The sequence below is a fragment of the Nuphar pumila genome, chromosome 6 (genome assembly GCF_984573655.1).
Source record: "Nuphar pumila chromosome 6, dmNupPumi1.hap1.1, whole genome shotgun sequence".
In the NCBI taxonomy this organism is placed as follows: Eukaryota; Viridiplantae; Streptophyta; class Magnoliopsida; order Nymphaeales; family Nymphaeaceae; genus Nuphar; species Nuphar pumila.
Genome location: NC_143254.1, coordinates 84,087,460 through 84,159,548, shown reverse-complemented (window position 1 = coordinate 84,159,548; position 72,089 = coordinate 84,087,460). Strand labels below are relative to the sequence as shown.

The window sequence follows — 72,089 nt, the reverse complement described above, 5'->3', positions numbered from 1 at the left end:
TTCATTGTCACCGTTGATTTCTACCCAGTGACCATCCGTTTCGACGATAAAGAAATATGTTCCGAGCAGGCATAACTGAAAAAGAAGGTCCACCTACACGGTTGTCTGGCACAAAGATTTTAAGACAATTGCTATACTTTTCATATAGATTGATAGATTCCCATAGTGCGATGCCCTTCCTTGGATTTGGGAAGGATCATAATTAGACAAAAAAATCTATATTTTGGAAACTGCCATATTGGTCGACCTTATTGATATGACTTAATTTGGATGTGATGCATGTGGAAAAAAATGTGTTTGATAATGTGTTTAGTACGGTAATGAATGTCAAAGAAAAAATGAAGTATAATTCGAAGGCTCGTATGGATTTAAAAGTGATATGTAAAATACTAGAATTAGAACTCCAAGAGTACAATAGCAAAGTACTAAAACCAAAGGCAAGGTACGTGCTTGGACCAAATCAAGTAAAACAGGTATGTCAGTGGTTGAGATAATTGAGATTTCCAGATGGATACGTCTCTAACATTGCTCGGGCTATCAAGATAGATAAGAAACAATTATATGGGTTGAAGCGCTATGATTGTCATGTCATCATGCAATAGTTGATTCTTCTAGCATTCCATGATATGTTAGACAAACCTATATGGGGGGTATTATCCGAGTTGAGTCAATTTTTTAGAACATTATATGTATCTGAAGTTGTAGTAACTGAGGTAAAGAATTTCGAGGATTCTGTCATCACTACTATTTGTCAGCTAGAGAAGATATTTCCGCCAACATTTTTCGACGTTATGGAACATGTGATCATACACTTGCCATATGAACTTAGGGTTGATGGTCCTATGCAATATCGGTACATGTACCCATTTGAAAGGTATATTTTTATTTATATTTTTTTCTCTAATGCTATTGAGAATTTATTGTATTACGAGATATATATTATTGACAGATGCATGTTTGACCTAAAAAAAAGGTTCAGAATAAAGCAAGAGTGAAGGGTTCAATTTGTGAGGCATACACTTTAGAAGAAATTTCAAATTTCTCATCTATGTACTTTGAGTCTCACATTTCAACACATTACACTTGCCCATCTCGTAGTGATGATGGAGAACAAATTATTGTGGCTGACAAACTATCGATATTTAAACCACTTGGGAATGCCTTTGGCAGTTGCTGATCAAGACTCTTGGAAGATCGAGAGCAATATGCAACACAAATCTATATCCTTTTTAATTACTCAGAGATCGACCCCTACATTGAGTAAGTATACATTATATGTTACACTAAGTTCTCTATGTACATGGTTCGGTAATATAATTATTTGTTAAGTGCAAACAATTTGATCTAGAGTTGCGAAGAGAACTTTCATATCTCACTGATTCAGATGTACAAAAAGAACATAAAAATAAGTTTGGGGCATGGTTGAAAGAGTTGGTAAGGATGATGACATGCATTCTTTCCGTGTAAACAATAATATGTTACTTAATTGGTCGTGTTTATAGTCATTGTTTATGCTTATAGGTCCGTTATGGTGATGTTAATGACCAAAGAATATGTGATTTATAAAATGGTCCGACCAAAGTTGTGTAATGTTACAACGAGTACATCATTAATGGTTATCGATTTCATATAAAAGACTACGGTGTAAACAAGTCAATGATGAGTAGTGACATGTATGTCAAGGGTAGTAGTTACGGTAAAAATGAACTTGTCTACTACAGTATTATTGAAGAAATAATGGAGTTGACTTACTTAGGTATAAATAACACGGTAACTTTATTCAAGTGTCATTGGTTTGATCCCAAAGCAACAAGAGTCGACAAAGCCTCAGGCATTGTGGAGGTGAATCATAAATCAAGATTTGGAACATATGAACCATTCATATTAGCATCGTAAGCTCAACAAGTTTACTATACTTCATATCCGAATACAAGGAAGTCAAATAGAAATGAATGGTGGGCGGTTTGCAAGGTGAAGTCTAAACTATACCCCGAGTATGATCAGTTACAAGAAGACAAGATTGTTGAAGAGAGTGATTACTATCACTCAGATGATATGTATGACTTCTCTTATAGTCATGATGTCACACATAATCTGCATGTCATATCTCTATTGTCCGATGACACACATATGGAAGAATGTGATCCAAATGATATACCAAGTGGATAGCCGCCCAATAAAGAAGAAGACAAAGAGGAAGAGGAGGGGGAAGAAGAAGAATATGAAAGTCAAACAAGTGATGAGTAAGCATACTCGAGCTAGTGAAATATATCTTGTAATACATATCAGATCACTTTCTCATATACACCATCTACATGCACAGTATATCTTGTATATCATGTTACATTTCATGCATACTTAGCATGTACATGCATAGTTATAAAACTTATTCATGTAGGACCTTTAAATATTTATATTTCATGCATATATCGTGTTCATGCTAAGATCAAGAGTTATGTAACTGATTCAAATAACATTTCTATTTGTTAGAATATAGTTCATGAAGGTCGCAGTGGTCAAACACCCAGTGGTCGATGACCAAGTAGAGGTCATGGGGACAACATTAAGTAGATGCCTTTGTGTTATATTTAAATATAGGCATTCATTATGTTTTTGCTTATATGTTGATATAAAAATTATTAGTTGTTAATCATTTTTATAGGATCTCAGCTTAGTGATAGTCAGTCTCAGCCTTCGTTTTCACGTAATGCTTCAATATGTATATCATTTAAATAATTATATACTTGATTACTTTAAATATGCAGTGTGTGAATTTGTAACTCACTTTTTTATAGATGATGTTTCGCCTGCACATGACCCACCTACACCAGCTACTCAAACACATCATGAGTCAACGCCAGATGCTGGGTCTTCTTAGTCTGATACACGATGACTCATTCAATTAGTACATATCGATAGTCGACCATAAGTATTTCATTTTTACTTGTCCAATACTTATCTTATAAATAATGTATATCGACAGTCAATTGTTAATGTGTACCGATTCATATGTAACGTGAGGTTCGAACCGCAAGAAGTTATTTAAGAAATTAGAAAGTCACGAGTTCAACATCTTTTAAGACCGTTTTTTCAATGGAAAGAGTACCCGAAGGAGGTGTTGGACATATTATGGTCCTCATTCATGGTATACAATCGTTTATCATAGCTAATGTGTTTCATATTTAATTTTTTGTTATAGTAATGTGTACTAACTTTCTGAAATTATTTGTAGGCTTCGAATAGCTTCGTGACTGCGAAGAAAGAGTAGGACGTGAGGCTAGTGTGGCAGAAGGTGGCTGCTAGTTGATTTGCTGACATGCTTCACAATATGAAGACTACAACAATAAAAGCAGTTGGTGAGATAGATGATTCACTGCAGTGGAAGGGCCATGGCCCTTTTACTATCAGGTTAGATTATTGGGATGCAATATGCGACAAGTGGGTAAGCCATGAATTTCAAAACCACTCAGCAAAGGCTGCACAAAATCGAGCGAAGATTCTCGATGCCCATCTACATACAGGTGGTTCTAGGACTTTTGGGAGCCACCAATAAGATAATGGTAACTCATCAAAATATATATATATATATATATATATATATATATATATATATATATTGTCAAATTTATAAGTATTTCTACATACTTTCTAATTGATTTTTTTATCATTTAACCTTACAGGAAGCCGAAAAAAGAGGCCATGTGTCTTATAAGGATGTGTTTGTTGAAACACATAAACGTAAGAGCACGAGAGAATTCATATAAGAGAAGGCGAGAACAAAAATAGTATGTATTTATTATATTAATAAATATTGTAATATACAAGTTACCATGAATTACACATTCATAAACATTATAATTCTTAATTATTAATTCATACTGTAATCATTACTTTGTAGGAGTCATACGAGCAACAAATGGTAGAAGAATATAGCAATGACTCCACTCAGTATTTGCCTTTTGATCCTGCAGCATGGGTGACTGCAACCGGTGAACCCTAAAAAGGCTGTGTTCAGGTTTGGGAGTAATATGAACACCACAACAGTCATTGCTTCCTGCAGACAGGGCTCTTAGAGTTCTCTTGCTAGCATCAACTTCCAGCGTCCGATTGATCCTGCTATTTCTTGGAATGGTGTCTGTCGGCTTCTTTAAGATATAATGTGTGACTTTTTATATGAAGTCATTTCTAACCTTGTCCATAATGGGTTGTACAACGTTTTTCAGGACAGGGGAACTTCGTTTGCCATCAATATGAGCTCTGGTGCCCGTCAGGTATGTATAACGTTTATTTCAATACATATTTAAAGTTTCATGACATTAGTTTCATATCGTTAGATTTCAATACGTATATGCATGATTGAATAAATACATGCATGATTGAATCACTATGAAATTTTATTGATAGCATTAGAACACATGTATGCATGATTGAATCACTATGAAAGTTTTTTGACAACCTTAGAACACATATAAGCATGATTTCATCACTATAAATTGTTTTTGACAACCTTATAACACATATATGCATGATTGAATCACTACAAAAAAAAATTGACAACATTAGAACATATATATGCATGATTGAATCACTATAAAAAAAATTTGATATCCTTAGAACACATATATGCATGATTGAATCACTATGATTTTTTTTTACAACCTTAGACCACATATATGTATGATTGAATCACTATAAATCTTATTTGACAACCTTAGAACACATATGCATGATTGAATCAATATAAATTTTTTTGACATGTTTAGAACACATATATGCATGATTGAATCACTATGATTTTTTTGACACCCTTAGAACACATATATGCATGATTGAATCACTATGATTTTTTTTTACAACCTTAGATCATATATATGTTTGATTGAATCACTATAAAAAAAATTTTACAACCTTAGACCACATATATGTACGATTGAATCACTATAAATCTTATTTCACAACCTTAGAACACATATATGCATGATTGAACCACTTTAAATTTTTTTGACACATTTAGAACACATATATGCATGATTGAATCACTATACAATTTTTATGACAGCCTTAACACATATATGCATGATTGAATCACTATGAATTTTTTTTGACAACCTTAGAACACATATATGCATGATTGAATCACTATAATTTTTTTGACACTTTTTGAACACATATGCATGATTGAATTACTATAAATTTTTTATGACACCCTTAGAACACATATATGCATGATTGAATCACTATGATTTTTTTTTGACAACCTTAGAACACATATATGCATGATTGAATCACTATGTAATTTTTTTGAACCCTTTTGAACACATATATGCATGATTGAATCACTATAAAATTTTTATGACACCCTTAGAAAACATATATGCATGATTGAATCACTATGATTTTTTTTGACAACCTTAGAACACATATATGCATGCTTGAATCACTATGACATTTTTTTGACAACCTTAGAACACATATCTGCATGATTGAATAACTATATAATTTTTTTGACACCTTTTGAACACATATATGCATGATTGTCACTATAAAAATTTTATGACACCCTTAGAACACATATATGCATGATTGAATCACTATGATTTTTTTTGACAACCTTAGAACACATATATACATGCTTGAATCACTATGACATTTTTTTGACAACCATACAATACATATTTGCATGATTGAATCACTATGAATTTTTTTTGTCAGCCTTAGAACAAATATATAAATGATTTAATCAGTATGAAAATTTTTTGACAGCCTTAGAACACATATATGCATGATTGAATTACTGAATTTTTTTTAACAACCTTAGAACACATATATGCATGATTGAATCACTATAAAAAAAATTTGACTGCCTTATAACACATATATGCATGATTGACTCACTATGAAAGTTTTTTGACAACCTTAGAACACATACACGCATGATTTCATTAGTATGATTTTTTTTTGACAACCTCTGAATTCTGTTAATGTCCTTCACTTTATTGTTAGTCTATGTGTCATTCAGCTATGTTACTTTGATTGCCTTAGATTAGGTGTATTGCATATAATTTATTTTATTATATTTTATTTATCAATACTAACATTTTGGTTCTCTTGTAGGATGCTAGAGATGATCAGTGTAAAGGAGCTGATAGAGGCATGGATGGAAGAGCAGATCGAGAAAATGAAGAGGATAATGCTTTGAATCTTGTCGACAATTAGCTTTATGTGTTGAATTTGTTTCACGTACTTATTGTTTCAAACGAAACTCTTTGTATATGTTCACTTGTAACTAATTAGAACTTGGGAAGGATTATACTGGGTTGTTAAATTTGTTTCACTTATAACTTATGTTAAATTTGTTTCACCTACTTTGTATATGTGTTTTTTATATATACTTTATTTTTTATACACAGGTTATATAAATTATATAACGAGAAATTTTTTATCGATATTTATATTTCAAACCAAATTGTTTTATTTTTTTTTATTTTGTGATGGATAATATTCATCGCTAATATCTATTGCCAATTTAGCAACAGATTGGGGATGGATATTTATCTGTCTCAAAAACTAAATCAGTCGATGTTTTGTGATGGAATGTAATCCGTTGCTAATCCATCGCTAAATTGGCAACAAATATTAGAGATAGATATGTATTCATCGTTAAATTTTAGAGACAGATTATCGATGGATATGTATCTGTCGCAAAACTAAATCAGTGCTTATTTAGTGATAAATTAGCGATAAATCATGACATTCGCTAATCCATCGCGAATTAGCGATGGAAGTAGCGACATATCAGTTATGTTGCTAATTAGCAACCAAGAAATTGCGATGGATGCTATCCATCGCTAAGTTATCACTAATCCGTCGCTAAACAGTTCAGCAATGGATTTGCGATGGATTAGCGTCGGATAGTGTCTATCACTAATCCGCTGAATTCTTGTAGTGAGAGTACGAGGACATGACACCCATCGTTTGATGCCATAATTAGATAAAAAGTTTGTAAAGTTGTCACTAACAAACTTCCCACCACCATCACTATAAAATATATTTATTCGGCTCATAATTTATTTTTCAACAATATTTTTGAAATTTATACAATATGATTTATTGGCAAGCATGAACAAGTATGAAATTTTTAAAAAATCATCAACAAACAAGTAGAACTTGTACCATTAAGTGATGTCATTGGTGCAGGACCCTAAAGGTCCGCATGGATTACTTCTAAAGGAGCTCGAACAAAAGATTTAGCTTTACCGAATGACTATTTATGAATATAGCACAATATGGATATAATTCAACCTTATTTTTTATGACTAAAATAAACTTATCTTTTTCAAGTTTTTTTAAGACCTTAAGACAAGGGTGACCCAATCTATAGTGTCAAACTTAATCAGAAAATTTAAACATCTTATTACTAACTTTAGCAAGGAGACTGATTCACATTTTTATGTTGCCCAGTTAGCCATGGGTAAAGTCCTCCCTTAATCGATCATTTTAAGAGAATAGTCACACTTTGTAGATCCTTACACAATCTATTTGCATTAAATTGAAACATGCAATGATTATCTCTTATGAACCTCACTACTGACAAGAGATTTTTCTTAATGGAAAGTATATGGACATCTTTTAACATGAACTTTTTATTTTCAAAATGTAATGAAAGATTACTTGAACTAAAAATAGGTAGGTGTGTTCCACTTCCAACCATGACACCATCTAAGCCCTGATATTCACTCTTACCAATCATGCCTTGAAATGCAGAGGTGACGTGATGTGTGGCTTCTGTGTTTGGGTACCACGCTGAATCATGCATGTTATTATGGGTCATGGCCACAAATACTTTTAGAATATCATAGCATGTATGGGCAGTATGATTGCAATGACCATAAAATTGACAGATTATATGTCCTTCTCTATGTTGTGGATGACCAAGCTATGATTGACCTATTTGATTATCTTTATTAAAATTTTAAAATTTTCCAAAAAGTAACTTAACTTCTCTGGAGTGGCCTCTGTCTCAATCAGAGGCACCACCTCTTTCATGACCTCTTTGGGTAAAGATGGTCGTAGTGGATGATTGTTCTTGTAGAGACTACTTATTTATCATATGTAACATCCTTTCTTGATTTAGAAAGAGTTCATAAATTTTCACAAAAGAGGGCAACAAACTACGAGCGAAAATCAAGATAACAAAACTTTTAATATATAGTGAACCAAATTTTCATCAAATATTCTGGTCTCAATCCATTAAGAGTTTTTTGAACTTTTTCTTTGTCTAAGACAACACTTCCAATAATAGCAAGATGATCTATAACCGACTTTACTTTGTTTAAAAACTCCATGTGTAACGACCCCAACTCATACCCCTTAAAAAGTGTAATTTTTTTTTAAACAAGTGCGAAAATAATCCCAAAGATCGGGGTCTTACAATTAAACAGAACCACCACCACAAGGGATCTTATACTCATTTTTTATAGCAAACCAAACCAAACTTTATTTATTCAAATACATAGAGTCTGAGATATAAGTAAATAAAATATAAATAAAGCAAAAAGAAAGAGTTACACCATCCAAAAAATCTATCACGCAGTCGTGTAGTTCCTTCGTAGCTCCTCTTAAAAGCAAGTCCTCCCCACTAGGCATGTGAGGCTGCAAAAAACACAAAAAGTAAGGTGTCAGAATCCAAAGAATCTTGTGTATGAATCCCTCTAATGAAACAAATAAGTATAAAGAATACAGATAAGATTCATGCAATAATTTAGAGGAATGCATTTATGATAAATTCATAATTCAATTAATCATTTATGCAATAGGGAACAATTGTAAAGCATGAGGAACAATTTAATAATCAACAGAGAACCTTAATTATACATTAAAGACATGTTATCATGCAATAGAGAGCACATATCATGTATTTATTCATACATCAAACTAAGGGAACACGTAAATATGCATGATTTAATGCATAGCAGGATTATGCACAATTTCTATGCATATACATGAATTATACCAAAGTACTCTTTTTATATGCATGTCCCTATTGAAAATGCTATAGGATTGAGGCAACGAGCACTAGAGGGGGGGTGAATAGTGCTTTTAAATAGCGTCTTTAGAATTTTGACGGATTTTGAAATTCACAAAGCAATCACACAAAGAACACAAGAATTTATCCTGGTTCGGTCTTTCCCGACCTACATCCAGTCCTCAAGCAAAACCAACTTGAGATTTCCACTATCAACCTTATGTAACCACAAGAATATACAAACCAAATCCGGTTCCACTTTCAGTAACACACCTATTGAAAGCAAACAACTCCTTTAAACCAAAGAGTCATTTCCTTTTATAGAAAAATTAAATAAGTAACAACTTACAAACAACCTACGAGCCCTTCTTATAAATGTAAATGAGATGCAATTGACTTTTGAGGTTATTGAAATACTCAACTCACGAATTCACTGTCTCTCAAAGAAATTTGAGTGAAAAACTGAAGTGAAAAATATCAAGTGAGTGAGAAAATGAATATGAGTGAAAAGCAAATAGTGATTCAATGTAATTCGATTGGATTGCATTGCTTTTGAGTGTAGAATGCACTCATATTTATAGTTGAAAGATTCCATACGTTGAGGGTATGAAAGGATGTCAAAACTGTCCATTTTGAACGATCAAAATGTTTGAAAAATAAAAAGACACGCCTTTTAAAAGTTATAGAAAAATGACAAAATTAGTCAACTGGAACAGTAGTTAGTCGACTGATAATTAACTATTAGTAGACTAAAAGTTATCGTCGGTCGACTAATGTGTTTATCAAGCCGTTTGAAAATTTGAAGTTTTGAAACTTAGTCGACTAGAGAAAAAATTAGTCAACTGATAATATCATCAGTAGACTGAAAAATCTTTAAGTCGGCTGCTGTTAAATTTTTTCTGAAAATACATGTTCTGTCCGGTTGACTGATAAAATCATTAGTCGACTGTTGCTAAATTTTTCAGAAAACAGACATTCTATCCGGTCGACTAATAAAACCTTTGGTCGACTAATTTGACAAAAATGACGTTTTGCTTAGAAAAATTTGGTGCGAGAAAGTTGGTCGACTGGTGAGTCTATTGGTCGACTAATAAATATGAAAAATTAAGTAAAGAGTTTTCTAAAATGATTTTCATGAAGGGTTCTTTTAGAAAAGTTTTTCTAAAGACTTTTTAGGTGAAATGAAACCAAAATATGCATTCTAAGTAAGGCTCTTACAAGAATCTAAGACTTTTAATGAATTTTACATTTGCACACTAGTCTTTAAAGATTCTTCATCGAATTCTTCAATTCTTGTCATCTTTCTTCATTGCCTTAGCTGAAATATAGTTGATTCACTTGTTCATCATCAAAACCTTGTACTTGAAGTATCATGTACGACTTCATTATCGTAACAATCTCTCCCTTTTTGATGATGACAAACTAATCAAAGATGGAGCATTTAGATGCATAGATGAAGATTTTACTCCCCCTATCAATATACTGCAAAACATTAGAAGTTAGTATAATCAAAGCACATATATCACATATTGATTGTTTTGCATTACTTCATGCATTTCTAAAACTTTTTCATGAATGCAATTTTCAATTCTTTCACATGATGCAATTTCCATGTTTCTTTTTCTCTTTCTTTTTTTTTTCATGCAAATTCTATGCCATGTGAGGCAACGTCTTTTTCTCATTTGCAATTTTCTTGTGATGCAATTTTCGTCTTTTTTTCCTCCTTTGTCATAATAAAAAAGAGTAAGTGCAGATATAGCATAAGAAAAAATACAAATTCAAGTTCAAAATATTACAACCCAGAAAGTATCAAAGTGCAATAATGATAGTAAACAAAGTTCAAGAGAAGTGTTGCTTGATCATCTCCTTGAGTTCAGCAATATCTTTCTGAATTGAAGAAAGTTGTTGAGTCACATCTTCACGAAAAGTGTGTTGATGCAGCTCCAAAGCTTCCATTCTTTGCAAAAATTTCATCATTGTCTTGACTAGTAGAGAATTTCTTTCGTTTTGCTTGAGATGAAGGTGTCACAGGAGATGGTGAGGGCTCAGAGGGTGATGGTTTAGATGGTTCAGTTTGATCAAAGTTTAAAGGAGGCAGATATTTGATTTTCATTCGTTTAAAAATAGTTTGATCAAAGAACTTCTTTTGTTCAATATATTTTTCATTGGTTAGGGGTACTTTGAAATATCTGAAAATACGAGTAAGAAGACATGCATACGGAAGAAAAGTTTTTTGTTCCCACAAAGTAGTAAAATACACGTTGGCCCAATTTACCGAAATATTTCCAAATAAGATGTAAAGAGCCGTAGAGAGATATGTGGAATAGTAATCAAAAGATCCAGTTTTAGGTAGAACATTGTGGGCAAGAATTCGTCCAGCAATGCGAGCACGAGTTTGAAGATTGGTATTTTTGAAAGGAGGACAATGATGTGCACCGAAAAGAAGAATTTGTTCAAAAATTCTTTCATCATTAAATTCAATAGTATTGAAAAGAGTTTATGAAGGTGGAATATCTAAGATTTGTTTAAGAAGTTTAGAATCAAACTCAATTTCAACATCGCCAACAAGAGAGGAAAGAAATTCAGTTTCATGATTAATTTATAAATTTGTGTAAAACAAATGGATCAATAAAGGATAATGAAGAGGGTCTGCACCGACGTCAAAAAGGTGTGAAATGCCTGCAAATAATTCTCTGATTTTGTAGCGAGAAAATAAATGAAACAGAACATTTCAGCCTGGTAAAATAGAAAATGCAGAAATCGATCCAAAAGTATCATATAAAAGAGAATTTCTGAGTAGTCTGAGAGAAAATCCATGATGTGCTTATGGTGTAGATGGAGGGGTACCTTGTGCGGAGGTTGTTTTCTGATGAGGCATGGTTGTTAAGAATGAAACAAATTCACCTGTCAAAGAGAATCACTGTTGATGTCGGTTTCGGCAAGAGATTAAAATCTCCTAGGGTTTGTGGAGGACGGTAGCTATCTGCCGAAGAAAAACTGGAGAAGCCTTCGTGCGATGCGGACGATGCTCCGTTGATACGTTGGAGAGGATTTGATGGACAATAGACCTTCACCGATCACAATCTCTGTTAGTGACCAAAATAATCGGCAGTAACAACCCACCGAAAAGGGATGTCGAGTTTCCACGAATTTTAGGCAAGAGGGAAGAGGCGATAAAGGGCTCGGCGAACAGGAGGTGACGTGGTGGATGACGGCAGGTGAGAAGAGGTTGTCGCAAGTGTCGTTGGCTGAAGAGGCACCCTGTCACGACAAGAGGATTCCGGTGAGGAGGAGTTCATCCGGCACTCCTAGGGTTTTTGGAAGAGACAGAGGAGAGAGAGAGAGAGAGAGAGAGAGAGAGAGAGTTTCGTTTATGAAAAGGGAAAAACATACGGGCATAAAAATGAAATGGTGCGTTAAAAAAAAACACGGGTGTAAAAAAAAAATGATTGCCAAAAAAAATCCAAGGGGTATCGGGTCCCTTCAGTTGAAATTTAAAAACATCAGTCGACTAGAATTTTATTGGTCGACTAATAAGGTGCAATTTTGAGATTTTGTTTAAAAATAGCATTTTCAAAAAGCAAATTTATAAATCTAAAAATGTGCAAATACCTAGTTCTCTCCTAATTCTCATGCAATCTTCATTTTTAAGTGGTTTAGTGAAGATATTGGCATGTTGTTCATTAGTGGATATAAAATTTAACGAAATGTCTCCTTTTAACACATGATCTCGTAAAAAATGATGTCTAACTTCAATATACTTAGTTCTTGAGTGCTGAACATGATTTTTTGAAAGATTTATAGCACTAGTGTTATCACAATAAATAGTTGTTGTGGAGTAATTCAAACCAAAATCTTTTAAGGTCTGTTTCATCCATAGTACTTGTGAACACGCTAAACTAGCCGTTATATATTCTGCTTCAGTTGTTGAGAGTGACACTGAATTTTGCTTTTTACTAAACCAAGAGACTAAGAAATTTCTTAAGAAATAATAAGTTCCGCTAGTACTCTTGCGATCGGATTTACTTCCTGCAAAATCTGCATCACTATATGAAACTAAATCAAAGGAAGATGATTTTGGGTAAATCAAACTAAAATTTGAAGTATCTTTTAAGTAACGAAGAATTTGTTTTTCTGCAGTTAAATGAGATTCTTTTGGATTAGCTTAAAATCTAGCACACATACAAAAACTAAACATTATATCAGGTCGACTAGCAGTTAAGTATAATAGAGATCTGATCATACCTCGGTAGAGCTTAATATCTACATTTTTACCATTTTCATCTTTATCAAGAAAAGTAGTTGTGCTCATAGGATTTCTTCTTGATTTCGATGAGTCTATCCCAAATCTCTTGAGAAGTTCTTTTGTATACTTAGCCTGGTTGATGAAGATTCCTTCTTCAGTTTGCTTTATTTGAAGTCCAAGGAAGTAGTTTAATTTTCCCATCAAGCTCATTTCAAACTCTTCCTGCATAGCTTTAGCAAATTCTTTACAAAGAGAATCATTAGTAGAACCAAATATTATGTCATCAACATAAATTTGCACAATAAGAATATCTGAATTAAGATTTTTAATAAATAAAGTGGAGTCTACCCAACCAATGAAAAAAACAGATTGTTCTAGAAAATTTCGTAGTCTTTGATACCATGCTCTTGGTGCTTGTTTAAGTCCGTACAAAGCTCTCTTTAATTTATAGACTTTTTATGGATATTTCTCATTTTCAAAGCCTGAAGATTGCTCTACATAAACTTCTTCATTGATGTGTCCATTTAAGAATGCACTCTTAACATCAATTTGATATAACTTAAAATTCATGTAACTAGCAAAAGCAAGCATCATTAGAATTGACTTCAATCGAGCCACTGGTGCATAGGTTTTATCAAAATCTATGCCTTCTTCTTGATTATAGCCTTGTGCTACTAGTCTTGCTTTGTTTCGAATGACTTCGCCATTTTCGTCCAGCTTATTTCGGAAGACCCATCTTGTTCCAATTACTGGATGATCCTTTGGTCTGTCAACTAGATCTCATACATCATTCATAGTAAATTGGTTAAGTTCTTCAGACATGGTCACAAGCCAAAATTCATCATCACTGGCCTCATTGATATTCTTTGGTTCTATTTTAGATATGAAAGCAATATTTGCAATATATTGCAATTGCCTTCTACTTTGGACACCACTCTTTATTTCTCCAATAACTTGTTCATGTGGATGATTGAGAACTTCTTTCCAAACCGGTTGAAGAAGAATATTTTCTTGAGAAGTACTCTCTATCAAAGGTTCTTCTTGAAGTATGACTTTTTCTCCTTCGCTTAGAGGTATAATCTGCTCACATTCTCATCAAATGCAACATGTAAAGATTCTTAAATGCACGATGTTCTTTTATTAAAAACACGATAAGCTTTACTTCTAGAAGAATATCCAAGAAATATTGATTCATCTGATTTTGAATCAAACTTATCAAGATTATCTTTGGTATTTAACAAGAAGCATTTACTACCAAAAAATTTGAAATATGAGATCTTTGGTATACGATCATAATACAATTCAAAACATGTTTTATGTAAGATTGGTCGAATAAGAACACAGTTTAAAATATAACATGTTGTATTTATTGCTTCAGCCCAAAAGTATTTTGGTAAATTTTTATCTTGAAGCATGGTTCTAGCACATTCTTGCAAAGTTCTATTCTTTCTTTCAACAACTCCATTTTTTGGAGTCGCTCTAGAAAAAGCAAAGTTGTGAGATATACCATGTACATCACAATACTTTAGAAAAGATTCATTTTCAAATTCACCACCATGATCACTACGAATTTTAATAATAGATGTAGATTTTTCATTTGTAATTCTTCTAAAAAGTTTGGAAAATTCAGAAAAAACATCATTTTTGCTTTTTAGAAAAATCACTCATGTAAATCAAGAATAATCATCTATTATAACAAAAGCATACTTGCTACCATTCAAACTTTGAATTCTAGATGGTCCAAATAGATCTAAATATAAAAGTTCAAGAGGACGTTTTGTTGAAACTATATTTTTTTCTTTAAAAGAACTCTTGATTTGTTTACCCATTTGGCAAGCATCACATAAGTGATCCTTCTTATATGGTATTCTAGGTAGGCCTCTAACAAGATCATTCTTGGATAACTTGAAAATAATTTTAAAGTTAACATGTCCAAGTCTCTTGTGCTATAACCATTGAATTTCATTTGAAACAATAAGACATTTTTCATTAAAAGTGGGTAACTCATCTAGATAAAGTTCATACACATTGTTCCTTCTTTTACCTTTAAAAATGATCTTTTTAGATTGAAAATCAGAAATTAAGCATAAATCATGTTTAAAAGAAACAAGAAAACCTTTATCACATAATTGACTAATGGATAATAAATTATGCATTAAACCATCTACTAAAAGAACATTTTCTATCAAGAGAAATTTTGGATTACCAATGTTACTGATACCGATTACTTTTCCCTTGTTATTGTCACCAAAGGTGACGGTTCCTCCATCCTTACTTTGAAGGGTGAAAAATAACTCAAGCCTTCCAGTCATATGTTTGGAACAACCGCTATCCAATATCCATTTGCTCCTTATTTTGTGTACTTACAACAAAATTAGAAGACAAAGCATTTGACCCCTTTCTATTTTTGGGTCTATGAGAGTTAGTCTTAGGAACCCATATCCATTTGGATTTTGGTTTCCTTTGATAATAAATATTCTTTCTATAAAAAGATTTATCATTTCTAGAGTAATCATGTATAGGCTTATAAGCATTATAAGTTCTATGATTAGATGCATTTCTATTATAATTAGAAAATTTAGTTCTTTAAACAAATGGTTGAGAATATTGTCTTTGATTCTTCGCCACATAGTTTGGTCTATTTTGAGTATCAAAGAAGCTATATCCCAATCCGGTTTTATTAACCGAGCATCTTTGAGAACTAAGAAGTCTTTCTAGATTCTTTTGTCCATTTGTGAATTTGGTCACTATAGAAAGAAGATCATTTGATTTTTCTTTTAGACTAGTTATTTCTTTTTGTAAGAGATTGGTTCTAATTCCAATTTCTTTTATCTCAAATACTTGACAAGAGTTTTTCTTCTTGAGATCTTCTATATCTTGAAGTAACACTTTGTTGTGAGAGTCAAGAGTTGAATTTACAGTTTTTAACTCTTTGTTTTTAGAACTCAGACTCTTAAATTTAACATATAAATCATTAAATGCTTCTAATAAATCATCATACTCAAATTGACTTACCGAGTCTTCTTGTGCTACAAAGCACATGTTGGCGACTTCTTCATTTGATTCTTCATTCGATTCTTCATCGAAAGAGGAGTCACTATCATTCCAACATGCTTGAAATGCCTTTTTCTTCTTGAATTGGTCCTTGGTCTTGATTTTGAGAAGAGGACAATCTTTCTTGATGTGTCCTGCCTTTTTGCAGTTAAAGCACTTGACTTCATTGGGATTAGAAGAATCTGCTTTCTTTACCTTTCTTTGAAATCTTCCCTTTTTGATGAATCTTTTGAATTGCCTTATAATGAGGGCAATATCTTCATCTTCATCTCCATCTTTATCTTCTTCTGAATTTTCAGAGTCAGAAGTAGCCTTAAAAGCAAGAGATTTCTTCTTGGGTTCTTCTTCTTGTCTGTCTTGAAGTTGGACTTCATATGTCATTAAGTTACCAACCAAATCATCAAGAGTGAGAGTGTTTAAATCATTTCCTTTCTCTATAGCTGTGGTTTTTCTCTCTCATTCAGGAGTTAAACACCTTAGGATTTTTCTGACTAAATCTACTTGTGAATATTCTTTTTCAAGGGATTTTAGAGTGTTAGTAATACCAGCCATTCTAGTTACCAGGTCCGATATAGATTCATTTTGTTTCATTTTAAACAATTCAAATTTATGAACTAAAGAAGCAATTTTAGATTCTTTTACCTTTGACGTACCTTCGTGAGTCACGAGAAGAGTATGCCAGATTTCATTTGCGATAGAGCATTGAGAGATGTGATTGAACTCTACCTTGTCAACGGCATAATGCAATGCATTCATAGCTTTGGTATTAAGTGAAGCAGTCTTCTTTTCTTCATTGATCCATTGACTGAAATCAGTTGATGGCATTTGGTACTTTTCTGAAACAACTCTCCAAATTTTGAGATCCATGGATTGTAAGAATATTGTCATTCTCACTTTCCAGTATCCATAGTTTGTTCCGTCGAAGAGAGGATGACAAACAGAGGATCATCCTTTTTTGTGCTGAGATGATGTTGTTGCCATGCTAGATGATGGTAAGATCAAAATATAGCTAACCTTGCTCTGATACCAAATGAAAGTGCTATTGGATCGAGGCAACGAGCACTAGAGGGGAGGGGGGGCGAATAGTGCTTTTAAATAGCGTCTTTGGAATTTTGATAGATTTTAAAATTCACAAAGCAATCACACAAAGAACACAAGAATTTATCATGGTTCGGTCTTTCCCGACCTACATCCAGTCGCCAAGCAAAACCAGCTTAAGATTTCCACTATCAACCTTGTGTAACCACAAGAATATACAGACCAAATCCGGTCCCACTTCCAGTAACACACCTACTGAAAGCAAACAACTCCTTTAAACCAAGGAATCCTTTCCTTTTACAGAAAAATGAAATAAGTAATAACTTATAAACAACCTACGAGCCTTTTTTATAAATGTAAATGAGATGCAATTGGCTTTTGAGGTTGTTGAAATTCTTAACTCACGAATTCACTGTCTCTCAAAGAAATTTGAGTGAAAAACTGAAGTGAAAAATATCAAGTGAGTGAGAAAATGAATATGAGTGAAAAGCAAAGAGTAATTCAATGTAATTTAATTGGATTGCATTGCTTTTGAGTGTGGAATGCACTCATATTTATAGTTGAAAGATTTCATACGTTGAAAGTATGAAAGGATGTCAAAACTATTCATTTTGAACGATCAAAACATTTGAAAAATGAAAAGACATGCCTTTTAAAAGTTACAGAAAAATGACAAAATTAGTCAACTGGAACAGTAGTTAGTCGACTGACAATTAACTATTAGTAGACTGACAGTTATCGTCGGTCGACTAATGTGTTTATCAAGCTGTTTGAAAATCTGAAGTTTTGAAACTTAGTCGACTAGAGAAAAAATTAGTTGACTGATAATATCATCAGTAGACTGAAAAATCTTTAAGTCGACTACTGCTAAATTTTCCAGAAAACAGACATTCTATCCGGTCGACTAATTTGACAAAAATGATGTTTTGCTTAGAAAAAATTGGTGCGAGAAAGTTGGTCGACTGGTGAGTCTATTGGTTGACTAATAAACATGAAAAATTAAGTAAAGAGTTTTCTAAAATGATTTTCATGAAGGATTCTTTTAGAAAAGTTTTTCTAAAGACTTTTTAGGTGAAAGGTAATCAAAATATGCACTCTAAGTAAGACTCTTACAAGAATCTAAGACTTTTAATGAATTTTACATTTGCACACTAGTCTTCAAAGATTCTTCATCAAATTCTTCAACTCTTGTCATCTTTCTTCATTGCCTTAGCTGAAATATAGTTGATTCACTTGTTCATCATTAAAACCTTGTACTTGAAGTATCATGTACGGCTTCATTGTCATAACATCTGTTAGATGCGCATAATTTAAGTTCCTCTTTTTATTATTATTGTTGCCTGCGGATACACCAAGTGGGTAAAATCTTCGATGTCAAGTTAGGTTCCCAGGGTAACTTAGCACACAAGTTGTATCATTAAGGTCCTTCTTCAATTGAAGGATGTGTATATTAGACTGAGAGGAGTATATGATCCGCCTCAGGATAGGCTCTATAACAGTTGCATGAATTCAGCTAAGGGTCAGTTGATCTTCCTGTTTTTATACCATAAACTCTAGATTCAGCTTTACCTCTTCTCCTTCTATAATAAATTGACTAGGCACAAGATATAAACTATTCATACATTTTATCATATTCCGAGAGAACATAACCGACTTAATTTGTAATCTCTATAGAAGATAGTTATGTTGATCAAGCTTGATTGATACTAACGAAGAAAATGCATTCCACTAGATGGTTAGATTTGACATGAGAATGAGAGACTCGAGTAAAATGAAGTTGAATTGGATGCCATAAAATCACAATCAACTGGAGAGAGATTTCACACATAAAAAATCATCGTAGGGCATGTGGCTCTAATACCATGTAAAGAAAGCACACAGAGAACACATACACAAGAAATACTAATTTTAATGTGGTTTAGTCAGCTTGACCTGCATCCACAAATAAACACACACAGACTCTCTCTCAATTCACACAAAGATGAGTGTGGCTCTCTTTATTTATAAAACCTTTCATGTATGAGTTATATTTAGATGAGAAGACTTTATTATTTTCAATCTCCTTAGAGTCCTAACATAGGAAAGTCATTATTGAGATGAGCCACTTTTCTGTAGGAATCATAATTAATTCAGGCTTTTTGTTTTCACAAGCCTCTTCAACAAAAAGCTTCTTAGAAGGACTCTCATGTAGAGACATATAAGGACTCTTAGATGTCCCTTCTTGAGGAGGACTCGTGGACTTTTATTTGAAATCTATATCAGATCATGGATTTAGATCCGACCTTAGAGCCTTTGTCTTAACACAAGCTCCCTTGAATTCATGGTCTTCAGCTCAGTCTAGAGGTCTTTAGGCTTTATCTTTCATCTAGATTATCTAGATGAAGTCTTGGGCCTTATCCAAGGACCATATTTTCGTTCGTGAGGATCAAGACAAGGTTGTTTGGAATTGCTCGAATAAGGGTTTTTGTCTGGCCTCATGTTATTTTTCACTATCTTGCCATGGGTCTCTCCTCTACCATCCAATCACACCTGGGGTGTTGGTCCTACCCCCATGTCAAAGACCTTTGCATAGCTAGTTTTGCAAGATAGGATATAGACACAAGATAACCTACAAAGATGGGGGGTGCAATTTGTCAGCCTATGCTACTTTTGTGGTTTATATGATGAATTGATGCTTCACCTTCTGTGAGAGTGTCCCTTCACACAGTTCATCTTTGCATCCTTTTGGTCTTCCATCAACATCTAAGTGCACCCCCTCTCATGGGCTCATGATTTACTCCTTGGACTTCCTTGCTTGTAAAGTCTAAGAAGGGCATGTTCCTTTGGAGGTGTTGGTTAATAACTTTTTGGTGGGTTTTGTGGATGGAAAGAAATTTGAGACTGCATCATGGTGAATCTCATCCCCCCACCGTGATCTTTAAACATATCCTACTTGATGTCTATTTAATGGTTAGGGTTAAATGGGGTGCTAAATCTCTCAACTGGATACAACATATGTTTTCAAAATTTTATAATATCTTAACCTCTTTGGATGTCAACTCCTAGTCAACAAATAGCCTTTTTTTTATATGATATTTGCGCTATTAATGAAATGTTTTCATTTCTCTCTAAAAAACAACTATATATTTCCACCATTGAAAATATTATGTTAATTACAAGATTACATGATTACAAGATTTCAAAGAAAACAAAGGGGTAAAGTCAATACTCATTTATCATACAAAAGATTATATTATACATAGCAATAACATGCAATCCTTTTGAATGTTTAAACTTTAAAGTCTTTGGTTCAAGTCAATCATAACACCACCAAATGAATCCAATCTTTTTGTGTTTTGCTTAGAGTCATAGTATGATGTTTTATTGGCTGAACCATATGGCATAGGTCATACAAACATTCACCACGAATAAATTAGAGAGATATATACAAAAGCTATGCAAAATGAGATGAGTTAATGGTTGTTATAACATCCTGACTAAATGGTAAATATCAAGAGGTGGAAAACCTTGATCCAAGATAGAGATTTGACAATAGCATTGTGATCCTTCCTAACAAAGCCGGGTGGGGGAAGGTAAACAAAAAGGGAGGGAGGAAACCCCAATCGAATGGGTGGAAGGGTGAGGTTTATTCTCACCTATCGTGAGGGATCACAATGAGCCTCTCTACCCACGAAATGAGAGAGAGAGAGAGAGTGGAAAAAAGTTACCAAAACATGCCACTAACAGGAGCCACCGGTAGGTACACCCTCCCCCTATTCGTCCTCCTCATTTTTTCCTTTCTTTTAGAAGGCTGACAACCATGGCTACCAACAAGTTGCAAAAAAGAAGAAGAAAAAAACAAAAACAAAACTGCCAACCAGAGGTTGCTGGCAACATCTGGGTAAGGGGGGGGAAGTCGAAAGGGGTTGTTCCCCTTCTCCTTTAACCCCAAACCTTTCGGCAGAACTGACTCAGTCTGGGGGGTAAACCAAACCAAGTTGGGTTTGCTAGGTCTTGGGTCGGTATGGGTGTGACTTAGACAAAGCCAGAAAAAAAATAGTCAATCGAACCTGTTCGGATCGAACCAAACCAGCCTGGGTTTAAACCCACACCAGGTCGGGTCTAACCAAGACCAACTCAGTTTGGTTCAATCCAGACCGAGTGTGGTTAACAGTCTCAAACCCGACTTGGTCTTTCGAACCAGACCGAGTTGGGTCTAACAGGGTCCTTGTTCCCAGTTGGGTCTAGTTTGAACGAGATAAGATCGGATATGTATCCAGTTTGATCTAGTTACTCTGAATCTATCCAAGTTAAACCATATCTAGACAAAATTGGGTCTAGAACTGGTATGGAGTTGGATAGAATAGTATTGGATCCAGATCAGAACTAGATTTAGACCAGTTCAAGACTATTCAGATCAGTTCTGGATCAGATATATAGCTAAATTTGGATCTAATACATAGCTAGATGGATTACTTCTAGATCCAGATAAAAACTAGGTATGGATCTAGTCTGACATTTATGGATCTAGATCAAAACTAGATCTGGATCCAGATTATAATTTAGTATGAGTCTAGTTTGGAACTAAACTAGATCTAGTTTAGTATGTTCTTGATTGGAATATAACTGAACTGATACAACTTATCCCTAACTAAGACATAACTGAACCCAATTGGAATAGTTGGGTCCAGTCCAGCTACACAAAACTAGATATGGATCCACACATATTAGTAAGCAAATCCATTATGGATTTTTGAGAATTTAATTAAGTTTGAATCCAAACCCAGTTGGGTCTGGACTAGGTTCAGTAAACCTAGTATTCTAAACTCAGACTGAACTTGTTTTTACCTAAGATGAGTCAAGTCAAATCACAAAGTTGAAATGACCAAATTACCCTTGTGTGTACCCAATATCTAATTAAGTAAAATAGGCATAACTTCGCACTCTAAACTCAGAATTGAGTGAGGTTTGGTGTGTTGAATTCATATTGCAGAGAGAAATCTTTTTAACCTATAGTTTTAACCAAATCAGGGACACAAAAATTGGGATCTGACAGATCACTTAGAGAGGGGTATTTTGATAACTTTGACAAAATATAAATAATATATATATATATATATTAATATGAACATGCTTTTTTGATGATCAGATTCTATTATTAGAGTCACTTGAGACACAATTGCAACTAGAGTGTAGCATTCACATTCGAGGTAAGGGATGTTATAAGTAATCTTAGTTGTGAATAAATTATATTGTGTTGTATGTTATTATTGTTATTGTATATTAGCATTTTACAGTTGTAGTTCTTGAGTGTAAACATGATATGCATAGAATAACCATGCATGAGTTAATTGCAATGAGATGACTATATGAACACGTCAGTCGTGATATGTCATGCATATTAGAAAGAGGTTAGAAGAGGTATTGTCTTATGACAACATATCTATGCTATAATCTTCGAATAATATGAATTATGATGAGATTATGATTAGCCTTGAGTCTATTGAATTTGGTCATGTCGTTTAAATTTAAATTGAAATTAGCATGCTTAACTCCTTAAATCTCGAAAATAGTGACCTATAGAAAAGGCTACCTAGTTCACAGTCAGAGTGCAACTATCATGGAGAGTGGGCCACCGATAATTTAATAATGTAGAGACTCTACCTTGTTGCATGCTTAGTATGATACAAAGTATGAACCCTAATGTCATTTTGAGATTGATAATGAGACTCATGGGAAAACGAGTAAAAGATGAGCTTGAGATTAAGGTTTAAGGTAATGAACCTAAGATATGATTTAGGGTTTTATATTCATACAGTATCTAGGACTTTAGACAATCATGGATGATTAAAAATCATTATGGTTAGGATATAACATGAACAGTTTGAGCCTGACCTCCCGGCTAGCTACCAATAGAGTCCTCCTTGTTGTTTCAGTATAGTGTATGGTGATCCGAGGATTACTGGGAGCATATAGTTTATATAGTCTGGCCAATAATGTAGAATTTGATTATTGTGTTACACCCATAAATGGTTATGACCGGTATAACTGACCTAATATTATAGTTTGTTGTGATTAAGTGTTAGATTGAAAGAGTTAAAAAAAAAATTAAAATGTACAAACTTTGTGTGATGTGTCGAAAACTAAACTCAGATTAGGGGCTTCGAGCTCACTAAAGTTGTAAGTTAAAAGTCATTTATTGCTTATAAATATTCTTTACTAAGTTGTAGACTCACTCCTATATAATTACAATTATAGGTTTCATGCACACTAACGCAGGTAAGACGTGATCAACTATTTTCACTGTAAAACAGAGTATACTGTTAGTTTTATTTTTTGTCATTAAACACTCATGTAATTATTATTTTCATATGTTATGAATGATGATCTTGGTCAAAAAAATTGAGTTTATTAAAAAAAAATTGCCATGTTTTCTCAGTGTTACATGATTCCTAAGATAAAGTTGCATTAGCGGGACCCAAACTCTGGGCTGTGTAAATCTAACTCTAAACTCAAAACCTACGTGAAATGCTTTACTTGAACAAGGACCAGTGAATTTGGTGAATGTTGGCATACGGCAAAGATATTTCATGTTTAATTGCTACCCTATCTAGAAGCAAAAACACCAAGGGCCCACAAAACTTAATCTAGTGCAAAATGTCCATGGAGAATTTAAGAGAGATGGGAAAGAGAGGAAATTACCATTAATCTACCTTCATTCACCCTATATATATACTGCAAAAACATTAGGTGTCCTAAACGACCAAAGCATGCTGAAATTCTCAAACAGAAGTCGATTTTGACATTATATATTACGATCACATAAGCCCCGACTCATGAGCCTGCAAACATAAACATACAAGAATGTACACAGAATCTCATGGAAAAAACAGTAAAGAGACGAGAAAAAGGAAAAGGAAAAGCACCATGACAATCAAGAGACAGAGAGAGTAAGAGTTTTTCTTTTCTTTTCTTTTTTGTTTTTTTAGTATCCTCTGTTCCGGAACGCGTAACAGCCAATAGAGTAGACGACAATGAGGAAGATGAGGAAGACGATGTTGACGACCGCCACCTTCCTCCAATCTTTTTTCAGGTTGGTCAGCACACCTGCCATGCAGGAGTTGCAGTCGTAGCACAGGAGGTTGGGACCGTTGTTCCATGTGTTGCAGTCGGGATCGGGGAACGGGCCTGCTGTCTTGGTCCACGTGGTGGGGCTCACGTACGTGAAGTTGCAGACCGATGGTGGTTTGCAGCATCCAGACTGCATAAAGAAAGACCCAGCCACAGCAATCGATTAGTAATGCATCTATCCAAAGAAACCCCACAGAACACGTACTACCTGTTACGAAAAAATCAATCGGTCAGATTTATTTTATTTTCTACTTCTCAGCTAATTTCGGCATTATGCCTAAAAGCTAGTGCCATCTAGGTCATCGTCAGATTTTTTTAATTCAAAAACTTGCAGAATGAAGAATGGTGATGGGAAGAGAGTTAAAGATTTAATCTATTTTGTTTTTTTTAGAAAAATGTTATTTGAGGACCAACTTTTTACTCTTAATTCTAAAAATGAGCTTCACAATTCTGAATTTCGAGATATAAGCCTCTGGAAAACTGCCAAACAGGAAGCTTCTGAGGTTAATAAGCTGTCATCTTGGGAAACATGATGCGGCTTTAGTTTCCCACATTCTCTTTTGGAGTTGGAAAGTACTTGAAATGGGTAATTTTGCATTTGATTCAATTTAAGTGGGATTTGACCTAAATTAACAGATAATGATAAGGACAGGTGTCTCTCTGTTTGGAAGTTTACAGAAAACCATAAAGTTAACTATGGTCCAAACCAAAAAAAAATAAAGTTAACTAGCTATCCTATTGTAACTAAACTAAAAGATTACATATGATAGAGTATTTACATTTGAGATTGTCTATGAGATTACAACTTTTAACGTAGATGGATGGAAACTAATCCTAGCTGTCCAAATGTTTCAGTTCAGTTGGACGGCTAGGAAACCCATCCTATGTCAAAGAACTGGATCCTTTTTGCCCAACAGCAGCTTATTAGGTATAGGGAACCTCAAAAAAAAAACCTGTCCAAGGCACCGTGGATGCTGTTCACCATCAAGATAAAAGGCAAAGAATTGCCCCCACCTAAATGAGCCCCGCAAGAATTTTTTGGCTTTCTAGATGAAGCTTTAGCAAGTTTTGGGTGCTGTTCATCATGAGCATATAAACAGCATCCAAAGTGCCTCCAATTGCTTATTTTTCAAGGTTTTATGTGGGACCTGATCCGCTCTTCCGTGTGGAACACGAACTGCCTGTTCCTATAAGAAAACAGACACAAAGTCCGACTAGCTAGGTGATATGCCAAAACACAAATTTTTAATGTTTTTAAATCACCTTCATTGCTCCAAAGGGGTTTGGCGTAATGGGATGTAGCCTAGGTCTAGGTTCAAATGTCATGGGCGTCACCCCTCACCCAAGCCGAAGCATGGCACCCACGGAGTTTTAAGCTGCCAGGACAGTGACAGTAAGTACGGCAGCATCTAGGTCATTGTGGGTGCTTTATCCACGTAAATATCAAAAAATCAGCGTCATTCATCACCATTTTTTTGTTTGTGAAATGATGACACCAGTGCCTTTGTTAGGCAAATGGATTCCACTCATACCTTATGTCATTCCTATCTTCATTTGATCCCTCCTTGTGGTCTCATTGAAGCAAGTTGTTTTGATCAAATCAGACTCCACATATGTAATCTACATCGTTCATTTAGTGATCAGGAACGACATTTAAATTGTCTAAATCCAACTTTTATACAGGATTTTTTTGTGGTTTAAAAAATCATATTGATTCAAGGTTCGGTTCCAATTAAGTCTAGGGTCAGATTTGATTTACAGGTTACCAGACACACTTTAAAATACACGGCGGGTGGGGTGGGGAAACAATCGATAATGATCCAATTAAAGTCATACCCTATCGTCATATATACCGCCCCTTGGATGCACTTGTTGCAAGTTGCTTTGATTCAGTCATCCCTAAAGTCAATCCCTTTTCAGCATATATACTACTACATCTGGGATTTCATTGTAGCAAGTCCCGTAGATATGATGAAGATCGGGATTTGAATCGCTGATTCAAAATTGACAGTTTTAAAAACATCACCCACCATCCGATGGCTATAGCGCAAAGATGGTGGGTGATGAGGTGTAGCAGCACACTAACTAAAAGTGTTGTATCACGTTATACCTTATGTGCGGCTTGCTCTAAAAGTAAGTGTAGAAAGAGAGACAATTACCTGAACTGGAGACAGATTCTCGGCATAGAACTGCGCGGCCTGCACGTTAACCCTGCCGGACAGGCTCTTGCAGACCTTTCCGGCCTGCAGGCAGCTCCTGATCCTCTTCCAGTTCTGCGCGTCGCTCACCCTCTTCTGCAACCAGTTGGAGTAGTCTCCCAGCCTGTACTCCTTGTATCCTCTCCCCGATACCACCTCCCCCGCGCCCTGGTTCGTCACCACGAAGACGAAGACGGTGAAGCAGAAGAGCAGCACGATCAGCATGAACATCACGAAGAGATAGATCCACAGGATCACGGAGTTTCTGCAGTAGGCGCCGCCGAGGCCTGTCAGAGACATGAGGAGGAGGAACACCCCAAGAGCAATGGGGGGCCTATCGATGAATCTCTCGCAGTCGGTGCTGGCCCTCGTGCTCAGCCATATCCCGCCGCCCAGTATGGGGATCGACAGCAGGAAGATGACCAAGTTGAGGATGCCCAAGATGTTGTTGCTGATGCGAACCATGGCGCGCACTCACTCGTCGTCGTCAATCTCACAGTGAGGAGGGAGGAAGCAATAGCAATAGCAAGAGCAAGAGAGAAAGAAGATGGATGGAAGCCTTCTTTATTCCCTCCTTCAGAGAGAGAAACAAGAGAGAGAATCTTAATTCAGTTAACCGTTGCGGGGGGCCTTGTGAGTTGAGTTTTACACGTATTTATGCAAAAAAAAAATGCCACTTATTTAGAAATAATTCATTCGCGTACCTGTTCTTTTTTCATGTATCAAAAACCAAAGCAGGTTATATGTTCCCCCCGAACAGGGCAGTTAGCTACATCTCATGCTCGGGGGGTCCCAAAGAGCACCACGTATGTAAGTATGTGTGTCTCGTATCCCCATGTTTGTCAGCATTAATTAGCGTTGGAGTTTGATGCGATTGCAAAGACTTAAGTACCCTCTTCTCCATTGGTGCAAAAAAAATGACGATTCTTGAAAAGAAGTGGTTGTAAAGACTTAAGTGCCCCGAAGATAATTATTTAAGACCCAATCTCTGCACTGCAGGATTATCTGAGAAAGAAATCTCCCCTGGAGGAGGCCATGAACATCAACCCTCTCACACACTCTCTCCCTTCTATTTCTGCTTCTATGCACATCCAACAAAAGATCTTACATTGCTCCATCAAGCACCGGTTGACCTGCACATTGACTGTTGTGGAGAATGATTCAGAGTTTTTACTCTTACAGGAGGAGGGTTTGGGGGTTCATCCCAGCGTGGGTAGCATCATTCAAATAAATGAGTTGTAGATCCTGATTCAGAGTTTTTACCCTTATAGGAGAGGGGTCTGGGGGCTCCTCCCAACGTGGGTAGCATCATTCAACTTGAAGAGTTGTGGAGTTTGATTCAAAGTTTTTACCCTTACAGAAAAGTGGGGTTTGAGGGCTCCTCCCAGCGTGGATAGCATCATTCAACTTGATGAGTTGTGGACTCTGATTCACAGTTTTTACCCTTATAGGATGAGGGTTTGGGGGCTCCTCCCAATGTGGATAGCATCGTTCAACTTGATTTGTTGTGGAGCCTGATTCAGAGTTTTTGCCCTTACAGGAGAAGGGTTTGGAAGCTCCTCCCGATGGTCATCCGACAAAACAAACTTAAGCCATCAAAAATGTCTGTTTAAACTTTTCATCGTCATCTTCTTCTTCTTCCTTCTCCGTAAAACACTGTAAAACCCTCTCTTTCTAGAGAAGAAATCAAGGGAGGCAAAGAGTTCCCCCTGGAGAAGGCCATGAACATCAACCATCTCACTCTCTCTCCCTTCTCTCTCTACTTCTGTGCACATCCAACAAACGATCCAACATTTCTCCATCAAACACCGACTGACCTGCACACTAACTGTAGCATCGTTCAACTTGATGAGCTGTGGAGCCTGATTTAGAGTTTTTGCCCTTACAGGAGGGGGGTTTGGGGGCTCCTCCCAGCGTGGGTAGCATCATTCAACTTGAAAAGTTGTGGAGTCTGATTCAAAGTTTTTACCCATTCATATTTTAAGGCATTAGATCTCATGTTTGAACATCCACGCATGTGCAGTTTGCTTTCATCATGTTCAGTTGCTTTCTAGATTATACTTTGAATTCTGGTGCATTTTTTATCTATCGATTTGTATGTAACCAGAGCTCATTTTAATCTAAATTTTTTACTACAACTTCATGCATATGTCTTCATGCTCTCCATCAAAAATCAGATCATTCTGAGTTTGTTTAACCCACTTTAAAAATTGAGATTCAAAACCTGTTATTTTGCACTGTCAGGATTTTAGCAGAATCAGGACCAACTTCCGGGAGTGATTTCTTCCTAACCAGAGATGATCTTTATGATCCGTAAAAAGGGTTGTTTTTTAAATTGAATCTAGTTTGTTTATACTAAATTTCAGCGATTTCTATGGTGTTTTCATATCAGTTTTGGGTTGAAAACCATAACCCTGTCACCTTGTGTCATTTTAAAGGCTCAGATTTTGATCTATATTGTTTGAATTTTATTTCCCTAATGGGAGATCATTTTTCAATTCTGTAAAACGGGTTCTCTTTGTTTATGTGTCTAGTTCATCTTTGTAAATATTTAGAATTTTTCATGGTCAATTACTATTTTATTTTGATTAAATACCAGAACCTTGTATCCAAATTTTATAAATGTTCTGATTTTGGCCCCTATATCATGACTGTTGTAGCACTTCTTCAACAAATCATTATTTGATTGGCAATATTATTTAGCAAATTATTGTTATGATTTTTTTGGGTCTCTAATGAGTCCCTACTATGATTTATAGTATTTTTGGGTCTCCAACGAGCCTCACAATGATTTATAGTGTTTTTCGGTATTTTAAATATGATTTATAGTGCTTTGGGGTCTCCAACGAGCCCCACAGCGATTTGTAGTATTTTTCGGTCTTTTAACTATGATTTATAGTGTTTTCGGGTCTCTAACGAGACCCACAGTGATCTATAGTATTGCTGGACCTCGCTATAGCGATTTGTAGTGTTTCTCGCTAAACACTACAGTGATTTGTGATACAAATCGCTATCCGAATCATGAGCAACTTGTCAGGATCATATCTCCCTAACCAGAGATCGGATTTCAAATCTGTAAAAAGTGGTGTTTTTGTTATGAAGTCTAGTTTATTCCTGTAAATTTTCAGCGATTTTTATGGTCATTTGATACCCCATTTGGATCTAAAACCATACTCCTATCAGTCTGCCTTATTTGAGTGAGATAGGTTTTTATTTCATTTTGTAAGAGTCATATCTCCCCAACGGAAGATCATTTTCCAAATCCGTAAAAAGGGTTTTTTTCCTCTATGTGTCTAGTTTATATCTGAAAAGTTTTTTTAACTTTTTATGCTCATTTGATATTTCAAATCTATTAAAAACCGAGAAGAGTTATAATTAACTTTCATTCACTCACTTAAAACGGAATAATAACATGTCTCGATTTTTAACAGGTTTGAAATATCAAATGAGCATAAAAAGTTATAAAACTTTTCAGATATAAACTAGACACATAGAGTAAGAAAACTCTTTTTACGGATTTGGAAAATGATCTTCCGTTGCGGAGATATGACTCTTACAAAATGAAATAAAAACCTATATTACTCAAATAAGGCAGACTGATAGGGGTCTGGTTTTAGATTCAAATGGGGTATTAAATGACCATAGAAATCGCTGAAAATTTACAGGAATAAACTAGACTTCATAACAAAGACACCACTTTTTACGGATTTGAAATCCAATCTCTGGTTAGGGAGATATGACCCTGACAAGTTGGTCCTGATTCGGATACGATTTGTATCATAAATCGCTGTAGTGTTTAGCGAGAAACACTACAAATCGCTATAGCGAGGTTCAGCAACACTATAAATCGTTGTGGGTCTCGTTAGAGACCCTAAAACACTATAAATCATAGTTAAAAGATCGAAAAACACTAAAAATCGCTGTGGGGCTCGTTGGAGACCCCAAAGCACTATAAATCATAGTTAAAAGACCGAACAACACTATAAATCATTGTGAGGCTCGTTGGAGACCCAAAAATACTATAAATCATAGTAGGGACTCATTAGAGACCCAAAAAAATCATAACAATAATTTGCTGAATAATATTGCCAATCAAATAACGATTTGTTGAAGAAGTGCTACAACAGTCATGATATGGGGGTCAAAATCAGAACATTTATAAAATCTGGATACAAGATTCTGGTATTTAATCAAAATAAAATAGTAATTGACCATGAAAAATTCTGAAAATTTACAAAGATGAACTAGACACATAAACGAAGAGAACCCGTTTTACAGAATTGAAAAATGATCTCCCATTAGGGAAATAAAATTCAAACAAAATGGATCAAAATCTGAGCCGTTAAAATGATACAGGGTGACAGGGTTATGGTTTTTGACCCAAAACTGGTATGAAAACACCATAGAAATCGCTGAAATTTGGTATGAACAAACTAGATTCAATTTAAAAAACAACTCTTTTTACGGATCGAAAAGATCATCTCTGGTTAGGGATAAATCACTCCCGCAAGTTGGTCCTGATTCTGCTAAAATCCTGACGGTGCAAAATAATAGGTTTTGAATCTCAATTTTTAAAGTAGGTCAAACAAACTCAGAATGATCTGATTTTTGGTGGAGAGCATGAAGACATATGCATAAAGTTGCAGTAAAAAATTCAGATTAAAATGAGCTCTGGTTACATACAAATCGATAGATCTAAAATGCACCAGAATTCAAAGTATAATCTAGAAAGCAACTGAACATGATGAAAGCAAACTACACATGCGTGGATGTTCAAACATGAGATCTAATGCCTTAAAATATGAATGGGTAAAAACTTTGAATCAGACTTCATAACTCTTCAAGTTGAATGATGCTACCCACGCTGGGAGGAGCCCCCAAACCCCCCTCCTGTAAGGGCAAAAACTCTAAATCAGGCTCCACAACTCATCAAGTTGAACGATGCTACAGTTAGTGTGCAGGTCAGTCGGTGTTTGATGGAGAAATGTTGGATCGTTTGTTGGATGTGCACAGAAGTAGAGAGAGAAGGGAGAGAGAGTGAGATGAGGTTTTACCCCTCTCTTGTAAGGGTAAAAACTCTGAATCAGGATCTACAACTCATTTAGTTGAATGATGATACCTACGCTGGGAGGAGCCCCCAAACCCTCCTCCTGTAAGGGTAAAAACTCTGAATCAGGCTCCACAAGAGTCAATGTGCAGGTCAGTCGGTGCTTGATGGAGCAATGTAGGATCTTCTGCTTGATGTGCACAGAAGCAGAAAGAGAAGGGAGTCAGAGGGTTGATGTTCATGGCTTCCTCCAGGGGAGATTTCTTTCTCGGATAATCCTGCAGTGCAAAGACTGGGTCTTAAATAATCATCTTTGGGGCACTTAAGTCTTTTCAAGAATCCTCCATTGATTTCTTCTCTAGAGAGAGAGAGGGTTTTACAGTGTTTTACGGAGAAAGAAGAAGAAGTCTTTGAAGAGTCAACATCATCTTCGACTTTCTGGATGGAGGACATGTTTGTCCTTTTTTTGAACTGTTTGTTTTTTCTTTTTTGAATGAAAATGCATTTTTGTCATTTTCTCAAACCATCACTTTATGAGAAGAATAGCAAGAAAGGGTACTTAAGTCTTCGCAACAACACCAGAGTCCGATGCAAAGTTATGTCAACATACACGGGAATACGAGCCCCATGTGCTTGTATACGTGGTGCTCATTCAAAGCCCCGAACACAGACGTGGGATTCAGTGAATCATCGGGGGGAACATACACCACCCTCATTCTTAACATGATTAAACAAATTACTGCTTCCGTTAAGTCATCTGTGCTTCTTGGTTTATTTGAAATTACACTTTTGTCCTTTAAAGCTATTTCATTTTCTAAAGATGATAATCTCTCTCTCATATGGATGTGAACAAGTCGGATCCAATTCGAATTTAGGGTTTACCGAATCCATCCCAATCGGCTAAAGGCAAATAAGAGTTTAACTAGCTTAAATAATAGCTAATCATACGTGACATTTACATGCTTTACATTTGAATATATCTCGGATTTAGATTTACTTCAGATGCAGTTTTGAATATAATACCACAATCCAGATCCTATTATTAATTGAATACCACTTCTATTACCATAACCGACTAAACGGATTCGGTTGAAGTCAAATATTCCACCTAAATCCAAAACTTTACATTCCTTCTCTCTCTCTCTCTCTCTCGACCGATATTAGCTTCTATATTTCAAAGTGTACATGAAGATTGAAACTTTGTTTCTAGATCTCAGCGTACTTTGCAGTAGCATTGATTTATTTTCATCCAACAAAAAGCAGAAATTATGAAACAGAGATGGGTGATGATGGGTAAATCGTGTACTTTGGGAAGAAGAAAAAAAGGTGACTTGATTTGCACCAACTGTGGTTGAAACGCTGATGCAGGTGGGGATGGGTAAATGTAGGCGCCTACTTGAAATATCTAAAGATATAGATTGAAAATGAATAAATGAAACCAACAGGTAGGGCAAGTAAACGAGCCCAACAGGGCATGTTAGGGTTCGGCTGGTTTACCAATAGATTGACCTCATGGCTTGACTCGTGTTCATTTTTAACGGAGCCGAGCTTGAGCTGGCTTGTGTAAAAACATTTCATGTTATTTATACATGAAATATATATGTTTTTTTACATATTACACTTTATATATATATATATATATTATACTTAAGAGACCTGAACATATTAGGCCTCATTTGTATAGGTTTTAAGTGTTTTATGATTGATCTGAACCATTCAATGTGTTAAGCATGATCAATTTAGTAGAAATTGACTCTTGGATTATGGTTTTTTTGACAAAAATAACATGGTTTTATGAGTCAGAAAAAACTGGTACCTTTATAGCCATTGATTTTGGATTACAGGAAAAACCTATATACAAGTCAAATTCCTGCGATTCAAAAGCTGGTTCCCACTAAACAAAACCTATAGGTCATATCTATGGTGTTAGATATGAAAAAACAAACTTAAAACTACAATTTTTGAAGGAGTCTAACCAGACCTAACGAAAAGGGGGCCTAAGGAGTGCATTACTCTATCCTTAATAGTTCATAATTTATATATATATTTCATTCATCCTTGTCTTTAGATATATATTTTTTATTTTTATATATACACTTAAAATATATATTATACATAAAAATATTATTTTTTATCTATACAAGCTCTCCCTAGCCACTGTGTTCAGTCTCGACTCGTTTAAGCTAAACAAGCTGATCGTGGATTTGCTCGTCAGCTTTGCGAACCGATCACTTACGAGTTCATGATGAGCCAAACCAGCCGAATCATGAATTTCTCTGTTCGATTACCAGCCCTACCAACAAGGTATATTTTTGAAAATAATCTTAAGAAGGCTTTGAAAAGAAAACACCAAGAAGATAAATTTGGGCATCTTTGGCTTTAGAATCTTCTTTGAGTATTAACGTGCAAGCCTGTTAGTTGGGGAATGTTTTAAATAGCTCTTGCCCCTTGTTATTTTCTACTTTATTTTTTTTAGGGTGGAATTTGGAAGGGCGTGGTGGGACCTTAGATTTAGGATCTATGTTTGAAAGCGAAAGAGCTTGATCGAGGTCTCAATTCTTTAAGCGTGGAAGTTTGGTCTTTTAGAGCTATGTTTTTTAGTGTTTTTCTCTTTCATGATCTTGTTTGAGGCGTCACTTGTAGTGTGTGCTTGTGTTTTATTTTTTCACTATCACACTAAATTATTACAACAATGAGGTGGGGTTTCGTCTAGCCTTAGGCTAGGTTACAAGTTCACAAAACAATAAAGACTTGAATTCCTCTCAGGGAGCACCACAACAAAGCAGGAGATTAGCGACGACCACATTCCGTCACTATTTCGTCGCTAACAGGCTTAGCGACGGATTAGCGACGACTAGGCGATGGTATGCTTACGTCGCGAATTTTTCGACGCTAACTGGCGACGAAATAAATTCGTCGCCAGGTTCGTCGCTAATTGCGACGGAATAACAAGCGATATATTCTGTCGCCAATCTGCCGGTACTAAACGACGACCACGGCTTGGCGATGGATTTACGTCCGTCGCTAAGTCGTCGCTAGATTTATATGCATAGCAATGGATGGTTCCATCGCTAATCCGTCGCAAACACGAAAAAATATAAAAAAAATTATTTGAAAATTAAATACCGAGAACGGTACAATTAATTTATATTTCCTGTATAATTTATATTTCCTGTAAATAAAAAACAAACCACACAAAAAATTCTATATAAAAGGAATCTACAACAATTAATCGTTCCACCTTAAAATTAACAAGTTCAATTAACTACAATTTAATAATTACATTTAAAAAACAAAAAAAAATAGAACTTCTTCAACACAGCTCTCTAATCATCGCCAAGATTTTGTGTGTCTTCTTCTTCATTGCCTTTATCTGTCCCTTCAGCTCTACTACGCTGATTATCGCTAGCAGCCTACACAAGAAAAGAACAGTCAGTATTGATAAACAAAATATAATGAAATAAATTACACACTATATGTGATTTTATCATGTGTTCATATGTCTTCTAAGGCAATAAAAAAACTTTATATGTGATTCTATCATGCTCATATGTGCTCTAAGGCAAACAAAAAGCTATATATGTGATTCGATCATGCTTATATGTGTGCTAAGGCAGTCAAAAAATTGAATATGTGATTATAGCATGCTCATATGTGTTCTAAGGCAGACAAAAAAACTCTATATATGATTCTATCATGCTCATATGTGCTCTAAGGCAGGCAAATCAAAAAAACTTTATATGTGAATATATCATAAATGATATATGTTCTAAGGCAGTAAAAAAAATCTATATGTGATTTTGGCATGCTCATATGTGTTCTCAGGCAGTCAAAAAACTGAATATGTGATTATAACATGCTCATATGTATTCTCAGGCAGTCAAAAAACTGAATATGTGATTATAGCATGCTCATATGTATTCTAAGGCAGTCAAAAAAACTTTATATGTGATTCTATCATGCTCATATGTGCTCTAAGGCAGGCAAAAAACTTTATATGTGATTATAACATGCTCATATGTGCTCTAAGGCATGCAAAAAACTCTATATGTGATTCTATCATGATCATATGTGCTCTAAGGCAGGCAAAAAGTTATATATGTTATTCGATTATGCTCATATGTGTTCTAAGGCAGACAAAAAACTGAATATGTGATTATACCTGAGAGGGACCTGCAATCGAAGATCCTCTGTTCAGCACAAGATTGTTTATCTCATCTCGAAGAAAGGGGGCGACGGTGTCATGGAAGTAGTCATTCATTGTGTTAATGATTTGGCATACATCATCACCGGAAAGAATAGGCTGCTGCTTGGAGCTTATGTCGGCGAAAGAAGTCTGTGAGCCGTAACTGGAAGAAGCAATAACTGGTGAAGTGTTCAAATTACTCCCAAACCCGTACACGCGACCTTTTTTGGGTTCACCAACTGCAGTCACCCATGCTGCAGGATCAAATGATGAATGCTGAGTAGCGTCATTGCCATATCGCTCTACCATCTGTTGCTCATATGTCTCTTACAAAATAATGTTTAAAGTATGCATTAATAATTAATGATAACATTACGATAACTTGCATATTGCAATGATTATTAATAGAATAAATATATACCATTGTCGTTCTCGCCTTTTCTGATACGAAGACTTCCGTGGTCTTCCGTTTATGTGTTTCAACAAACACATCCTTATATGGTACATTGCCTCATTTTTCTGTTTCCTACGAAGTTAAAGGACAAAAGATTTAGTTCACAAGTTTGCAACAATACTTATAAAATTAATATTATATATTGATGAGTTATCATTTTCTTCAGGTGGCGCCCAAATGTCTTAGATCCACCTGTGTGTAGATGGGCTTCGCGCATTTTCGCTCGATTTTGTGCAGCCTTCGCAGAGCGATTTTGAAATGCATCTCCCGCCCACTTATCGCACATTTCATCCGAATAATCTCTCCTGATAGTAATAGGGCCATGGCCCTTCCACTGTAGTGGATCATCTATTACCCCAGATGTTTTTTTTGCTACAGTCTTCATATTGTGCAGCATGTCTGCAAATCGATTGGCAGCCACCTTTTGCCATACCTTCCTTGCATCATTTTCTTCCACAGTAGTTGCGAAGCGATTCGAAGCCTACAAATATTTTCAGAAAGTTAGTAGACATTACTTAAATAACTTAAATATGAAACACATTAACTATGATAAACAACTATATACCATGAATGAGGACCATAATCTGTCTAACACCTCCTTTGGGTACTATTTTCATTGAGCCACCGGTCCTGGTAGATGTTGAAGAAGTGAATTCCTAATCTCCTGTACTACTTCTTGTTGCTCAAACCTCGTGTTGCACATGAATTGGTACACAATAAATATCAATATAAAATATTTATAAGATATGCAATAATTGAAAATGAAATACTTACGGTCGATTATTGATATACACTACTCGAATGAGTCTTCTTGTGCCAGACTGAGAAGACTCTGCTTCATGTGTTGGCTCATGACTTGTGTGATCAACTGGAGTAGGTGGGTCGTGTACAGGCGAAACATCATCTGTAAAAAAATACATTAGACTTTCTCAGAATACGCATTTGAACTAATCAAGCATCAAATTAGTTAAATGATATACCTATCACAGGAGCCCGTGAAGATAAAGGCTGGGTCTGGCTACTACTGGATGAGCGACCACTGTAACCTCCATGAACCATATTCTAACAAATAACATATGTCATACAATACATTCAAATAATTCACATCAAGTATTACAATGCATTCAAGTCATTCGCATCAAGTATTACAATAATTCAAATCATTCGCATCAAGTATTGCAATACATTCAAATGATTTGCAACAAGTATTACAATACATTCAAATCATTCATATCAGGTACTGCAATGCATTCAAGTCATTCACATCAAGCATTGCAATGCATTCAAATCATTCACATCAAGTGTTACAATGCATTCAAATAATTCAAATCATTCACATCAAGTATTGCAATAATTCAAATCATTCATTGCATAAATTACAATACATTCAAATAATTCAAATCATTCACATCAAGTATTGCAATGCATTCGAATCATTCGTATCAAATATTACAATACATTCAAATAATTCAAATCATTCACATCAAGTATTACAATGCATTCAAATAATTTGTATCAAGTATTACAATACATTCAAATAAAATTTTTAATCATTCACATCAAGTATTGCAATACAACTCATTCATTCACATCAAATATTACAATACATTCAAATAATTCAAATCATTCACATCAAGTATTATAATGCATTTAAATAGAGGTTTGTATTACAAGATTTTGCTCACTAGCTTGAGAATTCTTCCTCGTCACTTCTTTGACTTTCTTCTTCTTCTTCTTTTTCTTTTTCTTCTTCTTCTTCATTGTTTACCCATTCACTCGGTACATCATTTGGATCATATTTTTCTATGAATGTTTCATCGGCCAATGGAGATATGACACGCATATCATGCGTAACATCGTGACCATAAGCGAAGTCATAGACATCATCTGATTGATAGTAATCGTTGTCTTCATCTAACTCATATTCCTGTAACTGATCATACTCAGAGTATAGTTTGGACTTCACCTTACAAACTGCCCACCATTCATTTCTATCTGACTTTTTTATACTCGGATATGAAGTATAATAAACTTGTTGAGCTTGCGAGGCTAATATGAATGGTTCATATGTTCCAAACCTGGATTTATGATTCACCTCCACAATGCCTGAAGCTTTGTCGAGTCTTGTTGCAGTTGGATCAAACCAATGACACTTGAATAAAGTTACTCTGTTATTTATGCCTAAATAAGTCAACTCCATTATTTCCTCTATAACACCGTAGTAATCATGTTCATTTTCACCGTAGCTGCTACCCTTGACACACACGCCACTATTCATCGTTGATTTGTTTATACTGTAATCTTTTATATGGAATCGATAACCATTTACGATGTACCCGTTGTAGCATTGCACAACTTTGGTCGGACCATTTTCTAAATCACATATTCCTTGATCTTTAACATCACCATGGCGGACCTATGCACAAACATAAACAATGATTGTGATCATGATCAATTAAGTAACTTAGTGTTGTTTATAAGTATAAAATTTATGTTAGCTTCTTTACCAACTGTTTCAACCACTCCACAAACTTAGTTTCACGTTCTTTTTGTACTTCTGCATCAGTGAGATGTGAAACTTCTCTTTGCAACTCCAGATCAAATCGTCTGCAAACCACACATACTTATATTATCGAGCCATGTATCCACATATAGAAAATAAAAGGATTTATAATTGTGTTGCGTCTACATATACTTACTCGATGTATGGGTCGATCGCTGAGTAATTAAAAAGAATATAGATGTATGTTGCGTCTTGCTCTCGATCTGTCAAAAGCCTTGATCGACAACTACCAAATGCATGCCCAAGTGGTTAAAATATCGACAGCTTGTCAGCTACAGTTACTTGTTCTCCATCATTGTTACGGGGCGAGCATGTGTAACGTGTTGGAATATGAGGTTCGAAGTACATAGATAAGAAATTTGAAATCTCTTCTAAAGTGTACGCCTCACAAATAGAGCCTTCTACTCTTGCTTTATTATGAACTTTTTTTTTGAGGTCAAACATGCATCTGGCAAAAATATACATTTCAAATTTTAAATATCTGTCATTAAAGAGACAAATATAAAAAAACATATACCTTTCAAATGGGTACATCCATCGATATTGCACAGGGCCACCAACCCTTAGTTCATATGGCAGATGTATGATCAAATATTCCATAACATCGAAAAATGCTGGCGGAAATATCTTTTCTAGTAGACAAACAATGGTGATGACAGAGTCCTCGAGATTCTTTACATCTGATACTACGACCTCCGATGCGCACAATGATCTGAAAAATCCGCTCAATACAGACAGTACCCCCCATATAGGTTTGTCTAACATATCATGGAATGCTAGGGGTATCAATCGTTGCATAAAGATATGACAATCATGGCTCTTCAACCCATATAACTGTCCATCATCAATCTTCACAGCCCGAGCAATGTTAGAGACTTATCCATTTGGAAATCTCAATTGTCTCAACCATTGACATACATGTTTTATTTGATCAGGTCTGAGCACGTCTTTGCCTTTGGTTTCAGTACTTTGCCATTATACTTTTTGAGTTCCAATTCTGGTCTTTTACATATTAATTTTAAATCCATACGGCCCTTCGAATTATCCTTTGTTTTTCCTTTAACATTCATTACTGTATTGAACACATTATCAAACACATTTTTCTCCACATGCATCACATCCAAATTATGTGGTATCAATAGGGTCGGCCAATACGGTAGTTCCCAAAAAATAGATTTCTTCATCCAATTGTGATCCTTCCCAAATCCACGAAAGGGTGTAGGACTGCGGGCATCTGTTAATACATCTGGAAAGTATCACAATCTTCTTAGAATCTCTATGCTAGACAATCTTGAGGATGAACCTTCTGTTTCAGTTGTGTCTGCTTTAAACGCATTCTTTTGTCGTCGGAATGGATGGTCGCTGGGTAGAAATCGACGATGACACTCAAACCAGCAAGGCTTTCTTCCATGCCTCAATCTAAAAGCTTTGGAATCCTTCATGCAGTACGGACATGCCAACCTCCCATGTGTACTCCAACCAGATAGCATACCATATGCAGGGAAGTCACTGATTGTCCATAGAACAACGACCTTCATGTTGAAATTTTGTTTTTTGTGGGCATCATACGTGGTAACACCGTCATCCCACAGTACTTTTAGTTCATCAATCAATGACCTTAAATATACATCAAGATTTTGGCCAGGTGAGGTCGGACCAGGGATCAACAGAGACAAGAAAAGATTGGGACGTTTCATACACAAGCTTGGTGGAAGGTTGTATGGAGTTACAAATACTGGCCAACATGCGTATGAAGTTGATCTACCCCCAAATGGATTAAATCCATCTGTACATAGACTGAGTCTAACATTTCACACTTCTATTGCGAAGTTCTGATGAGTATGATCAAAGTGCTTCCAAGCTTCAGCATCAACACAATACATGATCTTGTTTTCATTGTGTCGAACTTTATTTGCATGCCATCTCATGTGTTTAGCTGTCCTTGAAGACATATACAATCGCTGCAATCTAGGAGTGATAAGAAAATAGCGGAGCGACTTGTATGAAACTTTCTTTGATCTCGTGCTACCATTGCCTCTTGTCTTTGGCTTGAACCGAGGATGCCCACATGATGGGCATGATATATTGTTTTCCTGCTCCTTGAAATATAACATGCAGTGATTTGGACAAGCATCAATCTTTTTGTGACCCATACCCAGAGCGTTGACCATAACTTTCGCATGATAGAAATTTTATTGCAATTTCTTATCTTTGAGCAACATGCTCTTCACAATCATGCACAAATGGTCAAAACATGATTGACTCAAATTATACTCAAACTTCAAATTCATTAGTTGAAGAACTGCAGACAAGATAGTGTGACTCTTGCAACCGTTCCAAAGTGGCTCATCAACATCTCTAAGTAAATCATAAAATCAACTAGCTGCATCGTTTGGTGATTCTTCATCTACGGCAGTTTTTACATCACTAGAACTCATAGCAGAACCTAGTTCTGTTCCTGCAACATCAAATATCAAATCCGTATATAGATTATTGTGCACCACATTCACCCATGCATCAAAATTGTTTCTAAATTCTTCTCCATGAAACGTCCAGTTCTGATAATCACTCACAAAACCCTTCCTGTACAGGTGATGTCTAACGCTATGAGGTTCTACAAATCGATTATTCTTACAAATCTTGCAGGGACACCTAATCTGACCTGTGGGATCCACTGTACTGACACTTGCCATTGCAAATTCAATAAAACTGTCAACACCATCCATATATTCATGCGATAACTCATTGTCCACTATTTTACGGTACATCCATTCACGGTTTGCAGTCATTTTCTTATGATGTTACGAATAATAGCCTAACGAATTAAAAGAGAACAATCAGAATGCTACGATGAAGAAAATATCAAATTTATCATGCAATATATGATGTCGTACAATAACAAAAATTTTGATGCATGCATTGATAACTTAATATTTTCATGTGCAAACTATTAATGACACAATACAATCATTTGAAATATGCATTCATTATACAATTTCACATGGAAGTCATAATCAAATTGAAAGTAACTACATGCAAGTATGAATACAATTACATCAAACATTGCAATACATCATAATCATTCATATCAAACAAATGACAAATATGTACCTATAACAAACACACTTCAATATCTTACTAACTACTACCATGCCTAGCATGGACTCCGTACTCCAAAAATAAGAACACTTCAATATTCATACATTAAAATCATGCTCAGGATGATCTCCGAACTCCAACAAAGCAACCCTAAATATCAGCAACTAAGTGAGTGTGCGAACAATAAAGTATTACATCAAATAAATTAAATAACATGTGATACGCTTGCATCACTTACTTACCACGGGTATTTACCTGATTTGCATTGTTTTTCTCACTTACTTACCACAGGTGGCTGAGCACGAACTGGTTTCGTTGAAAAATCTACATAAAAAAACACTGTTTTAAAATGAAGTCACCACAAAAAAAGAGGTTGTTCTGGCAAGGGGTCGATTTCCCTGCTGTTCCGGCAGGGGGTCGACCCCCTTACGAAACATAGGGGGTTAACCCCCTTACGGAACATAGGGGGTTAATTGACCCCCTGTTCGGGCAGGGAGTCGACCCTCAGCCTTTCCGCCAGTGAGTTGACCCCCTGCGAGAACAGCAGGGGGTCGCCCCCCTGCCTGATCAGGCAGAGGGTCGACCCCCTGCCGAAACAGCAGAAGGTTAACCCCCTGCCGAAAAACGCGAGGGGTGGGGTGGGGGGTGGGGGTGGGGGGGTCCTTTACCTGTCTCCGGGCGGTGGGACCGACGGACGGATGGTGGGACCGGCGAACAGCGGGAGCAGCGAAAGAAGAAAAGGAAAAGCTGTCTGGGATTAGGGTTAATTCGAAAATTAGCGACAGATTAATTCCGTCGCTAAGCCAACGTAAATCAAATTTACGGAACGAGCGACAGACTATATTCCGTCGTCAAGTCCGTCACTAATTAGCGACAGACTAGATTCGGTCGCAAACTGCGTTGGCAAATGGTGCAGCCGTAACGACAAAACAGTATGTCACAAAATCTGACGCTAAGTAGCGACGAACTTGGCGACGGACTATTGTCAGTCACTATTTTTGTAAGCTTCATTAATTATAGCGACGAATGTTCGTTGCTCGTTAATCCGTTGCTAACTAGCGACAGATTAATTCTGTCGCTAAAGTCCATCGCTAACACCGTATTTTCTTGTAGTGGAGGTTGATGCCTTCTAGGCTACACTTAGCCTTAACACAATATTCTGCCTCACAATAGGCAGTTCACAAAGATTGTCGGTTGAGGGAGGTTCACAGTCTATTTAGACTGTGATATGTCTGCAGGAGGGCTTGCTACGGTAGCGGCAGACTGCAGTCAAGTCCTGACGTTGTTGCTCACACTGGATGATGTGCGACTAAGGTGTGTCATAGGAAGCGGTGTGGATGATGTAGCGTGTTGTTGTGCAATGATAGTGCATATCGCAGGAGGTGGTGCAAATGCTATTCACTACCCAAAAAATGTTAATTAGCCACAAAAAATTGTGACGAAAATAATTCATTACAAATTTACAATAGATTAGCTAGAGAAAACTAAGTGTGCTTAAAATTAGAATTAATTGCGAAATTAGCGTCAAAAATTTTTTGTTTTTAATATTTTTTTAATTAGTGATAAAAATATTTTGTAGCAACTTCGTCGTGAACTAACGACCATTTTTTTTGTCGTTAATTTCGCAACTAATTAGTGACTAATTTTGAAACCTAATTTTTTGGCTACTTTCGATATAAAATGACCCTATCTAGTACAATAAATTTTCGATATAAAATGGCTCTCTGATTACCCCCCAAATCAGCTTCTCGACGGACAAGAGGGCAGCCTGCACCGTCGTCGTCGATCATCGTTCGCGGCACGAGCAGAGAGCGAGTTGAGGAGGGGCGCTGGACATGCGGTGAGGCCTTTTTTCCCTTCCCTTCTTTTTTTTCCCCTTCCTTTCTTTCTCCTGCGTTTCCCCTTTCGTCCGAACGCCGGCCATTGCCGACGCCCCTCCTCTTTCCAGGAGAAGACTGGGTATGTGCTGCCAAGGGCGAAGATGACGAACGTCGACCTCTCGAGGATCATCAACACCGACGAGGTGCAGTTCATCGTGAGGCCCGCGAAGACTGAGGTCAAGCGTAAGGCACTCAAGAAGAACCCGCTCAGGAACCTCAGCGCGCTCCTGAAGCTCAATCTGTGCGCCAAGACCGCCAGGAGGATGGCTCTTCTCACCGAAGAACAGAGGACCAAGGCCAAGAAGGAGAAGCTCGACAAGAAGAGGAAGAAGCCAAAGGTAATATTTTTTTTCTATTCTATTTCCCCCCCATTTTTTGTTATTTTGATTTGATTTGTATTTTTTTTGGCATTGGCTTGAAGCAGCGACTCGTAGATGGTTTTTTTAATTGTTATTTATATTGGTGCGGTTTATCTCTTTTTTCATACATTTGGTTTGCCTTTTTTATTTTTATTTTTCTTAGTTTTTTCTAATTCATTAAGTGTTTATTTTTTCTTTATTTTGAGTATTATTTACGAGAAGAAAATGGTAATTCATTTTGGGGCACGTTAGTGCTGAAATATTGTTGTATTGATGGCATTTTCAGCTAAGGTAAAGGCATAACTTCCCTCTTTTGGGGGCACGTTAGAGCTGGAATATTGTTGTATTGATGGCATTTTCCTTAATAGGTTATGATAAATTTGAAAAACTTGCTCTGTCTGAACAAATTGACCTCTTGAAGTACCTCAGCAGAAGAATGGAGTTAGCAAAGTCTGTGAAAACTATTTTGCTTCGAGAAGAATATTAATATAGATCTATTGAAAGTTTACGGGAATTTGACATACGTGGAGACATTTTGATTAAAATCAGGAGGTATTCTGAGATCCCAAAGTCACAGCCATTCTACTGCAGCTTGACAGATAAGTCTTTGAGGAAATTAATGGAACTGCACCTGCAATGTGGCAGTCTCTGATGCTATTTCATGTTGAATGGGATTCAAGTTTATCTGATGAGAATACATATTATGTTCAACAAGAACAATGGTTTTAAATTGGATATCATTACAAGATGGGGTTTCTTAGTACAATGTATCTCATATACATAGAAGGACCTCCTGTTGTTTGCACTAATTTTTGACAAGGCTCATCCTTTTTCCTATTTTTTCTTATTCCGATCTTCCATATCCATTCCATCTCTGGAGATTTGAACTGCTATAATTGGACTTTGATTCCAATTATGGCCTTAAACAACTAATGAAGACCTTTTCCTCTGCATTTGACATGTAGTTCTAGTGAATGGAACTGTGCCCTGGTCAGCTTCTTCTTTTGTGATTGTGTTGTTAATTTGGAAAAATGCTGATTCTTTTTGTGGATTCAGTACTCACAATAATTATTGTGCTTGTGGACCTGTTTGTAGGTACCATCCAGAAAAAAAATGCAAATGACACTGAAGCTGCTGATATATTCAAGGAAATTACCTGTTCGTACACCATTTTGTCTAATCCTGACAAACCCCGGCAATACGATGCAGCGGGCTTTGAGGTGAGACATTCAGCTAGGTTTTGTGTTATTGTTACTGAAACTTCCAACCTGCAGACATTTGACAAATGTGTTCCATGTCTACTTATTGATGTCGTATTTACTCTCTTTTATTAGTATTTGATCATTGTTTTGCTCCTTCACCATTCATGTACTTCTAGTATGAATTCACCGGTCACTTTTTTGGAGTTATTTTTGGTGCTTTGATGAGATATTTTGGATCATGAAAATGCAATGCATAGTTAATGACAATACTGTTTAGAAAGAGTTAATAAAGACACTTTTTAGGCAATTACTCATGATGACTTCTTTGGTGTTTTTACTATTGAGCAAATCAAGGAAGCAGCTGCGACTGTGAGCCATCCATTTTTTATCGCTTTAAATGCACATCTAAGCATGAAAAATGCCTAATCTAATGTATGTTTTTTACCATGTAATGATGTAAACTATATAGAATACATCTATGAGTTTGGGTTAAGCAAACACCCGAAACTTTGTCCCTTTGAAGCTTTTTAGGACAGTTTAAGAGATAAAGACTGTTTAGGAGCTATATATAGTGATCCAGCTCGCTCTTTTTTTTCAGTGATGGTTTCATTAACACGTTTCTAACATGCACTTCTTACAGCTGTAGCATGTAATATGGAGACTTCACAATTTGGGGTTCTAGTCCTTGTTCCCAATGTTTCTCAAAATACAACATCTGTTGAAAGTTTGTCTGGCAGAGATGGACTCATTTTGCTATTCAGCACTGAAGATCCAATTACTGTTGCTACATTGTCTGTCAAGAAGGTATAATATGTTAAAATGAGGATTATTGTACAATATAACATTGTTACTTGCTTTTATTTTTCAGTCAAGTAAATTTTATCTATCTTCTTTAACATAAACCAGGCAAAAGGAGGTGGACTTGGATTTGTGTCAGCCCATTTGTTGGCTCCGAATGAGAAGAGTGCAGAGGTTAATTCTGTTAAAATATTATGTCTCTTTTAACTATAAACTGAAATACCCATCAAGGGTATTTCAGTCCTTTTACTCAATAGGTGTCAGTCACCCTAATGGGCTAACAATTTTACTTTTTCTTTTTTTATTTACTTTTGCCTTTTACACCTTTTTCTTTTTACACTTTTTTTCTTTTTGACTGTTGTGAAAGGGACAACTCCATATAGTTGTTGGAGCTGCCCCAACAGTCGCAAATGTGACCTCTGTGGCTTTTTTTTGCATTATAAATAGGCCTTAGTGGCCCTTGTAAACATATCCTTTTTTGTGAGTGCATATGCAATAACAATGCTTTTGTAAAGCCCCTCTTGGGAATTTATGAATTGAAGTTCATTTTGTTTTATGCTTTTGTGCATGTGTATCCGTGACTTCGTACACTTGTGAGTGTTCTCCTTTGTGCCTTTGTGCACTCTTTGTATTTCTTGTATTGTGGTGTTACACACAATCTCTTTTTGTAGAGATTTTCACATGGTATCAGAGTAAGGTTGTTTGGAAAAAGAAATTGGTGTGATTCTTCTCAATATCAAGTACCTCGGAAAACATGCCTTCAACTTTTTGGTGATTAGAGTGGAGACTCTTCTTCATTCAATATTTTAGAAAATTACTACAACAAGAAAGATTTAAAATCTTATTGTGGTACGTATTCTTTTCTTTCTTATTTCCTCTCTAATGGGTGAGAAAGACTCTCATTTTTCTCTTGGTTTCAAGCTAAATGACTCAAATTATCACGTGTGGGCCGGAAATATGGAAGCTCACATCAAAGGAAAAGGGCTTCGGGGTTACATTCAAGGCTCGATTCCGAAACCAGAGCCTAAAATTACTTTGGTTAAAGAAGGGGAAATCAAAATCCTTGAGGGAGATGAAAAAACTAATGCTTTTGAGGAATATAGTAGGAAACATGAGGAATGAGAAATGAAGAATTTCAAGATCTTGTCTTGGATTTTCTCTTCCGTTGAGACAAGGATTAATGGCAACATTATAAAGTTTAAAAATGCTTCTCAAGCGTGGGAGTATCTTGAGAAGATGTATACTTCTAGAGACTTGTCCCATAAGTATTATCTTCAAAAGAGAGCGTTAACTCTTGTTCAAGGTGATATGTCTATAAGAGAGTATTTTGCGGAACTCTCTTTAATTTGGGATGAGCTTGCCATGCTTGAACCCAAGTGGAGTGGAGAAGCCATAGAGCTTCGTCATAAGCAATTAGAAGCAGATCGATTCTTCAATTTTTTGAATGGGCTAAGGCCCAAGTTTGAGCAAATAAGATCTTTTCTCCTATCCTCTTTTACCTCTCCCTCTCTTGAAGATGTCTTAACTAAATTAAGTGGAGAGGAAACCCGTATGGGCATTAACAAGCAAAATCCTAGTGTGCTTGCAATGTCCACAAATCAAGAAGAATGTGATGGTGTTAATGTCGTTTCTAGACCCGGTAACAATTTAAGAACATATAGACCTCCTCATTTTAAGAATCAAAATCAAGGTAATCAAGGAGGAAGAAGAGATTATAGCAAAATCTTGTGTCACTTTTGCAAAGAACCGGGTCATATCAAACCGGTTTGCCCAAAATGGAAGAAACTTCTAGCAATGACAGCTACATCTCAACCATCCAAAGAGGAATCTTCAAAAGAAGCTTTATCTCTCAATCAAATTGTGGAGGCTCTTCAACCTCTTCTAAAGGAAGCTATTTCCGGTGCCACCGTATCCACCTCTTCTCTTCCAGGTAAAACTTTTTGGCTCTTAGATTCGGGTGCATCCTTTCATATGACCCCAAACATTTCATCTCTTTCCGAGTATTCTAAAAATGTGTCACCTTCTTTTGTTTCGACCGCAGATGGTACTTCTCTCGAAATTAAGGGAATTGGAAATTTTAAAACCCAAAACTTATTTATTCCAAAAATTAGACTTATACCAAAATTAAATTTAAACTTGTTTTCTGTTTCTCAACTCACAGACCGTGGGTGTAACATTCAATTCTCATCTAATAAATGTTTAATACAGGATCACTGGTCCAAGAGATTGATTGGGGAAGGCTCTAGGAAAGGAGACTTTACTATGTGGACTTTCTACAAATTCCTAAAAACACCATTTATAATGTGGCCCAACATAAAGACATAAATGTTTGGCACAAGAGACTTGGTCATCCCAACATTACCAAATTATCCTATCTACATTTTGTTAAAGATCTTTGTAAAAATACTTTCTCTTGTAATGATTGTATTCTTGAAAAAATGAGAAGTATACCTTTTGAACCAAGAACTATGTTTAGTACTAAACCTTTTGAAATTATTCACTCAGATGTTTGGGGATCGATACATGTCATATCCAAAGGGGGTTTTGCTTACTATGTGATTTTTGTGGATGATTTCTCACGATATTGTTGGATATATTTTCTCAAACATAAGCATGAAGTTTTTTCATGTTTTAAAACATATCATATGATGATAAAAAATCAATTTAATAGTAATTTAAAGATATTTAGGACCAATTCTGGAGGTGAATATCTCTCTAATGAGTTTAAGAAATATCTTGAGGATTGTGGCATTGTCTATTAAAGATCGTGTCCTAAGACCCCACAACAAAATGGTTTGGCTGAAAGAAAGCATAGACATATCATTGAAAATACTAGAACCCTTCTCATTTCCCAAAATATTCCTAAATTTTTTTTGGCCGAAGCGGCTCTTGCTTCCGTCTATCTTATCATCCGACTTCCATCCAAAAATTTAGATAAAATTTCTCCCTTTGAGATTCTATATAAAAAAAAACCTGATTATAATAGGTTGAGAGTTTTTTGTTGTAAGTGCTTTGTTCTTACCGATAAAAATGATAAACTCTCACCAAAACCCATTTCTTGTGCTTTCCTTGGCTATTTGGAAACTCAAAAAGGATTTCGATGTTATGACTCTAAGAATGATAAATTATATGTTTCAAGGAATGTAATTTTTTTGAAAAATGATAGTGGTTTTGAAAAAAATGAATCTCATTTAGAAAATGCCGATTTGAGTGCCATTCACTCTTATTTTGAACCAAAATTTTTTGGAGAAGCCAAACAATGTACTGAATGGAGAGAAACCATGGAGAGTGAACTCAAAGCTCTTAAGAAAGCTAACACTTGGGAATTTCAATCTCTTCCCAATGGCAAGAAAACTATAAGATGTCGATGGGTGTTCAAGGTCAAGACTAAGAGTGATGGTTCTCTTGAAAGGTATAAGGCTCGTCTTGTAGCTAAAGGGTACAGTAAAAAATATGAGATTGACTATGAAGAGACATTTACTCCAGTAGCTCGTATGGTTACTATCAGATGTCTTATCACCATTGCTTCAATTCGAAAATAGAATATTTACCAAATGGATGTCAAAAATGTTTTTTTAAATGAAGATCTTAATGAAGAAGTTTACATGGATGCTCCACTTGGTATGGAAATCCCTAAAAATAAAGTTCTTTGTCTTCGTAAAACTCTTTATGGACTGAAACAAGCACCCAAGGATTGACACGATAGGTTTAACAATGTAATGACTGAAAATGGTTTCACTTCATGCTATACTGACACTGCATTGTTTGTTAAGAAATCTGATGCAGAGATTGTTATATTATTGTTATATGTTGATGATATGTTAATAACAGGTGATGATATCAAATGAATCAAGAGCATTAAATCTATTTTGACTTCAAGATTTGAAATGTCAGACTTAGGATTTCTGACATATTTTTTGGGAATTGAGGTTGCCTATTCTCAGACAAGCTATTTTTTGTCTCAAACTAAACTTTCTTGTGAGATTCTTGATAGATCAGGAATCATAGATGACAAGGTCTGCGAAACTCCTGAAATAGTAGGTTCAAAGATGAAGATTGATGATGGGATTCTCCTAAAAGATCCCACATCTTACCGACAACTGGTTGGATCCCTAACGTATCTCAACATTACCAGGCCTGATATTTCTCATGCAGTACATGTTGCTAGTCAATTTCAACATGCACCTACTACAGTCCATATGAGCGTCATCCTTCGCATCATCAGATACATAAAGAGTACAATAAACAAGAGAGTATTTCTATTTTCTACGTCCGAGTTAAGTTTAATTGCTTATACTGACTCTGATTGGGGAGGTGACACAAATAACCGTCACTCTACCACTGGTTTCTGTATTTTTTTAGGTGAACCATTAATCTCTTGGAGATGAAAGAAGAAGTAAAAAGTATCGCTTTCATCCACAGAAGCTGAGTATAGAGTCATGGCATCTACTACCATGGAGATTGTTTAGATTTGCAACTTGTTGGAAGATATGAATATTCAAGTTCAATGGCCCACAAAATTATGTTGTGATAATAAAAGTGCAATCTACATTGCCAAAAATCACATATTTCATGAGCGCACGAAGCATATCGAGATGGACTGCCACTATGTTCGTGAAGAATATTTTAAAAAAAACCATTGACCTTCCTTACGTTACATCAGAATATCAACTGACAGACTTCTTCACCAAGGCGCTGTGTTCTTCAAGATTTAACTTCCTTCTTGGCAAACTTTCGGTCGTGACACCCTAAGTTTGAGGGGGAGTGTTAAAATATTATGTCTCTTTTAACTGTAAACTGAAATACCCATAGGGGTATTTCAGTCCTTTTACTCAATAGGTGTCAGCCACCCTAATGGGCTAACATTTTTACTTTTTCTTTTTTTTATTTACTTTTGCCTTTTACACCTTTTTCTTTTTACACTTTTTTTCTTTTTGACTGTTGTGAAAGGGACAACTCCATGTTGGAGCTGCCCCAACAGTCACAAATGTGACCGTTGGGTGCAGCTCCAACAATCATATTGAGCTGCACCCTGTGGCTTCTTTTTGCATTATAAATAGGCCTTAGTGGCCCTTGTAAACATATCCTTTTTTGTGAGTGCATATGCAATAACAATGCTTTTGTAAAGCCCCTCTTGGAAATTTATGAATTGAAGTTCATTTTGTTTCATGCTTTTGTGCATGTGTATCCGTGCCTTTGTGCACTCTTTGTATTTCTTGTATTGTGGTGTTACACACAATCTCTTTTTGTAGAGATTTTCACAAATTCATCGGGAGCACGTCTCACATATATAAATGGTGACCATGAATAGGTCATTTTTTATCCCTATATAGCAAAGAAGACCAGCTTGCCACTAAACTTTCACAGCAATTCACTGCCAAAGAAGAAAATGGTACTAATTCACGTGTGTTTTGTTCATTTATCAATCTGGTTTCCATGATTATTGTTACATTAAGGTTGTGTGGTGGCATCTTTTTTTTTTATAATTGCATGATCCTCTGATTGTATTTGTCTTGTAATTCTTTTTTTGTGATCTCTAGTTTGTAAGTCCAAAATTCCTACATTTGTACCATTGTGCAAATTGGATGTCTAAAGCTAGTCGGATATATTAACACAGGAGAAGGAAAATAAAACAACAAATTCCTAAAGCCTGTCATGTTAAGGCTGCTTCCTTGTTTTGCCTATTTTGTATAGTTGTTTTTTTATGTGTTCTTTGTCTATACACAACTTATATAATTTGTAGAATGAGAAATTTTTTTCTCGATATTTATAATTCAAATATTTTTTTTTAAAATCTTGCGATGGATTAGCGACGGATATGTATCCGTTGCTAAAATTTAGGCACAAAATAGCGACGCAATTTAGCGACGAATATTATCCGTCGATAAATTTTAGCGACGGATTTATATCTGTCACAAAAGATTGTGGCATTCGCTAATCCCTTGTAATTTAGCGATGGATCTTTTTTGTCGCTAATTAGCGACCAGAAAATTGCGATGGATGCTATCCATCGCTAATTCGTCTCTAACAATTTTAATGACGGATTACAAAATTCTTGTAGTGATTGTGCATTGTGCTGCGATAGTGCGCATCGCAGGAGGCGGTGCGTGCACGGTCAAGCATTGTGCGATAGTCTCCAATTCTACTCAAATGATTTCAAAAGATACAATTCGATGAGAATGAAGCCTATTTATAGGTTGTACAAAACCACCAGCTGTTTCCCAACTGTCACAAGTGGTCCCAACTGTCCAAAGCTTTCATTCATTGAATTGGGCCTACTGAAGTGGCGCCCAAGGCTCCCATGCGCTGAACATGGTCATTCCCATGGTCATTCCGATGTGCATTAGGTTCTGACTGGCCATTAGACCCTGCTGACTACTAGCTGATGTGACATCCTATGCTGTCTGCATGCTCTGTACAAGCAAAAATCCACGCTAGTAAGTGCGGCCTTCAGCTGTGTTGTTGCGTTATGCGTGGCTGCGCTGATCATTACAACCGCATATCTCATAACCGCATGGATTCACTGTGGGTCACATCAGGTGGCAGGCAGGTAAGGTTGAAAATGGTTCCTATTCGGATCAGATGTAGCCCATACCAGATCCAATTTATTAGATAATGGCTAAACAAATTTTGATTCAGATGAACTCATACTGTACATATAATCGAATTCGGATATCCATCAAATCAGAATATCTTTCTGAATGGATAACAAAAATCCAGATGCAGGGCCGGATGTAATGTGAATGCAAGCTTCTGCTTGGTGCAAAGTTGCACTCACTGCATCAAAGTTTGCAAAATAAATGACCCTGCATTTAGAGGGAGGTTTTGATTCCTAAATGGAAACGTCTGGAGGTTTTGAAGTCCAATAAAAACTTGTAAAACAATATTATAAACATGAATTTTCTTATGTGTGCAATTGAGTTTTTCTCAATTTGGGCTCTTCTTTGAAAGAGATTTGGCTTCTTTATAAGATACTTTCCTCTCTACTTTCTAAATTCGTTCTTAGATCCATTTTGCTTTCTCATTTACGCCTAACCCATCATCTCTCTCTAAATCACAAATCAAGTTAGACTTTTTCTTTGGTGTTAATAAATAATAAAGTTGTTAGGTTTGTTGATTTTATTTAGGCCCTATATGTTGGATGGAAACATACATCTTGGCTGTTTAAGCGTTCCCCAATTTTAAAAAAATAGAAGGAAAACGACTATATATATATATATATATATATATATATATATATATATATATATATATATATATATATATATAGCTAGAGAGAAGGTGGTAGCAGCCTACGATCAGCGTATCGGGCTTTTGAAAGTCTTTTTATGTTTTGTTTAAATCTAACTATATAAATGTGTTCTACCTTTAATTTTATAGGAAACTGACTCTTGAATCCTCTGAATTTAATATGTAGGCATGTTTTGTAAGATTTAAAAATTGACAGTCTAAAATTTTCATAAATATTCGGCATGACGGTTGGGTTACATCAAGGATCTGCTTTAAGCCCTTTCCTATTTGCTATAGTGATGGATGAGCTTACGAGATCAATTCAAGAAAATGTGCCGTGGTGTATGTTGTTTGCTGATGATATTGTTTTAATTGATGAGTCTAGAGCTGGGGTTAATGCTAAGTTAAAATTATGGAGACAGACATTGGAAGCAAGAGGTTTTAAGTTGAGTAAGAGTAAGACAGAATACATGGAATGTCGGTTTAGTAAGCAACGAAGTAATGATGAGAGTGTAGTGAAGCTTGGTGAGCAAGAAATATCGGTGGATGATTGTTTCAAATATTTATGATCTATCATTCAAAAGTATGGAGAAATTGATGGAGATGTAAATCATAGGATAAAGGTTGGGTGGATGAAATGGAAAAGTGCAATTGGATTGTTGTGCGATCGTAGAATGCCATTGTGGTTGAAGGGAAAGTTTTATAGGATGACTATTAGGCCTGCTTTACTATATGGTACGGAATGTTGGGCTGTCAAGAGACATCATATTCAAAAAATGAGTGTAGCTGAGATGCGTATGCTGAGATGGATGTGTGGAAATACAATAAAAGATAAGATTCGGAACGAGGAGATACGTAAGAAGGTAGACATTGCACCCATTGAAAATAAGATGAGAGAGAACCGTTTACGGTGGTTTGGACATATTCGGCGAAGGCCTAATGATGCTCTAGTTAGAAGGATGGAGAAATGGGAAAATATATTAGTTAAAAGAGGTCGGGGTAGGCCTAGGAAGACATGGATGGAGGTGATAGGAAAGGATATGAATGCTTTGAGCCTCACCAAGGACATGACATTGGATAAAAATGATTGGAGGAGAAGGATTCATGTGGAAGACCCATAATGATTTTCTTTTTTGGTTCATATCGCCGACCCCGATTATTTTGGGATGAAGGCGTAGTAGTTGTTGTTGTTGTTGTATCGTGTTTTCAATGAAAAATATATTTTTTAAGCTTTAACTATTTTAAAAAATCTAAGGTAGATGATTTTTTAAACCTTATAAAAACCTACCTGTATATCGAAATCAGATGATCCAAAAGTTAATTCTTATAAAATCAAACGCGTAGCATATGTACAGTCAGATTTAAGAAAAACATGAAAATTCTTTCAAAAACTCGGTTAACAAGGTGATTAGCTAGAAAACTAGTTAGCAGCTACCTCTCTCTCTCTCTCTCTCTCTCTCTATATATATATATATATATATAAGGCAAGCTGGAGTTAGGCACACTGATTAAGTGTCATCACATGGCATGTTTTGAGTGTGCCTCTCCATTTGCTTTTGGGCCCCACAACAGACTGCCAAGCCAAAGATGGAGGGCAGACAGGTACAAAGTCACACTCAAATTGTAAAATTGATACGTGCCAAATGGTTTTTTCTGCCTTTCTGGTATTTTTTTTACAGTTTTGACCCTATAAATGTGTTTGGCATGGTCAGTTTACTAGTAAATCACACCTGCATCATGTGTTTTTGATGAAAAAAATGATATTTGAAGCATAAAAAATTTACATGGATTTTTTGAGCGTTATAAAAACTCACTCATGTGTCTGAATCGAACACTTCAAAAGCTGATCACTATAAAATCAAGTACATAGATCATATATATATGGTTATAATTTAAAAATAAAATAAAAAATACCTGAAAAACTGATTTTGCATATATCATTTTGTACCTGCACATCTCTCTCTCTCTCTCTCTCTCTCTCTCTCTATATATATATATATATATATATATATATAGGGAGAGAGAAAGTGAGAGTTGCTAAAATATGACATTCAAAATATGAGAACTAATGTGAACCGTACTTTTATGAATTTTATTATTATTTTCTCTTGAATCTAACAGTACAGATGTGATCTACATGCTTGGTTTCATGAGAACATGCTTTTGAATAATCCTATTTTGATGCATAAATGAGATTTTTTAAGGCATTAAAATCAATGGATCATATTTTTCATAAATATTAAAGCATTCAAAAATCATATTTTTTTCATTGAAAATACACGATCCAATGGTTGATTCCTAACAAATTCATCAAGCACATTCACATGGTTGGATTTGCTAAAAAAGTGCTCAAAATGCCCATATTTTGAGTTCTCATATTCTAGTGATTATATATATATAAAGCAATGTTGACTATGGCTTTTTTTGGTGCCCTCGGTGAGATTTACTTTTTTCACTTAATTATATAAAAAAAACATGAATCTTGGTCATTTGGTTAGTGCAGAAATCTGATTTTTTTTGCTAAAGACTTACTGTTGAATGGGCAAGAAGTGCAACGTTGACTGTGGCTTATTTTGGTGCCCTCGGTGCGCTTTACAACAATTTTCAGTTAATTATATATAAAAAAAAAACAGGAAACTTGGTCATTTGGTTGGTGCATTAGGGATGTCACTGACTACCCAAATAATCAGCAGTGGGGCCTTGGGTTCAGCTTCGGGTAATGTCAGGTCGATAAAATTGTAACCTAAATCCATCCCACATGTTATTCAGGTAGGATTCAGTTTGGAACTTTTTATGCTCAGACTCGAATATCTAAGTTTGGGTCGGGTCCGATACTCTAGACAATATATATATATATATATATATATATATATATATATATATATATATATATAGAGAGAGAGAGAGAGAGAGAGTAATGCGGTGGGGTTGCCCCTTTTCTCATGGTTCTGCCCCATTAGGCTCTTTCAAAAGTAGTATTATTTTGTCATTTTTCTTACATCTAACACCATAGAAGTGATCTGTAGGTTGTTTTAGTGGGAACCTGCTTTTGGATTACTGGAATCGGACCTGTATTCAGGGTTTTTGGGTCATCCAAAATCAATGGTTAGGAAGGCATCAGTTTTTTCTGGCTCATAACATTATATTTTTTTCGCCAAAAAACATGATCCAAGAGTCGATTCACATGCTAAACATATCTAATGGTTCAGATCTGTCATAAAACACTTCAAACTATGGGGCCTAACATGGTAGAACGAAAAAAGTGGGACTAATATGTTCAGTTCTCTCTCTCTCTCTCTCTCTCTCTCTCTCTCTCTATATATATATATATATATATATATATATATATATATATATATATATATATATATATATATATATATATGAGTAATGCTCTTTCTATGATTAATGTGTTCCTTAGCTGGTGTTTTGTTAGGTCTCCTTGGGCCGTTCAAAAATCATAGTTTTAAGTATTTTTTCTCATGTATGTAAATGTGATTTTTAGGTTTTGTTTAGTAGAAACTGGCTTTTGGATCACCAGAATCTGACTTGTATACAGGTTTTTTCGGCTATCCAAAATCAATGGTTATGAAGGTACCTGTCTTTCCTCACCCAAAAAACATGTTTTTTCATCAAAAAAACATGATCCAAGAGTTGATCCCCATTAACTCCAGATCTGTCATAAAAAACTTAAAACCTATGGGGTAAAACTAGAAATGGGGCCTAATATGTTCAGTTCTCTCTCTCTCTCTCTCTCTCTCTCTCTCTCTCTCTATATATATATATATATATATATATATATATATATATATATAGTAACTAGAATACGAGAAATAGAAATATGAGCATTTTCAACATTTTTTTTGCAAATCCAACCATGTGGATGGGCTTGGCATGGTGAATTTCTTAGGAATCAACCATTAGATCATGTATTTTTTTATGAAAATTGTGATTTTTGAATATTTAAATATTTATGAAGATTATGAGCCATTGATTTTCAAACATTAAAAAAATCACGTTTATGCATCAAAATCAGATGATTCAAGAGTAGGTTCTTATAAATTCAATCATGAAGATCACATCCTTACAGTTTTAGATTCAAGATGAAGGATAAAAAATCTATGAAAATAACTATTCACAATTAGTTCTCATATTTTCAACTCTCTCTCTCTCTCTCCCTATATATATATATATATATATATATATTCATCATTCTTTTATTTGTTAACGATGCATCATCTGATAGTAAAATTTACCTATTGGTTCAATTCTAAATCGGCAGATTCTCTTAATTGTTTTCAATATCAATTCAAAACAGAAACCAGTATTGACAACATTGTTCTCGATGTTGTATTAGGTATCTATGCCCGGAACCAATGTTGTCAGTATCGGTATAGGTCCAGAATGGTTTGGCCAACGATTGAGGTGAATGGGCCAATACCGATTCTCAAGTGAATGGTTCTGAGTTGGCTAAAAATAATTAAAAAATATTTTGTGTCAATCAAAATGTGACACATGTTAAAACCATTAAATTAATATTAAAATAATATTAAAAATTACTTTTAAGTATTTTTTATATTTATTACAAAAATAACCGATTCAGGTTAGTATCGTCCACGGGCCTGCTCGCTTTGCCGGGTGCTGACATGATTGTTTGAGGATTTTCGAACATCTCGTGTTCAAATTCCAGGGTAAGTAAACCTTGGCATTAGAGCTAAAGCAAGGGGGTGGGGGTGGGGATGTCAGTGGGGGTGGGGGAAAACGGGGCCCCGTATGGATCGCGAATGAAGGGCATGAAACGGGGATGGAGGCTTGGATGAAGGTCAAAATTCATCCCCATGCGGGGATGGACTTACACTTTTCCCCACCCCGCCCTTCCCCATCCCCGTTATTAAAATTACTAAAATATTTAAACTATATTACATAATATTTAAAAGAAGATAGCAATGATCTTTTGAGTATGCTCCAGTTTCCAACCCTAACCTCAATCCCTATTATATGTATACATGAACGGAGGTGCTCCTAGCTGACTGCTAGGGTTTTCCTCTTCTTTTTTTCTCTGTCATGTTAGGGTTTTCTCAGTTCTTTTCATTTAGGGTTTTTTCTGGGGCGCAGCATTTGGGTCTCCTTCTTTATGTTTGTGCCGCTTGATCGTTTCGTCTGTGTTTTTCATCTTTCTTTAGGGTTTAGGGTTCTGCAGTTTGAGTCTGTTTTTCTGTGGATTTCTGCTCCTAAAAGGTTTAGGTTTGGTGTATTTGTTTTGTCTGTGTTGCCCGTTTTCTTATTTATTTATTTAAGAATGGTCTAGTTGATTATAATTTTGTGCTTTTATCGTATTGTTGTGATTTTCTCTGTTAGTATATCTTATTACGCCTCAATATTCTTGTGTTTTGAATACCATGTTACTATGTTGCGTAGACGGGCCCCTGAATCTAGCTTCTGTGTAGCTGAAGGATGTAATTCGTGAAATGTTAATAAGGAAAAAGTTCTTTTTTCTTTTTTGAGCACTGGGGAAATCAGTTTCCAAATCGTTTTAGGCTAAACTTTTATTAGCAAACAATATGTGTTGTTGGCGGGGCAGGCGGGTGACGGGGTGGGGCGGGGCAAGGATGGGGCGGGGACGGGGATAATTTGTTTGAGACGGGGCGGGGGTGGAGGTCCAAAGTCCCCCCTCCACGGGGATGGAGGTTAATTTTTGAAGATGGGGCGGGGGTGGAGACCTTGTCCCCCGCCTCCGCCTCGGTCCACTGCCATCCCTAGGTGGGGGTCGGGGTAAGAGAGGTAAGTTGGGTATCAACGGGTCGGGTTTGGTTTGTACCCAGGTAGAACCTGACTTGGATCAAATTTTTCGGTATGGTATCAGGTCTAAACCCAGGTCTAATTGGGTTTATTATAAGAGAAACCATACCCGGACCCGATAACAACTACATGATCCAAACCCAGTAAAATAATATTTTTTGTTATTTTTACATTAAAAAATTATGGGTCTTAATTAGAACTCGGGTTTGGCTCGAGTATGGTATAAAATTTCACAAACTATACCCGGATCTATCTACCAGACTTGTGTCTTAATTGGGTCTTCTTATTTGTCACCATACCTGGACCCTACAGGGCTCGGTCTGGGTCGGGTCTAGGTAAACCCAACCCGTTGCCCCTGCACACAAGAAACAAATTCTGTGAGGAACAATTATTTTTCTCAAAGGGGCACTAAAAGTAGCAATTGTAGAGTCAATCACTATGCGCCAGGGTTTCATATGTTCATCCCTTTGCTAGATTCAATCGCTATGCGCTGTGGGTTCAGTTGTTCACCCCACCAAACCCTGACCCTATAGGGTTTGGTACGGGTCGAGTCTTGGTCAAATACAACCCATAGACACCCCTACTTCTGCTATGTGTGAAGAAAATGCTTTGCTTGAATAAAGTCTCAATGGAGAAGTCTCTTCCTCTTTTCTTTTCAATTTCTTGTTTTTTCCAAGAACGTTATGATGCTGGTACATGGTGAAGATATGTAGCACAACATACTAGGGCTGCACACTAGCCGGATTCGAGCTGAGCTTCAGTTGGCTCGAACTTGGCTTGTAAAAGCCTTTTACCATCATTTTTGTCAAAGAAAATAGTACATGTACTACATCTAGAGCATTATATAGATATGAACCAAGCTTAATCGGTCTAATTGAGCTTGATTGCCTGTTCAAGCTTGGTTTGTTTATCTACATTGTGCTTGAGCCATTGTTCAAGCTCGATTCATTTATTTTTTTGGACGAGTTTGAGACAAGCTTGAATGGTTTGAACCCGAGCTAGCTCGGCCTATTGTGTAGCCCTACAACACACAGATTGGGGGTGGCAATTTCTGACACGACCCGCCAACCCGCCTCTTAGGCGGGTTCGGGTTGGGCTTAAGCCAACCCGTTTAATAAACGGGTCGACTCGCATAACCCGTTTATTAAACAGGTCGGGTTCGGGTTGGGGGTATGTCAACCCGCCAACCCGGCTGACCCGTTTAATAAACGGGTTAGGCGGGTGGGTCAACCCGCCAACCTGCCAACCCGTCTGCCCGACCCGTCAACCCGCCAACCCGACCCGTGAACCTGCCTACCTGCCAACCCGATCCGTCAACCCGCCAACTCGACCCGCCAACCTGACCTGCGAACCTGAAAACCCGTTTACCCGACCCAACCCATTTATTAAATGGGTTGGCGGGTCGTGTCGGGTTACCCGTTTATTAAACGGGTCGGGTTCGTGTTTGCCACAGCCGACCCGTTTAATAAACGGGTCGGGTTCGGGTTGAGGTATGCTGACACGCCAACCCGCCAACCCGACCCGATTGCCACCCTAACACAAATGAAATATGAAAAAAAGAAAGGGGGGTTGAAGCAGTTGAAAAGGCCTAGATTGTATATCAGATCTTGAATACTAATAGTATATTTGTCCATCCAAATCACATAAACTCACATGGGGTTTTTCCTTTGTAAGAGTGAGCCCATCAAATGACTTGTGTCCCCACGAAAGTTTTCACGTTACAAAAATAAAATAAAAGGGTACGTCATGTTTGTTCCCTTGCGACTTACATTGTAAAGTTGCGCTTAGAGTCTGTTTTGCTTTTGTTGAGTTTGATGTAAGCTGCTTGGTTCAGGTGAATCAATACTTCGAAGGGGCAACCTGTATACTTGAACTGTAATAGCCCTCAGGCAAAATTGTGAATGAATTAAATGCATTGAGTTTTCTTTTGTTCATCCTTGTTGTGATTGCTTCTTATGATTGCAATTCTTTTCCCTCTATTCTCTCTTGCTCTCTGATTACAAGCTTCTGCGACTGACAAGCGAGCTGACAAGTAGGATTGCGGCGGTAAGGAATAACCATTTTGCCGCGCTGGCCTATTAAAAGAAATAGGTTTGTGACAAGTGGTACCAGAGCCCGTTCTCGTGCTAGAAAAGGGACTCCAGAGTCAGTGTCGACAGACACACCGACATGATGTGATTTGTGAGCAAGACATCGTGACGCCTTATTAAAACTTGCGCAACACCAAAGGCAAGGCAGTTGTTGAAGCTGAGGAGATGGTTTCACCTCGGGGCCAAGAGAAGATGGCTGCAACTGTCAACAAGCTGGTGGAAGATGTGACTTCGCTAAGGAAGCAATTTCATGCGCAGTTGAATCATTCGGTGGACTGAATGATGTAGTGACGAGCCTGCAAGAGCATGTGAACTTACTGATGGGGTAGATCACTTCGTTGATGACAACAGTGACCAACTTACAGACTGAAGTACGGGAGCTTCAGTTGAAAAATCGCACATTGCACTGGTCAGTGACCCCTAAATAGGCGAAATTGTGAGAGACCATCAAGGATTGATGTGCCAAGACCAGCAAAGTTCAATAGTTCTCGAGATAGCAAGGCCATTGAGAACTTTTTGTTCTAAGTAGAAGACTACTTGGATATTCAAAATGTGACACTTGAAGATCTGATGATTAAGGCTGCAACAACGTTACTGGATGGTGATGCTATCACTTGGTGGAGGCGAAAGCGCAGTGACACGGAGAGGGGTCAATGCGTGATAGACACTTTTGATGACTTCAAAATAGAGCTGCGTAACTACTTCATACCAAAGAATGCGCAGAGGCAGACGTACCAGATGGTTTGCGAGCTTAAACATACTAGTTTGTTGCAAGACTATGTAAGAATGTTCCAGTAGCTCATGCTGGAGGTGCTTAACATGCCAGAAGGCGATAAGTTCAACTGGTTCATTGTGGAACTTCAACCATGGTCATAGTCTAAAGTGGAAAAGAGCAACCCCCATATTTTGGAAGATGCATATATGGCAGCTGAGCGCTTAGTTGACACTCAGCGCAAGTCTTTCACCCCATCAACCAAAGTCGGAAAGAAGCCTGACCACAGAGGCAAGAAGGATGAGCGACACGATGACAAAGGTGAGGCGTCAACATGCCATCAATTCGACAAGAAACATAACTACCCAAAGTATAACAACAACAAGGGTGCAGTTGTGACATGTTGGTTCTGTGGTGATAGGCATATCGCCAGACAGTGCCCCAAGCGCCTCATGAATGACGATGAACAAGCCAATGCAATATAGGAGGAATGTAGTGATACTGAATGCAGTCATGCGATCGATTAACGCAGCTAAAAGTTGCATAGTTGAGAACATGCAGGTTAGCAAAGAACTGATGTATCTCGAAGTCATTATGAATGAAAAGTCTACTTTAGCTATAGAAGACTTTGGGGCCACACACAACTTTATCTCGCGAAAAGAGGCAGAGCGGTTGGGCTTGAAGCAAGAGATATGACTATCCAAGTGGGGAGTTGGGCCGACAAAGCCAACTTCTCTGTAGTGCCCCTGGATGATTTCAAGATGATTTTGGGTATAGAGTTTCTGTGAAGCCAAAATATTATGATACTGCCAAAGTTTAACATGTTAACGATTATGGGGTCATACCTGTATCACATAGTGCAGTGCCTTACGCAGAAAAACAAGTCTTTAGTGTTATCGGCGGTGCAGTTAAAGAAGAGTGTCAAGCATAGAGAGCAGACATTCTTATTTGTTATGCACGCACAAGAAGGGAAGGTAGAAGCAGCAGTATTACCGACCCTAGCTCCATTGTTGGAGGAGTTTCGGGGGGTGATGCCTCCGGAATTGTCAAAGCGTCTTCTACCAAGACATGGGGTCAACCATAAGATTGAGTTGACCCCAGGAGTGAAGCCTCCCGCAATGATTTAATACCGCATGGGGTCAGCTGAGCTGAAGGAGCTGCGGAGGCAGTTAGATGAGATATTGGACGTAGGCATCATTCATAAATTGAAAGCCCCATTTGACGTTCTGGTCTTTTTTCAGATGAAACATGATGGCTCCAAACAGTTATGTGTGGATTATCGTGCTATGAACAAAGTCACGATGAAAAACAAGTATCCATTGCCACAGATAGCGGACTTGTTTGACCAGCTAGACAGTGCCCATATCTTTTTCAAGTTAGATCTATGATCGGGTTACTCGCAGGTGAGGATTGCTGAAGGTGATGACCCGAAAGACAACTTGCGTCACCCGCTATGGTGCTTACGAATTCTTAGTAATGACATTCGAGTTGACAAATGCTCCAGTCACATTCACGACTTTAATGAACCAGATCTTCTACCCTTACTTAGACAAGTTTGTAGTAGTCTACCTGGATGATATCGTGATCTACAACAACAATATGGAGGAACATGTCGGGCACTTGCGAACAGTGTTTCAGATGTAAAAAAAGAATGACCTCTGTGTCAAACGAGAAAAGTGTCTCTTTGGGCAGGAGGAAATTAGCTTCCTTGGCCATGTTGTGGGGCATAGTGTACTGCATATGGATGGGCAGAAGATAAGAGCCATCTAGGAATGAGTTCCGCCAAATAAAGTGCCAGAGTTACGGTCATTTCTTGGTTTGACAAACTACTATTGGTTTTTCATCGAAGGCCATTCTCTCATTGTTGTGCCCCTCACAGATTTGTTAAAGAAGAATCGGGTATGACTCTGGATAGGAGCGTGCCAAGATGCCTCGATGGCTTGAAAAAAGCCTTAGTGAGGGAGCTAGTGTTGCGACTGCCTGATCACTCCAAACCCTTTGAGGTTCACACAGATGCCTCAGACTTTGTCATCGATGAAGTTATTATGCAGGAGGGTCATCCAATTGCATATGAAAGTCGGAAGCTGAAGGATGTAGAGAGACGCTACACGGTGCACGAATGTGAAATGACCGCCATCGTGTATTGCCTCAGGACTTGGCGACACTACTTTCTGGGTACTGAGTTCATCGTCAAGACAGACAATGTGGCCATGAGCTATTTTCAGACACAGAAGAAACTAATGCCTAAACAAACTCAGTGGCAGATATTTTTGGCTGAGTTCGACTTTACCTTAGAGTACAAGGTTGAAAAGACCAATGTTGTGGTGGATGCTCTGAGCCACAGAACTGAACCGGCAGATGCACGCACAGAGCCTTCTAAAGTGCATTTGGAGAGCGCATTGTTGAGCCGCATCCACGAAGAGATGCAGCAGGACCTGACATCACAACATCTTGTTTCTCTGGCGCAGGCAGGGAAGACTCAGCGATTTTGGCTACAAGATGGCCTCCTCGTGAAAAAGGTGGATGTGTCTTCGTGTTGCGATAGAGAAGCCTCTGCCGAGAATTGCTTAAGGAGTGCCATGATACACTATGGATCGATCATCCTGGTCAAGAGAGGACCTTAGCACTCCTTGAGCGCGGCTACTATTGGCCGCAGATAAGGGACGACATGGAGGGGGTATGTGCGAACATGTCTCATCTACCAGCAAGATAAGAAGACAAACCAGAAGGCTGTCAGTCTCTCTGAGCCTCTACCAATTCCAGAACATCCTTGGGATAACATCTTCATGGACTTCATTGTTAGTCTGCCAAAGGTGGAGGGCATCGGTTCTATTTTGGTTGTGGTAGATCGTTTCTCAAAATATGTCACCTTCATCCCAACTTCTAAGAAGTGCCCTGCAAAGAAGACTGAAAAGTTGTTTGTAAAGAATGTGGTGAAGCACTAAGACATCCAAAAGAGTATTGTGAGTGATCGCGATGCTCGCTTCATGGGCAAGTTCTAGCGTGAAGTATTTAGGCTACTTAGATCTGATTTGTAGTTTTCAATAAGCTTTCATCTGTAGACAGATGGGCAGACAACGCGCATCAACGGGATACTTGAGCAGTACCTTAGGCACTTTGATAGTCTACCTGGATGATATCGTGATCTACAATAGTAACATGGAGAAACATGTCAGGCACTTACGAACAATATTTCAGATGTTGAAAAAGAATGACCTCTGTCTCAAATGAGAGAAGTGTCTCTTCAGGCAGGAGGAGATCAACTTTCTTGGCCATGTTGTGGGGCATGGTGCGTTGTGTATGGATGGACAAAAGATAAGGGCCATCCAAGAATGAGTTTCGCCACGCAAAGTGCCAGAGTTGCGGTCATTCCTTGGTTTGGCAAACTACTATCAACGTTTTATCGAAGGTTATTCCCTCATTGTTGCGCTCCTCACAGATTTGTTAAAGAAGAATCGGGTATGGCTCTGGACAGGAGCATGCCAAGATGCCTTCGATGGCTTGAAGACAGCCTTAGTGAGGGAGCCAATGTTGCGAGTGTCTGATCACTCCAAACCCTTTGAGGTTCATACAGATGCCTCAGACTTTGCCATTGACAAAGTTATTATGCTGGAGGGTCATCTGATTGCATATGAGAGTCAGAAGCTGAAGGATGCAGAGAGACGTTACACGGTGCACGAACATGAGATGACCACCATCGTGTATTGCCTCAGGACCTGGCGACACTACCTTCTGGGTGCTGAATTCGTCGTCAAGACGAATAATATGGCCACAAGCTATTTTTAGACACAGAAGAAACTGATGCCTAAACAAGCTCGGTGGCAGATGTTTTTGGCTGAGTTCGACTTTGCCTTAGAGTACCAGATTGAAAAGACCAATGTTGTGGTGGATGCCCTGAGCCGCGGAGCTGAATTGGCAGTTGCGCGCGTAGAGCCTTCTGAAGTGTATTTGAAGGGCACATTGTTGAGCCACATCCGTGAAGCGACGCAGTAGGACCCTACAGTAGAACACTTTGTTTCTCTGGCACAGGCAAAAAAGACTCGGTAATTTTGCCTACAAGATGACATCCTCGTGACAAATGGTGGGTGCATCTTCATACCGCGGTAGAGAAGCCTCTGTCAAGAATTGCTTAAGGAGTTCCATGATACACTATAGGCCGATCATCTTGGTCAAGAGCGAACCTTAGCACTCCTTGAGCGTGTCTACTATTGACCGCAGATGAGGGACAACGTGAAGAGGTATGTGCAGACATGCCTCATTTGCCAGCAAGACAAGGTGACAAACCAAAAGGCTGTCAGTCTCCTTGAGCCTCTACCAATTCCAAAACGTCCTTGGGATAGCATCTCCATGAACTTTATTGTTAATCTGCTAAAGGTAGAGGGCTTCAGTTCTATTTTTGTTGTGGTAGATCATTTTTCAAAGTATGACATATTCATCCCAGCTTCTAAGGAGTGCTCTGCAGAGTTGTTTATAAAGAATTGAGCAGTACCTTAGGAACTTTGGTAGTCTACCTAGATGATATCATGATCTACAACAACAACATGGAGGAACATGTCGGGCACTTACGAACAGTGTTTCAGATGTTGATAAAGAATGACCTCTATCTCAAACGAGAGAAGTGTCTCTTCGGGCAGAAGGAGATCAGCTTCCTTGGCCATGTTGTGGGGCGTGGTGTGCTGTATATGGATGGGCAAAAGATAAGGGCCATCCAAGAATGGGTTTTGCCAAGCAAAGTGCCAGAGTTGAGGTCATTCCTTGGTTTGGCAAACTACTATCAGCGTTTCATCGAAGGTTATTCCCTCATTGTTGCGCTTCTCACAGATTTGTTAAAGAAGAATCAGGTATGGCTATGGACAAAAGTGTGACAAGATGACTTCGATGGTCTGAAGACAACCTTAGTGAGGGAGTCAATGTTGCGAGTGTCTGATCACTCCAAACCCTTTGAGGTTCATACAGATGCCTCAGACTTTGCCATCGACAAAGTTATTATGCTGGAAGATCATCTGATTGCATATGGGAGTCAGAAGTTGAAGGATGCAGAGAGACGTTACACGGTACACGAACGTGAGATGACCTTCATCATGTATTGCCTCAGGACCTGGAGGCACTACCTTCTGGGTGTTGAGTTCGTCGTCAAGATGAACAATATGGCCACGAGCTATTTTCAGACACGGAAGAAACCGACGCCTAAACAAGCTCGGTGGCAGATGTTTTTTGTTGAGTTCGACTTTGCCTTAGAGTACCAGATTGAAAAGACCAATGTTATGGCGGATGCTCTGAGCCGCAGAGCTGAACTAGTAGTTGCGCGCGCAGAGCCTTCTGAAGTATATTTGGAGGGCACATTGTTGAGCCACATCCGTAAAGGGATGCAGTAGGACCCTACAACAGAACACTTTGTTTCTTTAGCACAGGCAGAAAAGACTCGGCAATTTTGCCTACAAGATGACCTCCTCGTGACAAAAGGTGGGTGCATCTTCATATCGCGGTAGAGAAGCCTCTGTCAAAAATTGCTTAAGGAGTGCCATGATACATTATGGGTCGGTCATCCTGGTCAAGAGCGAACCTTAGCACTCCTTGAGCGTGCCTACTATTGGCTGTATATGAGAGACAATATGAAGGGGTATGTGCAGACATGCCTCATTTGCCAACAAGATAAGGTGACAAACCATAAGGCTGTCGGTCTCCTTGAGCCTCTACCAATTCCAGAACGTCCTTGGCATAGCATCTTCATGGACTTCATCGTTAGTCTGCTAAAGGTAGAGGGCCTTAATTCTATTTTGGTTGTGGTAGATCATTTTTCAAAGTATGACACCTTCATCCCAGCTTTTAAGAAGTGCCCTGCAGAGTTGTTTGTAAAGAATGTGGTGAAACACTGGGGCATACCAAAGAGCATTGTGAGTGATCGTGATGCTCGCTTCACGGGGCAAGTTCTGGTGTGAAGTATTTCAGCTACTTGGCTCTAATTTGTTGTTTTCAATAAACTTTCATCCGCAGACAGATGGGCAGACATAACGCATCAACGAGATACTTGAGCAGTACCTTAGGCACTTTGTTAGTGCCAATCAGAAAAATTGGGTGAAGCGCCTTGACGTGGCACAATTTTGTTACAATCTGCTGAAGAGCGAGTCTTCAGGACATAACCCGTTTGAGATAGCCGCGGGGCAGCAGTCACTGACCCCGCACACTCTTGCCGCACAAGAAAAGAGAAGGTCATCCTTTGCCTATCAGTTTGTTTGCGACTGGTACGGGCAGAATGAGTTGGCGAAAGCATTCTTATACAAGGCGACAAAGAGAATGAAGAAGTGGGCAGATAAGCATCGCCGACCTGCTAGGTTCCAAGTTGGGGACCAAGTGTTGGTGAAGTTATATTCTGGTCGCACATGCATCTTTCGTGGGTGGCACCGCGGACTGCTCAGAAAGTATGAAGGACCCTTCACCATCACAAAGAAGGTGGGCAAGCTGGAGTTGCTCTCAGACTTTAAGGTTTACCTGGTGTTCCATGTGTGCAACCTCAAACAGTTCCATCTAGACGATGGAGATCTGAAACGCAGTGTGCCACAATGTGCTCTTATCATGCAAAGAGCCCCAATAGTACAACGGGCTGAGAAACACCTCAGTAAGATCCTTCGTTATAAGGTCAACTACTTGGGCGAAGCAAAGAAATTCCTAGTACAGTGGGAGGAAACAACGGAACCAATGTAGAAGCATGCATTCCGAATTAACAGCTGCTACTCGACTGAAATCAGGGCTTACCATGAAACAGATGGCGCCGAGGACGATGCATAATTTAAAGGAGGGAGCATGTTCTCTTGCGACTTACATTATAAAGTTGTGCTTAGAGTCCGTTTTGCTTTTGTTGAGTCTAATGTAAGTTGCCCGGTTCAGGTGAATCAATACCCTGAAGGGGAAGCCCGTATAGTTGAACTGTAATAGCCTTTGAGCAAAATTGTGAATGAATTAAATGCATTGAATTTTCTTTTGTTCACCTTTGTTGTGATTGCAATTCTTCTCCTTCTATTTTCCCTTGCTCTCTTGCACTCTGATTGCAAGCTTTCGCGACTGACAAGCGAGCTGACAAGTAGGCTTGCGGCGGTAAGGAAGGACCATCGCGCTGTGTTGGCCTATTGAAAGAACTAAGACCGTGACACGTTCATCCAACCTGTTTTCTGAGAAAGCATTTTCAAAACCGAAAACTTAATGCATGTTTGGTTCGATCACGTGTTTTCCATCTGTGAGATTTGAAATTTCAAGTATAAATGTGTCATTTTGAATCATATGAATCTAAGTCAAAATGGAATGTGAATGTTGGTGCTCTCAAAACCCCAACATCTCTCTCTCTACTCGCTGTACTCGCGGAAGACCAATTGTGAAAGCCAAGTAACCATAATTGACAACCAATCACCGTCTCCTTCTCGGCCCGCCGCCAGAGGTCCTCTCTGACAGCCATTCCCTTATCATCTTCTTCTTCTTCTTTTTCTTAGTTGTACAGTGGAGCTCACCAAAATTAAGATTCTGGAAAGCTCCAGTGCCCCCATATACGATCGAACAGAGCTGTTGTTGGCGAGCCCCTGTTTCGGTCAACCCCTTTTTTGTTCGTCGTTTTTTATGTGCTTTCAATCGAGAGGAAGGCAGCAAGCTGGTTGTATTTTTCATTGAGTAAAAATCCCACTTCACATCACATGCAAAAACTTTTTTTTTAAAGATTATCCAACTGGGGTTAGGCAGAGAGGACCTCACTAGTTACATCAGCATCAAAAAACCTTATACACCAATTAACGAAACCAATAAGGTGATTTGTCCTTCCAATTACAATCGTTTGCAAGGACTCCTAAATGTGCAAGATGCACTGGAGTGTAATTGCGTTCTTTTGAGGTCCATACACAGTTAATCAAGAGGGTGGTGTATGCTCTCCCCCGATGATTCACTAAATCCTACGTCTATGCTCGGGGGGGGGGGGGAATGAGCACCACATATTTACGCACATGGGGCTCGTATTCCCGTGTATGTTGACATAACTTTGCATCGGACTCTGGTGTTGTTGCAAAGACTTAATCACCCTTACTTGTTTTTCTTGCCCTGAAATGACGGTTCGAGGAAATGACAAAAATATCCTCCATTCAAAAGTTGGGAAACTACGGTTTGAGAAAAGGACAAAAAAGTCCTTCATCCAGAAAGTTTGATGTTAACTATTTAAGGTGTAGACGTTCGCTATTCATTAAACTCTTGCACCATCTGCTGTAACAGTAGCTCCCATTGTCAACGCAAATTTTGCCTTCGTCTCCAGTCGAGGTTTCCGCCTTGTTTTTTATCCTATTTTACAACACATTGTCGCCTTCTCGTGCCTGCCTTGTGTTACAAAACATTTCTGTGTCTTCTCTTCATTTTCGTTGTCGTTAGGCATTATGGAAGAAATCAATGATGCACAAACATTCCAACCAGTGCCGTTAAGGCATCGTGAGTAAATTTCCATCTCATCATGCTATTGATGAAGAACGCATGTCATCTTGTGTGTCATTAAGGCATTGTTTTGTTATTGCATGTAGATCTTGTTCTTACGATGGTTGGAAACTTATCGATATTTGTAAGATGCTGGGACCTGTTGACAAGAATTCGTGTTTACAAATGCTAGGAAGGGCCTCTACCCCATCAGGTATCCTACATTCACTCATTATATGCATTGTATCTCAAACCACTGTATTAGTAACATACTACCGATTTGTGAGATATTGTTTTGTTAGTTAATATCGATTTGTTTGCTATTATGCTCAATTTCTTCCGTATCAATTTGTAATATATTGTGCGATATATTTATCGACCTTTTAGATATTATGGTTTTGTATTGTCGATTTGTAAGTTATTATGCTGAACTGCCGTATCGATTTTCAATATATTATTCGATATGTATATCGATTTGTAAGATATTATATGTTTTGTAATATGTATTTATAAGATATTTGTACACAGACTTTGAAAACGTATGCGTGCAGAAACACATCGTTACATGCATGCGGTGGCGATTTTTGCATTCAAATCGCTGCTCTGTCAATGATTTCTATTGAACTCGCTTCACAGCCTCTTGGATCTACTGACAGTGTTATCGTCAACACACATGTACGACATTTTCGTGTCTTTTATTGGCATGGTAAGTGACAACTTGATGCTCAGTATAAGCAAATATCAAACCGTACTTGCTTTTATGCTGCCATTCATTAAATTGTTTCTTTGACTTGCTAACCCTTATCAGTATCCGTTGTTATATGCATCCTGATTAAATCGTAGTAAACGTATGCGCTTGCTAACACAATATGATATATTGCTTACAAAACATTCTCGTGTCTTCTCTTCTTTTGCGTTGTCGTTAGGCATTATGAAAGAAAGCAATGACGCACAAACATTCCGACCAGTGCCATTAAAGCATCGTGAGTAGCTTTCCATCTCATCATGCTATCGATGAAGAACGCATGTCGTCTTGTGTGCCATTAAGGCATTGTTTTGTTACTGCAGGTAGATCTTGTTCTTACGATGGTTGGAAACTTATCGATATTTGTAAGACGCTGGGACCTGTTGACAAGAATGTTTGTTTACAAATGCTAGGAAGGGCCTCTACCCCATCAAGTATCCTATATTCACTCATTATATGCATTGTATCTCAAACTGATGTATTAGTAACATACTACCGATTTGTGAGATATTTTTTGTTAGTTAATATCAATTTGTTTGCTATTTTACTGGCAACACAAACTGATATATTGCTTATAATATTGTTGAGCTTATCATCAGGTTGTAATGAAGATGATCTAGCTCAATCAATTGAAAGATATAGAGAATTGAACATCTATACTAATGACGCAACTAAAGAATTGAACATTTGCACTAATGATGCACATGATAAGAAGGGTGCAGGCATTAAACCCACTCTTGGCTTAAATGTTCCAGTAGAAGAAATGCAATTCAATAATGAGGTAGATTATCATGATAGTACATATAATAAAAGTGTAG

The 72,089-nt window shown here is 37.1% G+C and overlaps 1 pseudogene; it reads right to left on the bottom strand.

The window, feature by feature from the left end:
- Window positions 1–24,327: 24,327 nt before the first annotated feature.
- Window positions 24,328–27,136, bottom strand: LOC149834997 (tetraspanin-7 pseudogene; annotated as a pseudogene).
- Window positions 27,137–72,089: the final 44,953 nt, after the last annotated feature.